General features: G+C 44.1%; 2 protein-coding genes and 1 long non-coding RNA gene across 4 annotated transcripts in view; 1 reads left to right on the forward strand and 2 right to left on the reverse strand.

Annotated features, from left to right (window-relative positions):
- Positions 1–6031: 6031 nt before the first annotated feature.
- On the forward strand, positions 6032–51188 carry MREG (melanoregulin). Its single transcript, XM_088666491.1, has 5 exons — positions 6032–6336; positions 16006–16165; positions 46698–46788; positions 47087–47250; positions 49204–51188. Exons 1-5 carry the CDS (start codon positions 6236–6238, stop codon positions 49336–49338), a joined length of 651 nt encoding a protein of 216 aa, XP_088522617.1. The 5' UTR covers positions 6032–6235; the 3' UTR covers positions 49339–51188.
- LOC118096827 (UDP-glucuronosyltransferase 1A1-like) lies at positions 32337–44068 on the reverse strand. Of its 2 annotated transcripts, XM_088666437.1 has the most exons (6): positions 43919–44068; positions 42822–43529; positions 41366–41497; positions 38506–38593; positions 36758–36977; positions 32337–35227 (listed from the first exon to the last, which is right to left on the reverse strand). In XM_088666437.1, exons 1-6 carry the CDS (start codon positions 44063–44065, stop codon positions 34930–34932), a joined length of 1593 nt encoding a protein of 530 aa, XP_088522563.1. In that variant the 5' UTR covers positions 44066–44068; the 3' UTR covers positions 32337–34929. The 2 variants fall into 2 exon arrangements, with proteins under 2 accessions (XP_088522563.1, XP_034994953.1); XM_035139062.3 differs by lacking the exon at positions 43919–44068 and having other exon boundaries at positions 42822–43794.
- A 12052-nt stretch (positions 51189–63240) lies between the features above and the next one.
- LOC148687457 (uncharacterized) overlaps positions 63241–71381 on the reverse strand; it is a 22137-nt gene continuing 13996 nt past the window's right edge. The window contains exon 2 of the long non-coding RNA XR_015949096.1: positions 63241–63418. This is a non-coding gene — a long non-coding RNA (uncharacterized LOC148687457). The remainder of the gene's footprint in view (positions 63419–71381) is intronic.

The raw sequence follows: 71381 nt of genomic DNA on the forward strand, positions 1-71381 counted from the left end.
AGTCCAATATATAAAGTTGAATAGAAAGTGGACTTAATAGTATTTTTACTTTTGTTTCTAGCTTTATGGATTTTTCTTTTTCTTGTTTTTTCCTTTTTCTTTTTTATTCAATTGGAATTTTAAGTATAGGTAAAGCCATGATAAATGTTAAAGGAATAAGGAATGAATCTAGAAATGGAAAATACAATGAACATAGAAATGGAAAAACTTAATAAAAATTATTGCATATATACGTTTCACTTGGAATGACCAAGAACAGAACCAGTGCAGAAATATTGCATATTGCAGAGGTGCCAAAATAGGCCATAGTTACAGGTAGGTAGCCGTGTTGGTCTGACGTAGTCGAAACAAAAAATAAATTAAAAAATGCCCTTCCAGTAGCACCTTAGAGACCAACTAAGTTTGTCATTCCCTCAAGAAGAAACACATCTTCTATAGGGTGTGTGGGAGATACCAACCCAGTGGCTTCAGTACTTTGACATTTCACAATTAAACTGGAAAAAAGTTATAAGACCACGGGGAAGACCTGTGGCAGCAATACCCAAAGACAGCAGACCCTCTCCTCAAAACAGGAACCCACCCAAGTCTCAGTTCTCAAAAGTTTGAAAGCACAATTGAAAGTTCTGGTTACAGGTAGGTAGCCGTGTTGGTCTGGATCGAAGTAAAATAAAAAAATTCCTTCAGTAGCACCTTAAAGACCAACTAAGTTTTTATTTTGGTATGAGCTTTCGTGTGCATGCACACTTCTTCAGATACAGTGAAATGGAAGTTTCCAGGCACTTATGTAGAGAAGGGGTGGGGAGGGGTGGGGATGGGGAGGGGGGATCACTCAGAAGGGTGGTGGAAATGGGTGATTGACTGACTGATAGCTGTTGATGACCGCAAACGACTGCAAATGGTTTTGCATGAAAAAGCAAGGGTTGAGATGGCTGAAGATCACTTATCATGTATAATGAGATAAGAATCCGATATCTCTGTTCAAACCAGGTCCCTCCATGGTTTTGAGCTTGGTGATAAGTTGCAATTCAGCAACTTCTCTTTCCAGTCTATTTCTGAAATTCTTTTGTAGTAAGACAGCTACTTTGAGATCTTGTATAGAATGTCCTGGGAGATTGAAGTGTTCTCCTACTGGTTTTTCTGTCTTCTGGTTCCTGATGTCAGATTTATGTCCATTTATCCTTTGGCGTAGGGTTTGGCCTGTTTGTCCAATATAGAGAGCTGAAGGGCACTGTTGGCATTTGATGGCATACACAATGTTAGAGGATGAGCAATTAAATAGTCCTGAGATGGTATGTTGGATGTTGTTGGGGCCAGTAATGGTGTTGTCTGGGTGTATGTGGCAGCAAAGTTGGCATCTGGGTTTATTGCAGGTTCTGGTACCAGTGTCCATGTTAAGTCTGGTGGTTGTATTATTGTGGGTGAGGAGTTGTTTAAGATTGGGTGGCTGTCTGTAGGCAATCATTAACAACTCCCACTGAAGAACAATAGGGTGAAGTGGTCAGCTATCGAATATTGCCTGGGGATATCTGCTCCATTGTCTTAACTGGATCACTCCCAGTTTTAAACTCTGTGAGTAGATCAGAGTCTCTTGGGAGGTGGCCACCCCTGATTTACAGTATACAGATGCAGGAGGGGGGGCAGACTGGAACACCACTGCTTTTTATAAACATCACTGTGTCTGTCAAAGCTACAGTCCCCCTTTCTTATTCACTTCCTTTTAGCCTTGCAGAGCCACCTTAGTCAAATTGAATCCTCTGCACCCTCATTAAATCGCCAATAGAACTCTTAATGCGATTCCTGAATGCTCATTAACAACTCCCACTGAAGAACAATAGGGTGAAGTGGTCAGCTATCGAATATTGCCTGGGGATATCTGCTCCATTGTCTTAACTGCTTAACTGCTGGTAGCCACTTTGCTTTATTTATTTGATGTGTTTTTGTTATAGCTGTGTCCCCCCCCCCCAGCAAGCGGAGACTTAGCTGCTCTTGCTAAAGCAAAGCCCTTTCCACTTCAGTTTTTGGAGGGGGAAAGTGCTGGTTATGGTCTGTAAAATACATTAATTTTTTGCTTCGGGGGGGCAGCTGCCCCTCCTGCCCCCCGCCTACGCCCATGACCAGTAGTGGTCTTAATTCTTGTAGTGAGATGGCCGGCAAGATCCACCTTTACTTGTATCGATGTATCAGTATACAATGTTCTGATAAGAAATAATAGATGGTGATCTATATTTGTCTCCCCCAATTTCTGCCACAATGCGTGTCTCGGAATCGCATCAAAAGCTGATTTTAGATCAATAAAAGCAACATACAGTTTTTGCTTCAAATTATGGATGTGTTTACATAGCAGAAAGTTCATCACAAAGCACTGGTCCAATGTGGATTTCCCTCTTTGGAAACCTGCCTGGGCTTCAGATATCACCTTATTTGTATCTGCCCATTCTTCCAGTCTCCCAAGGAGGAGTCTGGCATATAATTTAGAGGCTACATCTAGCAAACTAATAGGTCTATAATTAGCGGGAATTTTCTTATCACCCTTTTTATATATTGGGGCAACTAATATATATAAACTGGTAGCCACTTTAACTACTGGTAGCCACTTTGCTTTATTTATTTGATGTGTTTTTGTTACAGCTGTGTCCCCTCCCCCCCAGCAAGCGGAGACTTAGCTGCTCTTGCTAAAGCAAAGCCCTTTCCACTTCAGTTTTTGGAGGGGAAAAGTGCTGGTTATGGTCTGTAAAATACATTAATTTTTTGCTTCTAGGGGGGGCAGCTGCCCCCCTGCCCCCCTGCCCCCGCCCATGAGCAAGCTAGCCTAGCTATTTCAAGAATTAGAAGGGGCCCCAGGCATTAGCAGGGTCATGGCATACAGATTACCCACCCCCTACAAAACCCTCATAATAATATGATAATGTTTATCTTCATGGTGCAAGAGTTTCACATGCTAATTTATTCTGTTATCAGTGGCTGTTTCTGTCAGTGAAAGCCTGTTATTATAGAGTGCTGGACCTGGGAGACCACGGTTCAAATCTAGCTATAAAGACTTCCGGTTTACCGCCATTTGCCGATCGGCGGGGGATTTTTCGGGCTCCGAAGTCCCCAGTGCCACAGAGGGGGTGGGAAGGCTGCTGGAGCGCCGTAGCCACCCTGAGAACCCCCGGATTGGGCTTTCCGGGGACGTGGGATACCCAGCCGAGCTCCCCAAAGTCCCGGCTCGCGGCCCGGCGGCTCCTTTTGTGGAGCGCCGTGAGCGCAAGAGCGGGACGGAGCCTTGGGTCCACTTGCTACCCCTGAGGCGCACAGCTCCGTGCCGGTGACAGATGAGCGGTGGATACCTCCAAGATATAAAAACGGACTTGTGATTAATCAAATTATTGAATTTGGACTTTATAAAGATTTGGCCCTGGGAGGGAATTAAAAGAGGAAACGGAGGTCATTTCCCCCCCCCCCACTCCGAGGAATCTACGGCGCAGATACCGAGCCTGCAGCCATAGAGCTGGAAAGGACTCTGTCTTTCTTTAAAAGCTAAGCTGAACCCCTTCCCTGAGGCAGCGGAGCCAAGGGAAGGAGAATTTATGTTTTATTGAGTATCCGCAAAGTATGTAGACTTTTTTTTAATGACCCCTCTGAGACCCTGGGGGGCAGGAATCTGGAAACTGACCATTTGCCATTGGGATGCCACAAGCTGAGGAAATTTCTTATCAAACGATTTATTGAACTTGTCTAATGATCTCTTGAACTTGGTTCTTTATAATTTCGCAATTCTTTAAATTGGAAATAAAGTTTGAAATTGGAACTTTTAAAATTGGATTGGTGGATAAAAAGAACAAAGCATTGTCCTGCACAGCAGCCCAAACTCCATATTGAAATATGAGGAGATAAAAGAACTGGCCAGTCAAAACAATAAGTCACAAGATGGAAAATAACTGGCTACAACGTATCTGGGAACAAACCCAAGAAGTGCTGGAAAAAGTGAAAATATACAGAAGCAACACTGTGACTCTCATCAAAAATGTACAACAAGTTACCACCAAGGACAACCAGGAGCCACATGCTAAAATTTTGGAATCTAAAGACACTAAAGCCTTAATAGAGGATGGACAAGAAGAGCAACAACAAGTGAAATTAGTGCAGCCTGTGAGAGAAGCTGCACAATGTCTGGATTACAAACAGGAGGCTCAAAAAGAAGAAAAAATCCAGGATGCCGACCCCTCAGTGAGAGAGAGGGATCGGGCTCCTGGTAAAACCAACCAAGCAGTGGTAAAGGACAAAGACTTGTCCTGGGATCGAGCCCTCCTAGTGAGAGGAGGGAGGCGAACCCCAGGCAACAGTTCAGCTACATGGGAGGACAAGAAAAGGGAAAGATGGAGGTGGCAGGGAGCTAAGAAACTGCAACAACAGAAGAAGGGATGGGGAGAGGAGGGTGGGCTGAAGTGGTTCAGGGATGGTGTGGGTTGAAAGAGAAGTGGCATTCCGATTGGGATGGATTATATGGATTTGAACTCGGACTGTACGAAGGACTGCTAACCAGAGAATTGCTAACCAGGAGATAGAGGGGGGTAGCGGGAATTGTAATAGGTTAGAAATAAGTTGTTGATTGAAATTGATTAGAATATTTTAAAGAAAAAAAATAGGCTAAAGGAAGTTAGTAGAGAATTGGAAAATTATGAAATGAAATAATGAAATATTAAGAATAGGGTTTTAATAAGTGATTAATATAAAGGAATTGTAATGAATTGTAACGGGACAATGATTATGTGTAATTAGACAATGATTATGTAATACGATTATAATTTGAAAGCTGCGCAAATTGGGATATTATAAAGGCTCGGAAAGGGAGGGACGGGGAAGCCGAAATTATGCTATGAAATGAGGTTATATAATGATTGTTTATTTTTTCTCTTTTTTTATTGTCTTGCTGTATTTGTTTTTGTAATTCTTTTCTTTTTTCTTTTTTTCTTTTTTTATCTTTTGCCATTTTGGCGTGTTTTTGTTTTTTTGTTTGAAAATCCAATAAATATATATATATTTTTTAAAAAAACAAATCTAGCTATAAAGCTCATTAGATGACCTTGGACCAATCACTGCCTCTAACCTACCTTGCAGTGTTGTTGTGGGGGCTACATGAGTAGGAAGGTGGGAAAACCATGCATGCCATCTTGAGCTCTTTGGAGATTTAAATGCAATAAATAATAAATTCTGATCAAATATACTTATAGTGGAAATGACACCCTGGGATATGCAGGCTGCATCTTTCCTACCATGTTTCAGTTGTTATATTTTTGCATACTATCCTTTTTCTTACTATAAAAATGAATGAAAATGGGATTTTAAAAAGTAAAAACATTGTGGCAGGACTAGTAATTTTTAGAAAAGCAACTGTAAGCTACTCTGAGCCCATTGGATGGGAGTGTTTCTTTAAAAAATATCTCTTGCTCTCTGCATCTGTCAATGATGAGTAACACCTCATATTTCTGACAGAATAAGCTGTAACCAATGAAAGGTTATGTAAGAAAGGTTAGGTAAGGACCATTTAGTACAGCATTCTGGTTCAGATTGTGGTCAGCTGTTAGCTGTTTCTATGAAGCCCATGAGCTGGACAGGGCTTCCGAGTAACTGGCCTTCAGAAGAACAGCATATTTCCTCTGAACCAGGAGGTTCCATTCTATGGTTAATAACCATTGCTAAATTTCTTCTGTTAGACCTGAGAAGCCACTAAATTTAGCAAACGCCAGACAGCAGCCATTATGGCTTGAAATGAATGACAGAAATGGAAAGGAAATGGAAACATTGCTGTTGCGCTTCATCCCCCCCCCCCCCAAGTCTCCAAGCAAGTGAGATTCCGGGGGTCCAAGGGCTGACTCTGCGTTCATGTTTCCTTCCTGCAGAATGAAACAGTTTGATCTAGCGCGGTGCAAATTAAAACCCGGATTGTGAGCAGCACCCGAGAGAGAGATCTGCGTGGGCATGGAGACTACCGCGTTCGTTAACCTCTCCGGGCGGCGGGCCTGCTCGTTTCCCCCGGGAGGTGGCAGCCACGAGAGCGCGCGCGGCCGCTGCGAGAAGGTGCAGGTTGCTCATGCGCCTCGTAGAGCGCAAGGGGATTTTGGTGAGCATGAAGCGGGCATTGCTGCGCGCTCGGCCGCGGAGGAGCTGAGCGAGGCTCTTGCGGGCGCTTGGCAAGTGTCTCCGCTCCGCCGCTTCCGAGGCAGGCTCAGCCCGGCGACGGAGGAGCTCTTCCATGGGGCTGAGCGACTGGCTGGAGGCTTGGTGCTGCTGTTGCTGCCTTCGAGGACGATGCCCGGGCGACGCGGCGCTTCCAGAGAAGGAGCCCCTGGTGAGGTGAGGTAAGGGGGGGGGGAGGTCCTTCGCATGGGGGGGGGAGAGAGAGAGAGAGAGAGAGAGGAGGAGGAGGAAGGGGGCGACTGGTTGCGCCGCCGCCGCCGAGCCGCCATCCTCCAAGCATTTCCTTCACGCCAGCCTATGGAGTCTCCTTCTTTGGAGGTCTTTAAGCAGAGGCATGACAGGCATATGTCAAGAATGCTTTGATGGTGTTTCCTGCTCGGCAGGGGGTTGGACTGGATGGCCCTTGTGGTCTCTTCCAACTCTATGATTCTATGGCCAGCCGAGGGTGCCGGCCCGGGTGGCACATTGGCCAAGTGGCCCCTGCCTGTCCGGCGAAGGACGGCAGCGAGGGATGAGGCGAGTAGTAGGGGGCTCTTGGCTCCCCTGCGGGACCCAGCGCAGTTGACCCGCGCCTCTCAGTCTCCTAAATCGCTGCACGGTGGAGGTGGGTCCATCTGGTCAGCATCCTCTTTCCAGGAGCCCCTGTCAGATATAGCCGAGAAGAAGCCAGCAAACATGGCTTGAAGGCAACAGTCCTCCCGGGAATGTGGCGTGGGGGGTATACTGCCTCTGAATGTGGAGGTTCTGTTGAGTTGCCACGCATGTTTCCAGATGCAGGAGGTCTATTCGTTGTAGTTTGTGCGTACAAGTTTTTGTACCATCCACATGACGTTTTCAAAATGCCAGCCTGTACTTTTTTTACTTCCGGATTTCCTTTTAGTGTGCCAAATCCATTAAGTGCATTTCTTTAAGTGCACACTTCTGTCATCACATGGCTACGTTTGTCATCTTGTTTCCAGTTCCCCAAGCAATATTAGCACCGACTGGCACATGCTGAGGTCATGTTCAAATTTTAACAACTGGAAGAATTCAATAACATTTGAATTGTTCAGCTGGATGGGCATTGCTTGCTTGAGTCTTCTATTTGAATCTTTGCCATCTTTCTGGGGTGTTCTGCTAACTGCTTATGATGCACATGGGCGTAGCCAGGATTTTTGTTGGGAGGGGTGTAAGCCTTTTGTTAGGGGGGGCAGAACCTCAGTTAGCTATGTATTTTTATTAATTGGTGGAGCAGCTGCCCCCCTTGGCTACACCCATGATGCATGCTGATGATCTGTTGGGTGTCTGCTGGAGAGACTATCCTTGCTTATAACGCCTATTCAGCTAGCCTTAGAAACACCTTTGCGCGTGAAGCGAAACTGAAATGATTTTTAAAGTGATGCATGAAAGTGCAATTAAGGGCTGGAAAATGGAGCTCCCTTTGGAATCTGCCCTGGTTTGCTCTAGTTTGTGGAATGAATGACTGGCACACTACTGCCACCAAGCCGCTATGTTCCAGGGCCTAGTTTCACTGAGGTGGTAAACCTGTGTTTGGGTGATAGGGCATACATGAGTAAATGCTTCCCAACAATAATAATCTTGGCTAGTTCGGAGTGGGGTGAGGGCTAACATGTTTTTATACGGTGAACCAAATTGTATTTTGTTCTTGCTATTCCATTTATCAGATTAGTTGTGAGTACATGGTACAATTTGCCTGGCTAACTTGGCTGGACGTTACAGACAACTTGATCCCCACAGCCATGCCCATTACAAACAGCTCAAACTGCTAGCAGTTTGAATTGAAAGCACGTCAAAAAGTGCAATAGGTAAATAAATAGGTACCGCTCTTGAGGGAAGGTAAACGGTGTTTCCGTGCGCTGCTCTGGTTTGCCATAAGTGGCTTAGTCATGCTGGCCACATGACCTGGAAGCTGTACGCCGGCTACCTCGGCCAGTAAAATGAGATGAGCGTCGCAACCCCAGAGTCGTCTGCGACTGGACCTAACGGTCAGGGGTCCCTTTATCTTTACCTTTAACTGTGTATGGAGTAGTTCAGCAGCCAAGCTCCAGTAAATAAGAATTTTGTACTTTTATGATAAAAGTACAGAATTTGGTATACACAAAGGGTACCCTATGTGTAAGGGAGGCATTTCTAATCTCAAATTGAAACTAGTGGCCATTTTTTTTGTAACTCTGCCGTCAACTGCTGTGCTAGCCTAGAAGTAGGTTTCCAGATTTGGGATATAGCTTCCTCACTTGGGCTGAACTCCTAAAGGCACTGACCAGGAATTTAGGGTCTTGATTCATTGGGGCTTCAGACATGCACAGGAGTACACAGTGTTGGTGCTGAGGACTCAGAAACTCTATGTGTGACTACTACAGAACATAACTTGAGGCACTGCTTGTATGAACAAAGCTGATGTTGTCAAGAAAGCATACCACAGTGAGAAATGAACAGAATAGAATCATATTGTGCATATATGTTCAGGGTGTGATTCCCCCCCCCCCGAAAGCTTAGAACTGCAGTGTACAACCTTTCTGAACCTAGATAATGTTTATTGTGCTATTAGCTTGATTCTTGATTTTATTTAGACTTCCAAGTAAGTAAGGCTAGAATTGTAGATTTTGTGGGAATTATTTGTAGCAAACACTTTTTAATAGTGAGGTTCTTGTCCTCTCCAGTTCTTAACTGGAATCCTGTATTTTGTTTTATGTTTTAACTTGATTGCTTTTGTTTTGTTTTGGAAGAGTGTGCATTTTTGTCTTGAGGCCTATATAAAACAGTGTTGAGACCTAAAGTAGTAATTGCCCATGGCTCCATTTGGGCAACATGTCAAATCATGAACAGTGCTGACTTTATTTCAGAACCCAAGGCAGGACTCGATCAAACTACAGTAACTTTAGAGCATTTGATCTTCTTTCTCTTTCTATCAAAACTCAAAACTTTCTAAAACCCACTCCCTTGTTCATGGCCTACCGGTAGCAGCCTGAGGAGATAGTGTGACGGTCACAACTTGTGGACAGTGCATCAAACCGTAGTTAAGGTTCCTTAATTGTAGCATAATAGAGTATGAGATGTTTGTTGCTAGGATTGTCATTCATAGTAATTTTAATCCAAGCTTTGGTATGGTATTTATAATACTTATAGCCTACCTTTCCTCCACAAGTGGAACTCAAGAGCATAGGCTCTCCAAACATTCTCCCCTCTCTCCACTAACTAGACACAGTTTTGTTTACTTCCAGCAAAGTAACTACGTTATGTGTTTCCCAACCTGGGACTTGTAGCAGCTTGTGATCAGGAGTGTTTGAAAACAGCTAGGCATGTTTTGTGACTGGCACAGGTCCAATTGTGAGCATGTGGAGATTTCTGGGTGCTAGCTTGGCGACTGACGTCTCCATCTGGCTGGCCTCTCCAGCTTTCTTAAGCAGAAGAGCTTATTTACTACATTTATATCCCACCTTTTTATTCAGGGAGTACATGGTTCACCCCCTTCCACAGTTAATCCCTACAACAACCCGGCAAGGTAGGCTAAGAGGCTATGACTGGCCCAAGGTCATTCGGTGAGATTCCTGACTGAGTGGGGATTTGAACCCTGATCTGCCAGGGCCTAGTCTGACACTCAAACCACACTGGCTCCCTAGAGTCCTTCTGCTAAGGGGCAGCTCTATAAATTAAGTAGGCAAATAGGCTGCATATGGGGAAAGCAAAATGTCAACTTAGAGAAGGATCTGAACTGTTTCCCTTGAAACCTGAATTTCTTTTATTCTGGATTGTTTTATTTGATGTTTTAATGTGTTGTAAACCGCTTTGAGATTTTTTTCTTTAAAATATAAAGTGGCATAGAAATGAAAGTAATAATAATAAAATCTCATGTCAAAAAAGGCGTCTAGATATTCCGTTGTGCCCATAACCTGGGTTTAAGGTGCAGTTTGGCAATTATCACCAGACAGAATGATGGATGTGCCACAGTTCTTCTCTAACCAAGGAAGTTTACAGCAAAGAGGCAGAACTTGACTACCCATTCTCCTGCTTGCTGTACAGGATGAAACATGAGCTTATGCTGGGCATGCTGCTATTTGTGCCCATAGACAGCGGCTACTGTCTTTTCACAGTACTGTATGGGGTTGTGAATGAATGCACTTTGTGAGGCTCAAAGGATATTTGTGCTTCTGGCCAATAATATTCCTGGTTGGTTTGCCAGGGTGGGTAGGTATGTTGCTGCTTTTTTTCAGGCAGGAGTTATTGGTACTTTCATAGTGTTTTTGGAAGAAGGTGCTGACAAAATGGAAGGTAACTCGACACTGTGTTGTGGGTTATTTTTTCACATTATGAAATTGTGCAGCTTTCACAAGTGTGAGTAATACATACCCTGTTTCTCATATTTTAAGACATACCCATAAAATAAGCCATAGCAGGATTTTTAAGCATTCAAGGAATATAAGCCATACCCCGAAAATAAGACATAGTGATAGGCACAGCAGCAATGCCGGCCGCGGCAGGAGGAGGAGGAAAAAAATAAGACATCCCTTGAAAATAAGCCATAGTGTGTTTTTTTGAGGAAAAAATAAATATAAGACATGTCTTATAATATGAGAAACACGGTATTTCTATGATGTCATGCCCCACACCCAAGTGCTATTTGTTCATTCATGTAATTCTGCCACTGATTTCTAATGTTCATAGCTTGCCACTTCTTAAACAATAGGCCTCAAATGCCAACTCATCTGAATAATTCTTCATAGTTTGTGGATTAAACACATATGATTAATGGTGTCCTTTTAGTAAGTGAGCATATGTATGTGCAGTACAAGCAGTGGTCATGTGTGTGTGTGTGTGTGTGTGTGTGTGTGTGTGTGTGTGTGTTGGGGGGGGGGTTTCCCATTCCTATGCACATTGGCGGAGTTCGTATAAGCGCCCACTCCCCGTTCTGGGTCCTAAAGGATCTGCCAATTGCAGGTCAATTGGACACACCTAAAATGGTCACTGCTTCTTTTGAAGTGTTGCCATATGTGTACAACACAGTAACATTTATATTCCACTCTCTTTTTGTTTGCATAAGATTGACCAGCCATCTTTGACATATATGTAGCAGGCTGCAAACTGTTGGCTACGGGCCAAGTAAGAAAAACCATACAAACCACCTGCGATGCCTGTTAGCTATGTGCAGTTATTACACCTGGGATTTATTTTTATTTTTTAAAATAATTTTTATTCATTTTCAATTAATAACATTCCAATTGGTAGCAAATCAAATCAAACCAAATCTTGCCACACCATAATACAAACAATAAAGCCAATTATACATTCCAAATTAAAAATTTGCAGAGGGCTTCCCATGTTCTGGCTGTTAGGAGAGAGTTCTTTCACTTGTTCCTGCTTTCTTCTCTCTTCCACCTGGGATTTATGTTCTCTCTCTCTCTCTCTCTCTCTCTCTCTCTCTCTCTCTCCCCACTCAAAAATAGAAGTACTTCATGTGCAGGGAATTTGTTTGAAAATGATCATAAGATTTAATGGTCTTGAGGTTCCTCTGTTCATCTTGTTTGTAACTGATGCCTTGCCAAAGAATCTAAAGGTAAAGGTAAAGGGACCCCTGACCAGTTAGGACCAGTCGTGACCGACTCTGGGGTTGCGGCGCTCATCTCGCGTTATTGGCCGAGGGAGCCGGCGTACAGCTTCCAGGTCATGTGGCCAGCATGACAAAGCTGCGTCTGGCGAACCAGAGCAGCACACGGAAACATCGTTTACCTTCCAGCCAGAGCGGTACCTATTTATCTACTTGCACTTTGACGTGCTTTCGAATTGCTAGGTTGGCAGGAGCTGGGACCGAGCAACAGGAGCTCACCCCGCCACAAGGATTCGAACCGCCAACCTTCTGATCAGCAAGCCCTAGACTCATAGAATCATAGAATCATAGAATCATAGAATCATAGAATCATAGAGTTGGAAGAGACCACAAGGGCCATCCAGTCCAACCCCCTGCCAAGCAGGAAACACCATCAAAGCATTCCTGACAGATGGCTGTCAAGCCTCTGCTTAAAGACCTCCAAAGAAGGAGACTCCACCACACTCCTTGGCAGCAAATTCCACTGCCGAACAGCTCTTACTGTCATGAAGTTCTTCCTAATGTTTAGGTGGAATCTTCAGTGGTTTAACCACAGCGCCACCCGTAATGTCCTGTGCTGTAGATGCTCATGGCTTGCCACAACACCTGTTTTGAGTGTGATGTGTTGTAGTATGGCTCTGAGCTGTAGAGACCTCCCCTTCCTTTCTTCCCTTCTCCAGCCCATTGGCACTGTGGCAGACAAAAGAAGCTGCAGTATTCATACAGGAACACCTGCTCTATAAATTTTAGAGTATGCTGTGCAAAATCTCTTAATTTGCACATGTTGCAGTTTGTTTTAGGGAAGTCTTCCTGGTTGATCTTCTAGTAGATTTGTAATAGAATGTCTTTCCTTAGTAGGGCTTTAAAACTATCAATGTGAGCTAACTAATAATGACTTTACAAAGGAAATTATGTAGAGGAATTGTAATTTACTACTATAACTAGTGGGGTTTGCAAATTGGGCAAACGTTACTGAATGTTGATGGCTAGTTTAAAAATACAAAACAGTCTCCAAGCAAGCACATTTGTTTGCAGTGTTATCACACAAACATTTTAAAATGGCACTTGAAGATAATGTTTATAGTTACAGGTAGGTAGCCGTGTTGGTCTGAGTCGAAACAAAATAAAAAAATTCCTTCAGTAGCACCTTAAAGACCAACTAAGTTTTTATTTTGGTATGAGCTTTCGTGTGCATGCATACTTCTTCAGATACCAACTTAGTTGGTCTTTAAGGTGCTACTGAAGGAATGTTTATAGGGTAAGTAAATGTAATAATGTGGTGATGGTAACATCTTTCCACCTCTTCCTAAGAGTTAGGCTGCAGCATTTAATTTAATATTACTACCGGTACCCAAAATAATATTATTTCCTGTTCCTAGTTATAGGTAGGTAGCTGTGTTGGTCTGATTAGTCAAAACAAAATTAAAAAATTCCTTCCAGTAGCACCTTAGAGACCAGCTAAGTTTGTCATTGGTATGAGCTTTCGTATCTGAAGAAGTATGCATGCACACGAAAGCTTATACAGTACCAATGACAAACTTAGCTGGTCTCTAAGGTACTACTGGAAGGAATTCTTTCCTATGTGAGTGTATAGTAGTACCTGCTGCAATAGAAATCTGATTTTTTTGGTTGAGCCTTTGCTTTATTCATATGAACCGTTATGCAGATTCGGTTAAATCCTAGAAATCTGTACTAAAGCTCATGATTAATTAAACTAGGGTTTCCTTGATCACATAACTGTCCTATTTAGAGCCTGTGTGGGGCAAAATATTTCTGCACCTTATTCATCCTAGTAGGTAGACAGGCTTCTTTCATTCCTACTTTTGACCTCTTACGTGAGTCCTGGTTAGATTGGATTAGTATAATTGGCTTTTTAAAGAAATGTGAACTAGAGAAAATGTTCCTGCCTAATGGAAGTGGCCCATTAAAGAATAACTGTTTCATGGCCTTTATCCAACTATATTCTGGTGTTTTGGGTGGTGAATTTGTCATGGCAGTGCACCTAAATGAATTGTTTAGCGTTTAATTGAGGTTCTGTAAGTGGTATGTACTAATCCAAACCCATTATGTCTAAAGGCATTGTCAATACAGTACCTTACTCTGAAAATACAGTCCTCTGTTATTTTATATTCTCCAAGTGGATACTAATGGAAATTATTCATGCTTCTAATTGCAGAATTTATTTTAAAAAGCAACAGAGTAAAACATAAATTCACAACAGCTGTCAGTGAAAGGTTAGCTGTTCAGGGTGTGCCAAATGACTTCTATTTTCTACTATTCTCTATAACAGGCATAGGCAATCTCGGCCCTCCAGATGTTTTGGGAGTACAACTCCCATCATCCCTAGCTAACAGGACCAGCGGTCAGGGATGATGGGATTTGTAGTCCCAAAACATCTGGAGGACCGCCTGCTCTGTAAGCAAGTCCATATTTTGTAGGGAGTCCTAAATGGACTGGCAGAGCAACTCATCAGAGAAGAAGTGTTGTCTAAAGGCAAAAACCTTTCATTTTCTTTTTGTAAACATAACTTACTACAACATTATGAAACTCTGATACCTATTCTTTTGATGAAGCCTACCTAAAGTATACAGGGAGAAAATGTGTAGCAGCAGTCAGTGTCAGATTTGGTCCTGTAAAGCCCCAGGTTACATTAGCACAATCATCAGCTGTGTGTGAGAGAGACACTTGAAGGGATGCAGAAGATTATTGAACAGGGTCTCCCTTTCAAAAAAATGTCTTTAAAAGGAACATTTTAAAGACATTTAAAGAGCTGGGAGTCAGGAGTTGGATTGGAACCATGGTCCAGGGGCAGATTTATCATGTTTTTATCATGCTTTTAATATTCTGTTGGGAGCCATCCAGAGTGGCTGGGGAAACCCAGCCAGATGGGTGGGGTATAAAATAAATTATTATTATTATTATTATTATTATTATTATTATTATTATTATTATTATTATCTTCTCCCCCATTGTACTGATTAAAATGGCGGAAGTTACTGTTTGCCCTGTAGGGGAAAATGTATAGGCACTTTAAAGTTTTTCCCCTGGACAGTGAATAGTGATATCGAAAATCCTGGGTGTGGACTTACAGCGTTGCCCAGCTCCTCGGTTTGCATCCTCCTGAAACCAGCCAGCTCAAGGGGGCTTGAAAACTGTCTGCTCCTAAATTGTGGATTGTTTCACTCCAAACAAACTCTGTTAACCCAAGGCAGGAGCCCCTCCCAAGCTGAGCAGTGCAAGTTCCCTCCAGGCCAAGCACTGGGCACAAGCTTGGCCCCATGAAAGCATATCGGCTCCCTCAGGAGCAGCAGCAATTTCACCCTGGCGGCGCCTCACGGGATTGGGGTCAGTGCATCGTGGTATATCACCAGACCCCACAGTGTTTGGCTGGTGATACATTGTGATGTTGAAAACCTGAGATCACTCTAGTCTTAATTTTGCACGCTCTGGACTTGAGGACTGTGTTTCTTCTGTTTGGTATAGCAGTTTGAACATGGTTAGTACAAACAAACAAACAGTCCTAGTTACAGGTAAGTTGCCGTGTTGGTCTGAAATAGTCAAAACAAAATAAAAAAATTCCTTCCAGTAGCACCTTAGAGACCAACTAAGTTTGTCATTGGTATGAGCTTTCGTGTGCATGCATTTCACGTGGGAACTTTCACATGGGAAATGGTTGGGGGAGAGGTTGTTTGGTCTAGCCTTCGCTTTGCTACTTGCAAAGAATCACTCTTAACCTTAATCCCACTCCATATCCCCTAGGCTTCTCTTAACTAAAAATCAAAGTGTTGGCAGAGAAGAGTTAGACTTAAGTTTTCTTCCTTTGTGAGCTTCCCATAGATCTCCTGTCATGGAGTGGCCACATAAAGGGAGAATAAAATAAAAGACATATCTTGGATCTGCTGTGTAATGTGTGGTTTCAAACATAGGACGAGCCCTGTTTAATAATCCGTAACCTCTAAGCAGCATACATAGATTCTAAAATGTTTCTTAGAAATATTGATAAAGCCAAACATTAAAAGCAAGTTAATCTAAAAATGCATTAAAATATAAGTTAAATCAGTTGTTTAAAATATGCATAAGATAATAAAACCACATACTAAAATTGCATGCCTTCTTGTAAACTAGAAGTGATATGAAATATAAGTGTAAAATATAAGTGATGCTAGCAATTCAGATGATTTACATTATTATTTCAAAGTTGCATTGCTAACAGAGCTTCCATTTCTTTCTTTATTGTATTTCAGTAATAACAATCCTTATGCTTCATTTGGAACAACTCAGGCATGGGATGAAGAGAAAAACTTGTGGAGTGCCCCTCATGACATCTCCCACACAGAAGTGGATGACGACCGGATATTGTACAATTTAATTGTGGTTAGAGACAAATTGGACAAAGATTCTGAGGTAAGTCCTGTATGTGGACACTGAATAAATGCTCAAGGTATGCTGAGACAGAGAAGTTGTAAATTGTGTTCCAGAAAAATGACTTCTGATTCTGTTAGCTTGTTTGTAAGCTCCTTTATCTTACAAGAGGCTTGTAACTTACTGTTTTCATATTTTAAGACACAACAGTGTTTGAGTGTATTATTGATTGTATTATTGTCTTGATTGAAGTCCCAAACCATGCCCAAGAGAAGAGTGAGGGAAAACATGGATCAAATATCGAGTCTCCTAAGCTATTCAGAAGAAATGTATTGTACAGTAATGGAAAAAGTTAATTTGCATGTACAGGCATGTCATACTGCTAGACATTGGCATGATCTCCAGAAATAGATTTCTGGATATAGAAATTATAAAAATGCCTAGTGCTTCTTTTCTATAAAAAGAGGTGCTGGAACTCACCACAAACGCCTCCCTTGTTCTCTTATCATGGCAATGGTGCCCACCTGAGAGGTTCTGGAACTGAGTTCTGGTGAGTTCTGAATGAAAAAAGCCCTGAATATGCAAACACAAACGGAGGGCTTGTTCACACTTCTGCTTTTCTCACCTCATTCCTCCAGGGAAAACCCACACTTTACCACTGAATTGCAGCAAACATCAGTTGGGTTTTCCATGGATTGATGTTTGCTCAGGTTTAGCAGTAAAGAGCAAGTTTTCCTGGGGAACGCAGCAGGGAAAACAGCTCAGACCCATGCTTTCTAGGGATGGGACCAACAAAAGTGTGGATGAGCCCTAAGGCAATGCTATTGAACTTGCTCAGATAAAAGAATGAAAGCAAGAAACTGAATCAGCAAAGATGTTTACAAAGGATTTTCTGGAATAGAAATCACGAAACCTCCTTTCCTGTTTCCAGAAATGGCTCCATAATCCCCCCTGTCATTATAGTGTCAACATGGTCAACTAAATCCCTCTTTACGTAGAAGAAATAAGACTAAGATGCTTCCAGATTAGTGAGTGATCTTGGAAAGTAAAAGTTCAGCAATTTGTGTGTGTGTGTGTCGCTTGAAGGAGCTCAGAAGAGGTTGAAGGAGTAGACTAGGAGAGCAGCACGCTCATATATACAATGACTTTCATCTTGAGTAAATAGCAAAATCACTTCCCCCACTTCTTTAAAGAGGACTTGGTCCTCTGTGACAAGCCGTGGTTTTAGATGGGAACTATAATGGCATGTGACTGGACATAATCCTCTTAGTGTTGTTACATTCCAGCTCTCCACATGAGTTTAGTATAAGCTGGTAGCCTTTCAGATTCAGAGGGTAGGTTTGAGATGTTAGGAAGTGATGGTGTCAGTTTTCCTGGTGAAGGGTAATGCCTTATTGTTAATCCTGTAGCTCAGTGGATCCCCGATCTTCCGTGGGATTGCAGTGATATAAATGTTTATTTCCTGCAAAGTATACCCTAATAATAGAGTGACTGAAAATGTTTGTGGTGGGTATTACTCAAGCCTATCTTTCTCCCATATAATCTAGTTCTCTGTGTAAGAAATTTTATGTACCTTTATGAGAACTAAGCCCTGAGTTAACTATTTTGGGGGTTCCTTTTGTCTGTATGTGAATGAAAGGGGTTCAGCAGCTAGTATAAGCAGCCACAAAGTTTTGGGAACCTTGCCTTATATAGGAATGTGCTTCCATTTCATAGTGTGTGGATTTTTCTCTCTAAATCAGGGGTAGTCAACCCTTTTCTACCTACCGCCCACTAATGCCTCTTTCTTGATGCTAAAATTTCCTTACCACCCACCTGTGCTCGATGGAAGGAGGATTCAGCTTGTGCCGTAGAACGCCCTACTGCCCACCTAGAATCCTAAAACGCCCACTAGCGGGCGGTAGGGACCAGGTGGACAACCCCTGGGCTAAAGAATAGGAAGACAGAAGTTTGTGCAAAATTGTAGACATACTGACTGAAGGTAACCTTCAAAATACCATCATGTTCCAAGCCACAAAACTGAAAAAGTGAAAGAAAAATCTGTCCCGATGTTGCTTTCACTTCTAGGTTTGCATCTCAGTTTGATTCCTGTCATGACTTGGGGAAAGTGCTACTATGTACAGTAATTGATTTCCACTAGGTTGGTTTCTTTAAAACAAAAACCTGTACTTCATTTAACATTTATTCTATTCATAATGTAATAAGCAAAAATCTGCTCTTATTCCCTTATGGGGTACACAAGAGCCCTTATTGGGTTCAGAGAATATAACAGAGGCCAACCAGCGAATTTTGAGAAGCAAAGCCTTTATTTTTGCTGTTGCAACAGGGTCCTTCCCCTCATGCAGGAGAGCAAGGAAGGAACCCAGAACAAAAGAGAACCTCCACTTTTATCAGTTTTCCCATCACCAAGAAACACCCCCAAAATACATCATTCCTACATCACAGCTACGTAATCAATACCTCACAAAAAGGGAGTGTTCAAGGTAGAAATCTGAGCAACTTTGACACCTCTCCTAGTCCTCCTCTTACCCCTCCCAGGTGTGAATTCCTAAACACAAAGAGAAATTAACAGTTTCCTAAAAGTTGATCACTATCTTTTGTTCGGAGGAGTCTTCTTGTGAATGAGATGGCTAGTAGTCTGGCACAATGGATGGGGAAATGTCCAGTTGGCAGAACCTCCGGCTTACAGGATTATGGCTCCCAAATTGATAGTCATGTGGAAATGTGTGTGTGATTCTGGTCAGAGAGAGTCAAAATGGTGTCAGTCAGGCCTGTCTTCCTGTGCTGCTTCAGACATGTGCCTGTACATTCATGTACATGTTTATGAACTATATATATATATATATATATATAATCACCTTAAAATTTACAACAATAACAAAATGAATGCCTATACAGTGGGACCTCAACTTACAAACTCCTCGACATCCGATATTTTTGACTTACGAGTGGAAAAAGTGGCCGCGCGCTTACGATTTTCTCGACATCCGAATGGAAAACCCGTTCGTGGCTAGATGCGGTTTCCTCGGCTTGCTTACAAATTTTTCTGTTTCCAATGCATTCCTATGGGAAACTGCGTTTCCTATGGGAAACTCGACTTAGGAAGTTTTCGACCCACGAGTGTGCATTCGGAACGGATTAAATTCGTAAGTCGAGGTCCCACTGTAATTTGCTTTTTCTGATTTCTGACTGTTAGAATTTTGCAACAAACAGCTGCAACTTGATTTAAGTACATTTAATAAACATTTTATTCTGCAAATCCAGTTTCACAGCAGTTTTCAGTGTGCAAAGTGCTTTATTTCTTGTTGATCCCCACAAATGAAAAAACCTGCTGGATAGCTCAGTCGGTTAGAACACGGTGCTGATAACACCAAAATCTCATATTCGACCCCCATATTCCTGCATTGCAGGGGGTTGGACTAGATGATTCTCAGGGTCCCTTTCAATTCTGTGATTTATGATTTCGAACTGCAGTGGTTAATAAACTGTATGTCTGTGACCCAGATAATTGTTTGTTGAACTTCACAAGGCCAGTGAAGTGAGAGGCAGCCAAAAGTAGGATTGCAGGCAGAAATTTCAACATTAATTTTAAAATGCTCTAAAACATGTATTGCACATATAAAGGTGGGTTACTTCATGTTTCAAAATGGCTCCTGTCACAGTGGCCGGAGTGGGCTACTTCAGAGTAACGACGCTACGCAGCTATGCATTTTATTCTTTTATTGGTGCTGCGTATTTACAGTGCTGAAGTCATTGCTATTTACACGGAGTGATGTGGTCAGTCGGTTTCAGAACCTCCGAATGGCTTTTGGCGCGTCTTTCTCCAACACAAAAGCTTTGGCAGACCCATCCTCTTTCCCCTCCTCTTTCTGCGTAATTCCGGAGTTGGGGGGATGGGTCTCCCCCCCTTATTCGCCCCTTCCTGTCCCACCTGGGACCCTGGCTCCTCTACCTTGCCTGAGCCTCGGACACGACTTCCTGCTTCCCCACTGGAATCGGAACTCTCCCTGCTTTCCCCTGTGCTCGGGGGTGGGCTTGAACTCAGGAGGGGAGGGACTTCGCGATATCCCCTGTCCCTCACATCCACCCCCCTCCCAAGCTCTCCTTCACCCCTCCCCAGGTCCCCCCCAGGTGTCGGTGACGACTGGAAGCCTAAGAACTCAGTGCTTTCCGAGCCCGTTGGTGTGAACACCTCCCCCCAGTCCTGCGAGCCCCCCCCTTCCGCCTGGGAGGACGGGAATCCCAAAAAGTCCGTGGCGTCAGAGCTGGTGGGGGTAAAAATGTTCTGCCAATCTGCTCCTTCCTCTGACTGGGTGGATCTCGGTGACACCCATACCTCATCCTCTGGTTCCTCAAACTCCGCTTCCCAGCGCCATGGTGAACTGCTCTCCCGTGCTTCCTCCCCCTCCCCCTCCCTTTCCATGTGCCAGGGCTTGGGTCTATGGGGAAAGAGGGCGTGAAATTCTTCTACCAGGAATTCCTCCTGTATCTGAGTGGCTGGGACCCATTCATTCTGGGACGGTGGAGCATCCTCCCATGCCATGAGGTACTCCAGGCCCCCCACCCCCCTCCTTGAATCCAGGATGGCCGTGGCCTCATTGAGTTGCTCCCTGCCTTCCCTCTCCCCCCCTCCCTCAGGGGTTTGTTCGCTGCCTCGGAGCCTGCTGCTTTCCCTGTACGGCGACAGCAGCGATCTATGAAACACTGGGTGCACCCTCATGTCCTCTGGCAGTGCCAGCCTGTATGCCACCGGGTTGACCTGTTGCGTGACCGTGAAGGGGCCCAACCGTCTGGGCGCCAGCTTTTTGCACCTCCCTCTGATGGGAAGGCCCTCCGAGGACAGCCAAACCTTGTCCCCCACCCTGATGACCTCCCCCGGTCGCCTGTGGCGATCTGCCCCCTTCTTGTACGCTTCCTTGGCTCTCTCCAAGTGTTCTCTGAGCTGCTGGTGCACCGTCTCCAGTTCCTCTGCCCAATCCTCAGCCTGTGGGCCCTCCTCCTCCTCCTCCCCCTCCCTCTCTGGGAAAGATCTGAGGTCGTGCCCGTAATTGGCCTTAAAGGGCGACACCCCTGTGGAGACGTGCACTGCATTGTTGTAGGCAAATTCTGCCAGTGGCAGGCGATCCACCCAGTCCGTTTGCCGCTGGCTGACGTAGCATCTCAGGTACTGCTGCAGAATGGCGTTGACCCTCTCCGCCTGTCCATTGGTCTGCGGGTGTCTAGCCGTCGACAAGCTGACCTCCACCTGCAGGAGGTTCATGAGCCGCCGCCAGAACCTGGAAACAAATTGGCGGCCACGATCCGAAATAACCCTTAAAGGTAATCCATGCAGTCTGAATACGTGATCCACAAACAGTTTGGCTGTCTCTTCTGCAGAGACCGCCCTGGCACACGGTATAAAGTGGCACATTTTGGACATGAGGTCCACCACCACCAACACTGCGGTCTTGCCCCTGGAAGAAGGCAGATCTGTGATGAAGTCCATGGACACCACTTCCCACGGCCTGTGTGGCGTGGCTAAGGGCTCCAGCAATCCCGGTGGCGCTGCTCTGACCACCTTTGCCCGCTGGCAGGTGTCACAGCCCCTTACATAGTCCCGAACATCTTCCCGCACCCCTGGCCACCAGAAGTGTCGCATGACTAGGTGAGTGGTTTTGTCCCTCCCAAAATGACCCGCCGTTGGGTTGTCGTGCATCTGCTTGAGGACCGTACGTCTGAGCTGGGTGGTGGGCAGGTACAGTGCACCCTTGTAGAAAAGCAGCCCCCTGCGTTCTGCAAAGTCTTTTGCCTGCTCCCCCCCCTCTCAGTTCTCTGAAGATGCGGTTGGCAAATTCATCCGCTGCCGTCAGTGCTGTGAGTTCTGCCTCGCTCACCACTGCTGCTCCGCAGGACCATGCTGACGGGGGGAAAATGTGCCTGGGTGCCGGTGGCGCCTCCTCCTCCATGTACTCTGGCTTGCGGGAGAGGGCATCCGCCCTGACATTCTGCTCTCCCGGGATGTAGTGTATGGAGAAGTTGAAGTTCGAGAAGAACTCTGCCCACCGTATCTGCCGCTGGTTGAGCACCCTGGCAGTTCTCCAGAACTCCAGGTTCTTGTGGTCTGTGCACACCTGGATGGGGTGCTTGGCGCCCACCAGGAAGTGTCTCCAGTGCTGGAACGCAGCGTGGATCGCAAGAAGTTCCCGATCAAACACCGTGTAGTTTCGCTCTGGCTGGGTCAACTTCCTGGAGAAGAAGGCACAGGGTCTCCACTCTCTGTTGGCGTCCAGTTGCAACAAAATGGCGCCCACAGCTTTATCAGAAGCATCTGTCTCCACGCGTAGGGGCGCGTCCTGAATCACGTGGAACAGGTTCTGGTCTGAGGCGAACACCCTCTTGAGGCTTTCGAACGCTGCTTGCGCCTCTGGTGTCCACCTGAACCTCTGCTTGCCTCGCAGGCAATCAGTGATGGGAGCCGTAACGCGAGAGAAGTTCTTGATGAACTTCCTGTAGAAGTTGGCGAAGCCTAGTAGGCGTTGGGCATCTTTGCGCGTCCTGGGGCTGTGCCAGTCCAGGATGGCCTGCACCTTGTCCTTGTCCATCGCCAGCCCCTTGTCTGACAGCTTGTAGCCCAGGAAGTCCACCTCCTTGGTGTGAAACTTGCACTTCTCCAGCTTCACATACAGGTGGTTCTCCTTCAGGCGCTGCAACACCTCCCTGACGTCTTTCACATGCTGCACTGGGTCATCGGAATAGATAAGGATGTCATCCAGGAAGACCAAGCATTTCCTGAAGAGGAGGGACCCCAGGACGTGGTGCATGAAGGCCTGGAAGCATGCTGAGCCCCCTTGCAACCCGAAGGGCATCACCAGATATTCAAAAGAGCCCAGAGGCGTGAACATCGTGGTTTTCCATTCATCGCCTTCCCGGATCCTGATCAAGTTGTACGCCCCCCTCAGGTCTAGCTTGGTGAAAATCTTGCCCCTGCGTGCCGCTGTCAGGAGATCATCCACTCTGGGCATGGGGAAAGCCACTGGCTCTGTCACTGAATTCAGCCGTCTAAAATCCACCACAAGATGGCGCTGTTGCGTGTCTTTCTTGTCCACCCAGAAGACCGGGCTGCCCCCTGCTGCCTTGCTTTCTCTGATGAACCCCCGCTTGAGGTTCTTGTCGATGAAAGCGCGCAGATCCTCCAGTTCCTGGTCTGACATGGCGTACAGCTTGGCTGGGGGTATAGTTGCCCCTGGCACCAGGTTGATCTGGCAGTCAAAAGACCTGTGTGGGGGTAGGTGGTCGGACTCCGCTTCGCTGAAGACCTCCTGCAGGTCCCAGTACGGCTTGGGTATCGCCTCACCCCCTTTGACGTGCATGGTGGCCACCGTGGCTATCGGAGGCCCCTCCCCTGGTTGGTGCTGCATGCAATGTTCCAGGCAAAAGTCCGATCCAAAAGTGATGCATCTCTGGTGCCAACTGATGGAGGGGTCGTGGCACGCCAGCCAGCTCATGCCCAAGACGATGGGGGGGTCCGAGATGGTGGTGACGTTGAATGCCAGTGTCTCTGAGTGCCTTCCCACCGTCATTCTCATGGGGGGGGGGTTTGATGAGTGATGGCCCCTCCCAGCAGCTCTCTGCCGTCAATGGTTGCCACGTGCAGAGGAAAATCCAGCTGCAGAAGCTGGATCTGGTGCTCTTCTGCAAAGTTTCTCGAGAAGAAGTTCGCTGACGCCCCACTGTCAATTAGGGCGAGGACCGTCAGGGGATAGCCATTTGGGAGCGTGAGCGTCACTTCTAGAACCACTCCTGCTCTGGGAGGGGTGGGCTGGCTCTGCTCCTCTCTGTGCGGGTGGGTGGGCTGGGGCTGTTGTCTGCTGACTGTGCCTGGCTGCTGCCCCTTGTCTCCTGCAGCCAGGCTTTCCCGTTTCCCTGCTGTGGTGCTGCGTCAGTGGGGGAGGGCACAACCGTTCCCGCCTTTCCTTGCCACTCCCTGCGATGTGGGCAGTCTCTGACGAGATGCTGGGGGGAGTTGCAGAGAAAGCAATTCCCACCCCTTCCCTCCTTGCGTCTTGGCGCCGCTGGGGTTTGAAAAGCCCGCGCGCGCGCGCTATCAATCTGCATGGGTTCCTGGTCCTGGCTGGCCCCAGGCGTGGCTTGAAAGGGTTGTTGGGGGAGCGGCTTCTCCTGCGACCGTGGGAACCAAGCCCGCTTTGCGCGCGTTGCTTGCTTGTCGCTCCACCGGGATTCCTGTCTCACCCCCACCGCCAGAGCCGCTTTGCTCAGCTGATCCATATTACTGGGCTTGGGACCTCTCGAGAGCTCATCCTTCACCTCCTCATGCAACCCCAAGTAGAACGCCGCTTGCATTGGGGGTGACTCTAGTTCCCACCCCAATCTGTGCACCAGCATGGTGAATTTCGCCCAATACGCGCGAACTGTCATATTTCCTTGGCGTAAATTATGAAGTTCCTCCTTAGTCTGGTCCATATGACTATCGGACGAATACATCGTTTTCAAACCTTCTAGAAATAGTTTGACATTCTTCATGCAAGGATTCTTTGTTGCGATTAACGGTCTTAGCCACTCCCTGGCTGCCCCGGTAAGGTGCTCCACAATAAACGCTACTCTGTGCTCATCATCAGGGAACTCATCGTGGTGCAGCTCAAGAGCATACACAATCTCAGTCTCAAAGCCCTGATATTCCCTCGGGTCTCCATTGAACTTGCTTACTAGGGTCCCGGCTCTCCTTCCTGGCAGCACTTGGACTTGGGGTGCCCCTCCCGCCTTGTTTTTCTCTGCATCCAGCTTGTTTTGGAGGTCTACCGCCACCGCCCTTAATTCCTGCTCTCTTTCCTTTAGCGCTCTCACCTGTTCCGCAAGTTGTAGCCGGTCGTCCTGGACCTTCTTAGTCTCTTCTTTAGCTGCCTTCAATTCCCCCTGCGCCTGCAGCGACAGCTGCTGCAGTTCTTGCTGGGCTTGCTCCGCGATCTGCCGCCATCTCTCCGCCTCTGACACGCTCATCCCGGCAACTCCAAAGTAGCCCAAAAAGGGATTCGGAGGTTGCTGTCACAGTGGCCGGAGTGGGCTACTTCAGAGTAACGACGCTACGCAGCTATGCATTTTATTCTTTTATTGGTGCTGCGTATTTACAGTGCTGAAGTCATTGCTATTTACACGGAGTGATGTGGTCAGTCGGTTTCAGAACCTCCGAATGGCTTTTGGCGCGTCTTTCTCCAACACAAAAGCTTTGGCAGACCCATCCTCTTTCCCCTCCTCTTTCTGCGTAATTCCGGAGTTGGGGGGATGGGTCTCCCCCCCTTATTCGCCCCTTCCTGTCCCACCTGGGACCCTGGCTCCTCTACCTTGCCTGAGCCTCGGACACGACTTCCTGCTTCCCCACTGGAATCGGAACTCTCCCTGCTTTCCCCTGTGCTCGGGGGTGGGCTTGAACTCAGGAGGGGAGGGACTTCGCGATATCCCCTGTCCCTCACAGCTCCTGACTGCTTTCTTTTATTCTACAACATCACAGTCTTTCCCTTTCCCTATTGAGAAGATGGAAGTGCATCTGTCAACTGCTTTGAGGGAGATAATAACACTGGAAAATAAAGTAGAGTAACCCAAAGACTTGTTAGAGATCTGTGAAAGGCTTTGACACTTGGGTAAATCAACCACATCTTAATCGAACACGACCTTTTTCTTTCAGCCACAGCACAGTACACCAACACAAGGGAAAGAGAACCTAGACCCCAATTATTTGGCCTACGTTCTTTGAAAGAAATCCAATTTGGTGTCCCAATTATTGAAGGAACTGTATTCAGTACTTGCGAGAAGAATGCTACAAAAACTAAGCTTCACGGCATAATGAAGCTGCTCTGCTGGACTGTCACATCCAGCAGTACAAAAGAAGCCAACCTCTTAGTGAGAGAGGAACAGAACATTTGGAGAACAATTATGTACGGTCTGTTGGCATGATGTGTACTGTATTTAAGCCTTTGGTTTTGTGTTTAATTTGGCTTACGTTTTATATGTAGTACTCTCCTTTATGTGTGGATTTGAAATCTTAAGCTCACGGAACAAAAGTTCTAGAAATTTTGCAGAATAGATATTGGGGATAGCTGAGAACTTGGTGGTGTCCATTTCTCCTGGGCAGAAAGGCTGGAGACACTGGGCCATCAGGTGGCAGAAACGCAAGAGGCAGTGGCCCTGCAGGCATCCTGCCCCAATGCCACCACTGAAGCAAACCAGGCAAAGGAGGCTTTGGCAGCCGTGTAGTGTTCTGCCACCCAGTAATACGGGGCGGGTGTGTGTGTGTGTGATTTCAGGTTTGCAAAGCTCATCTTTCTATTAAGCTCTTGGATTTCATAATGCTTTTGCCATGATACCTGTAGCCTCGAAAGTTTAGAAATAACTGCATAGGTTGCGATAGGATTAAGGCAGTTGATAACATACATGTACATTATCCTTCTAAGGTAAAGGTAAAGGGGCCCCTGACCATCCGGTCCAGTCGTGTCTGACTCTGGGGTTGCGATGCTCATCTCGCTCTATAGGCCGAGGGAGCCGGCGTTTGTCTGCAGACAGCTTCCGGGTCATGTGGCCAGCATGACAAAGCTGCTTCTGGCGAACCAGAGCAGTGCACGGAAACGCTGTTTACCTTCCTGCTGTTGTTGTTTGTTGTTTAGTCGTTTAGTCGTGTCCGACTCTTCGTGACCCCATGGACCATAGCACGCCAGGCACTCCTGTCTTGCACTGCCTCCCGCAGTTTCGTCAAACTCATGTTCGTAGCTTCGAGAACACTGTCCAACCATCTCGTCCTCTGTCGTCCCCTTCTCCTAGTGCCCTCCATCTTTCCCAACATCAGGGTCTTTTCCAAGGATTCTTCTCTTCTCATGAGGTGGCCAAAGTATTGGAGCCTCAGCTTCACGATCTGTCCTTCCAGGGAGCACTCAGGGCTGATTTCCTTAAGAATGGATAGGTTTGATCTTCTAGCAGTCCATGGGACTCTCAAGAGTCTCCTCCAGCACCATAATTCAAAAGCATCAATTCTTCGACGATCAGCCTTCTTTATGGTCCAGCTCTCACTTCCATACATCACTACTTCCTGCTGTAGCGGTTCCTATTTATCTACTTGCACTTTGATGTGCTTTCGAACTGCTAGGTGGGCAGGAGCAGGGACCGAGCAACGGGAGCTCACCCCATCACAGGGATTCGAACCGCCAACCTTCTGATCAGCAAGCCCTAGACTGTGGTTTAACCCACAGCGCCACCTGGGTCCTTCTATTTTTCTCAAATGCATTTAAGAGCTTTCTGTGTTTGTGTATTGATGCTCAGCTGAGCCTCTTGTAAAGCAGAGGTGGGGAACTGCCTGGCCAGCAGGCCAAATCTCTGAGTCCACTATCCTCCATAGGCCAACTTTGACAGGTAGGCTGGTGTCAGGTGACGGACACCTGTGAAAGTTCAGTAAAGGCTTGGGAGTCCAGCCCTTTATCTTATTCTGCTTCCAGGCTGCTCCACAATTGCAGTGCAGAGTCATATTTCAGTTTTCTTAAAGTTGTATATTTTCCCCAGAGTACTTCTACATGGTGCTTTTCCTGGTGAGCTGTGGTATTATATCCAAAATAGTGTCATTCAGCTAAGATTACAGGAGGGAAATCAAATGCACCCAACTGGTATATGACACAAGAAAGTCATTCAGTTTTTTGTTTTATTTCTTACAGTGTTCTTACAATATTCATTTTTATGTTGTGAACCACCCTGTGATCTTTGAAGGGCAGCATACAAATTTAATTAATTAATTAATTAATAATACAATCTGATGTGTTGCCAATTCGGTTTTCCTAATAACTGCTACTTGTGAAATTGTGAGGAGAGTTTTCCTACAGCTGTGGATCTCAAGCCTTTTTCAGAGGCCTATTTTATTTTATATTTTATTTTATATACCATCCTATACCTGCAGGCCTCAGGACCACTTACAAAACAAAATTACAATAGAAAAACACAAAATGCATAATCAAAATATAAGCAGAATAAAAATATAAACAAAATATAATTAGGAACAGCCTCCCCTGCAACACACATAGTTAAGAACAATTTTAAACAATTTTAAAAGCACAATTAAAAAGCAGTTTAAAAGAATGCGAACAGTATTCTCTCCTGGGTAGCTGCAGTCCTTGTGAAGCCTGTCTGGCCCCGTCCTAGGCATGGTGGAGAGGTAGGAGCAGGAACCTCAGACTTGTGGCAGGTGTTCCTTTCTTGCTGGGCAAGGAAGTCCGTAGTCTGTCAGGCCCTAGGACTTAAAATATTCTTATCTCTCTTTTGGACCCAGCAGTCAGGGAAATTAGACTCCTTTTATTCCTAGTGACATTTTTGTCCCCAGCAAAGACGCTGTCCAAGACTTTCCGTCTTTCAGTCTGCCCGCCTCACCCCATCAGCATTAAACAGTGGAGACTTACAGTATTAGAAGACTTGCTTCTTGCTTCTGTCCTCTTTACATTTTGCTCTTTTGTAAGAGCATCATGCCGATGTGCTTTGTCAGTATCCCCAAAATGGTTTTGAACGACATTTTAGAAACTTGTCCTTCCATAAAAATGGTTGGCGTACATGAATAATTTTGTATTGCACTTAATTTCTCAAAAGTATGAGCATGCTGAAACTTGTTATCTAACATGGGCCAGTATTTTTCCTTCCAGTGGAGACCCCACTTAGTAGTTTCTTTTGTGATTTTTTGGTGCCCTCTAGTGGGGAAATTACACAGATCAATGCTATTTGAAGTTAAAAGGAGTAATTGTACAAGTACCTGAGAAGGAAACTACTTATACAGTGGTACCTCGGTTTATGAACACAATTGGTTCCAGAAGTCTGTTCATAAACTGAAGCGTTCATAAACTGAAGCGAACTTTCCCATTGAAAGTAATGTAAAGTGGATTAATCCGTTCCAGACGGGTCCGCGGAGTACTCAACCTGAAGCGTACTTAACCCGAAGCATGGGTGTAATTGGTTCCGGAAGTCTGTTCATAAACTGATGCGTTCATAAACTGAAGTGAATTAATCCGTTCCAGATGGGTCCGCGGCGTTCGTAAACCGAACATTTGTAAACCGAGGTGTTCATAAACCGAAGTTCCACTGTATGTGGGACTGCTGTTTGCCAACACAAAGTTCTTGTTTCTGTGCCAGGCTATGGTACCTTTCTATGTTCTGTCGCCATTTTCTTTTTTCAAATGACTGAGCTCCAATTACAGCTTCTATGTTTCAGTTTCCTTTAGGGTTGCCATACTTCTCGGAATTCCCGGACATGTCCTTTTTTGTGGGTCCTACATGCCTGTCTGGGGGGGATTTTACATTTGAAAGCAAATATCCTGGGTTTTGTTTTTTGTTTTTTAAATGTGGGTGAGTGGATCTGGTTGGTTCAGGCCATAGCTGCCAAGTTATCCCTTTTTTTTTACGGGAAATTCCATTATGCTGAATAGGCTTCCTTGGCAGCTATGGTTCAGGCTCTGGCTTGGGCCACGGGCTCGGCGATGGGGCTATTGGGCGACTACCCTAAAAAAGCTTGCCCCTTCCACCTCCTGGTTATAATAATTCGTGCAGCTGTCAATAAATTTGTGAGCAAGTCCTTCCTAGCCTGTGAATCTTCCACCCCATCGTAAATTGATAATAATGCTACTTCTGGATTTTCAGTCAGCTTTAACCCAGTGATTTCTGCTATCTCCTTAAACACCCTTTGCCCCCAAAATTGTACATATTAACACCCGCACCACATGTGAACATAATTCCCTGTTCCCTGGCATCCCCTCCAACATAACACCAAATATTCCTTGATTATTTGATTTAATCTGACTGGTGTCAGACCATCTCCAAATTAATTTATAATAATTTTCTTTTATTCTTATAGACAACGTTTTCAAAGTACGTTTCTCCCATATTCTCTCCCCCCCCCAGCTTTGACTATATTTGCCCTGATGTCTCCTTTTCCCATACCTCTTTTAATTGATCTTCTTGATTCTCCATTTCTAGTAATATTTTATAAATTTCACTGGTTTCCCCTTTTATAACTGTATTTTCTTTTTTATCTCCTGTTATGTACTGAGCTGAATCCTAGAACAATAGGATTCAGAATCAGCGGGAGCTACCCAATCCAACTCCAGGTGGAAGTGAATCCGCAACCTGATTGGCCTGCTGGAGCAGCCAATCAGGCGGCTGGCAGAAGTGAATCTGCTACCTGATTGGCCTGTAGGAGCAGCCAATCAGGCTGCAGGCAAAAGTCAATCCACAATATAATTGGCCCACAGGTGTAGCCCTGAAGTAGCCAATCACGCAAGGCCCATTGTGTAAATAATGTATATAAGCAGATGGTTTTGGGAAAAGAGCGATTCGTCTTCTCTTCTCCTCCTTGATGACTATGAGCTGAATAAAGAGCATGAAATTCACTCTTGACTCCGAGTATATTTCATCTCCCCTTTTTATAATATATATTTTTTCAAATTATGTATATTCTTTGCAGTTCTTGTTTTCCCTCAACCACTTCTTTGCCCATTGCTCCAGTTATATACAGTTATACCATGTTATTTTACTTCCTATTAGAGCATCTCTTATTTGTTCTTTGCTTCTCATTTTCTCCACCCAATCCTTTATTTTAAGTATTTTCTTCTCTTTTGCTTTTTTTCAATTTCCTTTTTTAAATTTACTGGGAAGTCTTCTATCATCTCCACCAGGGTTAGTGGGGAATTTGCTGGTATCAATTTTCCTTTATATTTCACCCATTCCTCAATAATATTTTTTAATAAGGGATTTTCAATATTCTGCCACTATTTTCTATTTGGTTTGATAAATATATATATTCACTAACGTCTCCTTCATTTCCTGTGTACCACTCTCTAACCATTCTAACTCTCCTTGTTCTGTTATCCCATGTATGACATATCTTAACTGATTTGCTATATAATATAACTTTATGTTAGGGAGCCCCAGTCCACCTGATACTATTTCCCCTCATCACTGCTTTCATTATATCACATATTATTGCTTGAGTACTTTGCCTCTTCTTATTGATCTCCCATATACCGGTATCTAATAATTCTTTCCCTATCTTATTTACTGTTTGACTATTATTGAAGATCCTCGTGTCTAACCTCCATCTTCTGGCTTCCTTGTAATCTTTATTTATTTTTAATACCATATTAACCAATGTGTGGTCGGTTACCTTTATTATTCCAATTTCCGTATTCGTTATTTTAGATACTAAGTTTTTTGAAACAAAGATATAATTGATCCTTGAGTAGGTCTTATGCACTAGTGAGAAGAATGAAAATTTCTTCTCTCCTCCCCTCATCACTCTCCTTTTCATAATTTTAGCTAATCCTGTAATGTTATTACATCTTTCCTCTGGGGTAGGATTTGACTTATCCAGTCATTTATCTAATACCATATTGAAATCTCCTGCCATAATCATATATAACGCTTTTGAATATCCTCCATTTCCTTAAACACTTTATCAAAAAGTTCCACCTGATTTTCATTAGGAGCATAAATATTAATTATAGTGTATTCTTCCCCCGCCATTATTCCCTGAATTATAATGTATCTTCCCTCAGGATCTTTCTTCATCTTTAATATACTAAACCCACATCTCTTTGAAATTATAGTTGCTACCCCTCTTGATTTTGAAGTACCATATGCTTTTTCATAATTATTTACACCTCTCATTCTGAGTTCATTAACCCCCTCTTTCGTCTGATGCGTTTCCTGTAAAAATATTACAACTGCTTTATCTTTATTCAGTAATGTTTCTATCCTCCTTTTCATAATCGACCCCAGCCCTCTAATGTTTAAGGTTGAAATCCTTATTTCATTATCAATGAGTTAAATGTTCTTCTTAATTTCTGGTCTCGTGTCTTATGATACTTATATAACCCATTACCCATCCCATTCACCCCCTCCCCCATTCCTCCCACCCCTACCATACCCATATATTCCCTTTTGTCATCCCCCCTATTTTCCTGAGGTATTTCACCTCTCCCATTGTCCCAATGGTCCTCTCAAGGAGGAGGGTAAGAGGGGCTCCTCCGATCACAGAGCCACAGCAGAACTTCTTCTCCCATTATATTTGTTATGTCTCCTCAATAGTCATTTTTTTGTTTCCTGCCACCTCCGGTTCCATGAAAACAGGATGCTTGATTAAATGGACCACTGGCCTTATGTTTCTATGTACAGGATGTTTCTGAAAAGGGCCCCTTATATATATATATATATTTAAAAGACATTTTATTGAATTTTCCAATTAATCACATTTAAACAATAATAAACAAACATAACATAACATAAACATAACAAACAAAGATTTTTCTTCTAACCATCTTATCAATTATTTCAAATTTCTTTGCTCTGCCGAGCTTTGACTTCCCTCCCTCCCCCCAAACAGGTTTTTTCTGTCCATTCTTATCTTGCAGTTCCTTTATTCCTTCTGTTTGAGGTCAATTCGTAGGATTTATTTCAGTCCTGTAAGTGTCTTTAAACTTCTACAGTTCTTCTCCATATAGTCCACATATTTACTCCAGTCCTTTTGGAACCTTGACTCTCCCTGGTTTTGGATCCTGCTAGTCAGTCTTGCTAATTCCGCATAGTCCATCATTTTCGCCTGCCACTCTTCGAAAAGGGCCCCTTATAGACAACCAGACCGGCAGTATTAGTAAGGTGCTCACAAGGATGTTCACTGTCTTCTTAATATTACAGGAGATGCTGTCACAACAACAATAACAAGAAGAAGAAGTCGGAGGGGAATCAGGAGTTTGTTCTAATTAACACTTGTAGCCAACAAACACAGCTGTGCTGCCATTTCCAAGGGAGAGGGTCATCTGTGAAGGCATTTAGGTTTTGGAAGTGACTTTAGACACCCAACTAACATGGGACATTAATAGCCAACCTTTTCAGGTCCACCAGCAAAGCAGGCTCCACTTTAAATTTGATTGCATATTCCCATCCTGTCCTCCTCCTCCTATTTATTTGCATAATAAGGCCATACTTTGTTCTTCTCTTTCCAGGAAAGGAGGGGGCAGGGGGTTCCTATGGAAGGCGGCATTCTCATGAGCAGCTTTTATCAACCCTGTGCAATGAGCTCCACTTGTCAGAATCCGCTCTCTTACTCAATTGTTAAAGGTAGCCCAGCTATCTTCCTCTGCTATCTGAACTTTTCCATCTCTCTCTTCCTGTTAAAACAACCCTCCCTCCAAAACACTGGTGACACCACTGACCCCAGTTGTGGGTCTCGACCCATCAGTTCAAGATAAGTTATGCAGGAGGCTTCCTGTTTCTGGCGGTGAGAAATGGCTAATTCCCATATGATCGGACCCCAGCCATGCCAGTAATTCAGGGTTGATATGGGAGTAATTAGCCCTGTCAGACTCCCCAGGGTGGGGGAGGACTGTCTTGTAGACCTGCAGATTGTCCGAGATTGTCAGCTTGCATCGAGGTGCAAGCAGCAGGACACTGGGTCCCAGAGCATGACACGGCCGGGACTCTCCGAAGGCACTCTCATAGCCGGAAATATCTGTTTGATAAAATAATCAGATTTGGACAATAAACAGACATAGTCTGGACTAAAGAAGATTGAGAAAAAACCTGCAGATTTGTACAGTTCCTGGCTTGGATTTCAAAGCTCGGACTTCAAAGAGATTCTCATCATGGCGTTTGGATTATGGAGGGATTGGTATGTTCTTTTTTTGCTTCTCAATACTTACAATTGGTTTTTTAATGATTTGGGACAACATACGGTCCACCTGTTTGCAGAATGTCTTCATTAAGTGCGAGACAGAAGGCTAAATAGATGTCTAGCAGCTTCCCTCCTAGGGTCCAGGAGGGGGGATTGTGTGGTCTCTGAAAGCTGATCGATCATCAAATGACTTATATCTGTGGAATACAGTTCATTTACATTGCAATATGCAAACAGTATGCCTAATATCAAATGACAGACTTGGACAACAGCCCGGATGGGAGTAACCTAACAACTTAAAAACATGGGAGTTGCTGCGTCATTAAACTCTAAATGAAGACTTGGATAACAGCCTGGATCGGAAGATTGGAATGAAGTCAGGAAAAGCTGTGCTGCTAAATAGACAGTTGGAAAAATATATATTTAGAAATAAAGCTATACTTGATGGATGCAATGACATATGATTTTGGACATGATTGAGAATTGCATAGCCAGGGACGGAAAACTTTAAAGTATTAAAATTGGAATGTGGAAAATAGGGGAACAACAAGAACGAGACATTGGAGATACACTTCAATAGGTCCAGACTATGGGAAGCCTGGAAAAAATAAATAATTAACAATTTGGACTGCAATTTGGTCTTTTTTTGTTTATTGTTTTTAATTGGATTATTATGATTATGTGTTAATTGGCTTTTGTATTGGAAAATTAATGAAAATGATTTAAAAACAACAACAACAAGATAAGTTATGCAAACAATTGATTCCCCAACAGATCAATTGACTACAGAACTGTGGGATCTGTATGGAAGTTCACAGGTCCCTTGGCTATCAAATTGCTTGTTCCTTGACTAAAATAGTTTGAATGCATATATAGGCATGGAAGTGACCTTGCAAATCATCACGTATGTGTTTTTAAGAGCGCCTGCAAATTGGAACTGAGATTGAGGAAGGATGCTTTTAGACAGCGGTAGACAACATAGTGCCCTCCAGCTATTTTGTACCACAGCTCCTGTCATCTCTGACCATGCTAGCTAGGTCTGATAGGAGTTGTAATCCAAAACCTCTGGAGGACATCAAGAGCAGGACCCAATTTCTTCTATTCCTCTTCATCTTACATGCCCCACCCCATTTCAATGTGATTTTGATTTGCTTTTCTTGCTCATCCTTCCACTTTTACAAAAACACTTTCTAAAGCAAAACAGGCAGCACTTCAGTGAGATAAATAGGGCAAGGAGTACAACAGCCAGGAGGAAGGCCATGACGTCAATAGAGTGATACTGGATCCAGTTGAGGTCATGTGCTACTGGCCTCAAGTGGGGAGCCCCCTTGTGCTTCATCACAAACTCCACCCAATGCACCGCAAGATCAAGAGGTTCAATGGGCCTGTCCAGGTGGAGAGCTGAGAGACGCTGGATGTTCTCTTTATACCTAAAAGAAAAGAACCTCTTTAGCAAATAAATATTACAGGGAAATAAAACACACAACATAGAAGCAGATTTCCAAAGCATTTGAAATCCAAGTGGAGTTGATGCCATTCTCTAGTTTATATTACTGAGGTTATTTTTCTATTACAAATGTGGATCCCCTGAGCAGCTGAGACCTCCACTGCGTAGAGGCTGGACATGCTGAGAGACTGGGGACATGGGATGCAACCCCCCCCCGTTCCTACGTGTCTCCTACGTGACAGCTGCTGCTCATTGCAGGTCCTTGGAGATAAAAATAGAAAATGATGCAGTGTCCAGGAACTTCTGTGATGCAACTGATGATACTGGTGACCACCAGCAGGTGGCAGTTGGAGGAGGGATGATCTCAGTCAGTATCTCTTAAACACACCCGCTGACAGAATGTGGCCTGCTGAGCTAAGCAGGAGCTGGCAGGTAGTCAAGAACAGTGCCACTTCCCAATGTGGACGGAGACGCCCCCTGCCTTCACTGCTGCTTCCTGACAGTTCCTGCAAGGGCGTCCTTTTCCATTCCCTTCAGTTGCCCCACAGTGACTGTGTAAACCCCCCTACTGGAAATAGGATTATAATATGAATCAGCACAGGGTTGTATGAATCAACAAGCGGCAGATTTGCTGGCTTGCCTTGGCAGATACAGTATTGCCAAGGAGCAGAGATGGAATATTGTGCAGGACAGTGGTTTGTGATGGTTACGGAATGCTTTCCAGATCAACCTGTCTGTGAAGGAACCCCTGCATAATGCCTTCCTGGAAACTCCTGCGCATTTGGAGGATTTTGGAGAATACTCCAAGGCACTTGGCTCACCTGGAGCACGCTTCTTGGCCCTCCCCCCCTGCCCCCACTTATTGTCCCCTTGGGGGAGCTAGCAGCACACATTAGAAGATACTCCAAACTCTCTTGCAGCTGTTCATTGTAGGGAAAGCTATCGTTTATGGAACGTTGCCATTACTTAACTTTTCATAGATAATACTCTGATTAGCTTCTGAGAATGCCATGGTCTGACAGAAGACATTTTTAAAACCACTAGTGTAGAGGACCCCAGAGTCCAGGTAAAGAATCAAAGCAGTACAAACAGAAGAGTTGTTTAGAAGAGACTTTCTTCTTTACCTGTCACCAGCAGCAGTGTACAACCCCCCCCCCTGATTTCAGTGACGAGCAGTGGCTCCGCCCCCTTGCAGTGCCCGAATCACCAAGCAACCTCTGTGCCGCCCTCAAGCTCCCATCCCACCAGGAAGTCCACCCCCCAGCAGCCACCCTGCCGCCCAACAGACCCCTGTGGCACCCTGCAACCCTCCCCCACGCCCGGTGCAGAACGCTCCTGGTCACCAGGCATTATTTCATTTCCTCTGAATAACCAATAACTGCCAGTGAGAAAGACAACAATGCACTGAAGAAAAGAAGAAAGAAAATTTCCATGGTATATTTCCTTGCATATTCTGATTTTAAATGTACTTTGGGCCAACCCTAAAATGAGTTTTGTACTTCTCATTACTCACTTTTTATCATAAATAACAGCCTTCAGTGCCTCAGATAAATCCTTGGAAGTCATTTCAACTACATTCAGAGTCACTCCTGCTCCTCGAGATTCCATCCGCTTTGCATTGTCCATTTGATCTCCAAAAAGTGGCATCAACACCATTGGTACTGCATTGCAGATCCCCTCATAGACCCCATGGGAGCCAGCATGAGTGATAAAGGCTCTGGCTTTTGGATGAGCTGTTGAGGAAAGAGCAGGGGGTGGAGAAATACCAACAGGTTGTTTATTCTGCTAACTACAACGTCTCTAGGCCAAGTTTTAAAATTGCATTTTTATGGAAGCAGCCAATTGACGTTCAAATTAAAAAGCTATATGATTAAGCAGATCTCCTTGGACTGTTACCGTATGTACAGTCTAGCAAAATGCCTTTCAGAAGGATGGCACAGAACTGTGGGAGGAGAGAAGTGGCCCCTTCTAGGCCATCTAGACCAGGGGTGGGGACCCTTTGTCAGCCAAAGAGTCACATTCCTTCATGGACAGCCTTCGAGGATTCCAGACCAGTGGTGGGTCCTGCCACTCTCCATCCAGGCAAGGAAGAGGTGCTATCACAGTTCAAGGACCCAGTCCAGCCAGGTAGGGTGCAGAGGAGGGCCAGTGAAGCATGTGGCCTAGGGGGCATGGCCTGTGTTGAGTCCTGAAGGCCAGATAAAGAGGCTTGGGTTCTCCATCCCTGATCCCTCAATTCAATATAAAGGGTGGAGACCCTCTGGCCTGAGAGTCAGATTTGACCCACCAGATTTGGCCTGTGAGGCTGTTTTCTTCAAACCACACCCACCTGCCCCATACTTGACACCACATGTAATGTCAGATGTGGGACAAGCAGAGACGCAGAACTGAACATCAAGTGATCGGCAGGGAGCCCCGTCTTCTTGGGATCAAGCATGCAAGAGAGTTCTCAGGTACACCTGTAGAAAGCAGGATATCAGCTGCCTCCAGTATCATGTCTAGTTTGGTGCTAAATTCCATTAATGCCAATGGTACTTTGGTCAGTCATTGTTTCACTCCAAGTAGTTATGGGTAAGGATCAGCAAATCAGTCAATTTTGGTTTCTCCAAGTTTCTCATCTTACCAGTCTTATGTTCAGTTCTCCATATTTCTATGCCAGTTTGCGATTATTATTATTATTCATCATGAAAACTCGCCAACGTTTTAGTGTGAATTTCTCCTAATATAATGGATTCTTGTAGGTTATTTTTACTACTTTGAGCATTTTAATGCATTCCTCACCATAGTATATAAATTTTTGTACATTACTTGCATTGCAGAATTCGGAGCAGTGTGAATTTTGAAGGACGGCTGTGATTTAGTTCACAGATGGTTTTGGATAGTGCGAATGAAGTAAGCTTGCCTTTCAATGTGAACTGAATCAAATTTTCCCCTCACCCCTATTTCACGGCTCACATTTTGGCATCTGTGCCCACAGTCCTTTCATCCATTTCCTTAGTTTTTTATGCACACTGTGAGCATAATGCTCCAGGCAGGGTTTTCTTTTCCTAGCCCAGCTTTTACAGCTACAGGGCTTTGCTATGAGTGTACATGACCAAGAGCAATGTGGGAGCATGCCCATCCAACATCACATTACTTTACACTTTGCTAAACAGTATTTAGATCCACTCTCTCATGGTATTGCTAAGATGCAGCTAGTGGCATAGAAGCAGCATTAAGTGCTGGTTATAGACAACAATGTAATTCCTGTCCCAGACATACCAAGCAGATCATTTTGTGGTAGCCACTTCACAAGCTTTGTGTTCTTTGGAAGATTTGGGGGTGTTTCTCCTGTATATCTCCATAGCACCTTCATGAGGAAGGAAATACATAGATTAGGAAATAGATCTTTTCACTTCAAACACTTACAAAAACTTCAAATTGCACTTGAACAAGCATTCTCTCCTATCTCTTACGTAGGGTGCAATGCCTCTTCAAAGAGCCCCATTAGTTGGAAAGGTGGGATATTGGTTAACAACAAATAAATAAGTTACTGCTTGTATATAAAAGAATGAAAGTACACTTCTAGTTTTTACCCATGCATAAGTTTAACTGAAGAATAAAATATCAGTCATTATTATTTTTCCCAGGGGTTGTGAATGCATATTTGTATCCTTTTGTGTGTGTTTAATTTTTATTTTTATGCAATTGTATTATGTCATTTTTTTAAAATAAAAAACATGTTTAAAGAATGGACTAAAATTAATAGATTTTTTTAAAGTTTAAAGTCCTATTCTTTATCCGAAACTGAATAACATATATCACCTATCCTTAGAGCAGTACTATTCCCAATTTACTGATGGAGAATTCATGCCTACTTAACACCCAGTGGCTGTGTTTGGATGATCATATCTCAGCTTCATAGGCTGAGATACAAACAAGCCTTTTGCAACCTTTGGTGGACAAACCTTGGAACAGAGACCTTAACTACAATTCTCAGTTCAAACCTTGGCTTAGCTGCCATGTGAAGCTCAGGTTAAAAAACCAAGAAGGAGCAAAGCATGTGTGAGTTCCTCTTCAGGAGCCATCAGATAGTTTGCCTTGCCTTGCCGTGACATGTGAACCAGGACAAAGAGTTAGCTAGGATTTGAATCCAGGTCTTGTATCTAAATCCAACACATTTCAGTAGATAACAGAGGGAAGATAATTCAGTGCAAATGCTTTGCCCCAAGTTAGGCAAATATAAACAGAAACGAAGAATATTGCACTCTCTCTGTGACTTTAAAAAATGTAAAAGCTTACAAAAAATCAAAACACAAACCATTCCCAATAATTTATCTCATAAAATAGCATGTAATCATGTCCGTAAGTCTATAATGGTCTGAATCTGCATGGGATCTCACGCTAGGATAAAGTAATATGGAATTAGTTTCATGATTATCCAGACAATGAAAAATAATAATAATAATAAATTCTTTATAATTGTCACAGGATCGCTGGCGGCTACTCTAGAGTAACGACTCCGGCACGTTGCATTTTTATGCTTTTATTATGTGCAGACTATTTACAGTGCAGAAGCTGTACAATGTACATGTTCTCAGTCTGGGTCAGTACCCCGGAATGGGGATTCCCGCGTCTTTTTCCAACAAAGTAGTCTGGGAATCCCCAATCTCCGCCCCCTTTTCTTCATGAGCAGCTCCGGAACTGGAGGGAGGGGCCTTCTAGCAATGTTTTCCTGCCTCCCTCTTTCCCTCTCCCTTCCTTCCTCTCCCGGTCGGCGCAGGGGCTCTGTGACCCTGTCAGAGCCCTGCCCTCTACTTCCTGTTTCCCCGCTAGACTCATCTCCTTCCCCGCTCCCGCTTGTGCTCGGAGAGGAACTGGTTGTCACGATGGGAGGGGGCAGTCTATAGCTCCTGTCCTTCACAATAATATTCAAAGGGAATACTTTTAAATATTTAAAAACCTTCCTCAAATATGATCCCGGACACCAAACAGGTTTAAGAATGTCCTGGAAGACTGATTTAGAATGTGACATAACTGATTATACTTGGTTTACCATGTGGCAAAAGCTCCTTTTCAAATGCATCTGGAAGCCACCAGGTTTAGGAAGTCTGACATAGGGCAACATGATGGATGCTGCTAAAGTAGCTCTTTCTTACTTTGAAGAAGGATGATGCAAGCCTGGGAAATCAATTTATTATAGACTCCTCTCACTTCTCGGCAGTCAATGAGAAGTATTCTCAGAGTAATGAGGGAAGAAGTCTCATGTTATGGTAGCAAAAAAATGCAGAGAAGGCCAAATTTCACCAGTTTCTGGACTGGTAATTGATTAACTAACATGGTTATACTACAATCTATCATCACTAAAACTTTTTCCAACAGATGTCTCTAGCCTCTGGATTTCAGATAATATTTTAGCCCACCCTCCCCAACTTAAAGAACCAAGACCTAGTCCATATGACCTGAAATTTAGTTGCAGAATGTTGGTTATGAAGATCAGCAGGGTTTTCTGCATTGTTCCACTTGTGGTTGCTGTACAGTTAGGGGAACCCGCCGAGGGCTCAGCTCTGGCAGCTTTATCTGGAATGCAGCCAAACGTGACAACTGTCAGGGAACTATTCACAGATTTGGTTACAGGTAGGTAGCCGTGTTGGTCTGGGTCGAAGTAAAATAAAAAAATTCCTTCAGTAGCACCTTAAAGACCAACTAAGTTTTTATTTTGGTATGAGCTTTCGTGTGCATGCATCTGAAGAAGTGTGCATGCACACGAAAGCTCATACCAAAATAAAAACTTAGTTGGTCTTTAAGGTGCTACTGAAGGAATTTTTTTATTCACAGATTGTTCCCCTGTTGTCTTATTGCAGCAAGATCAGCTGTAGCTGTGCTTTCTGTAGCTTTTGAGCAGGGACTGAGTCAGCAGCTGGCATCTAAAGTACCATGGCAATATCTCTAAAGAGCTGTATGTGAACAGCTTCCCAGTTCATACTGTGTCAAGCTGCAAGATTGCTTGTTGGACTGAGGCAAAGGGTTGTGTGTCAACTTTAGCTTCGGAGCTGCTTTTAAAGCAGACAGCAACACATGCATAATGGACCAAAGTATTTAACATCCTACGTGAATAGAGGTTACAATTTTCCCTTCTTACCGTCTGAGGTATTGTTCCAAACGCTTCAGCTATTTCCATAGCTTTTTTCATTGGAATTTCAGAAACCATTGAACCCAAGGAAAACACTACAATGCCATGTTCGCCAGAATTGTTTACCATGGCTTCAAATTCCTAGGGAAAACAAACAAACAAACTTTTGGTGAGAATTCTGTGTTATGTGGGAATATTTTCATCTCTCCCAAAAAGCTAAAAGAAAAAGTAACCTTTGCTGGGTAGGTAAGAGAGAGAGTGTGTAAAAACATCAGACCATTTCTAGAACCAGATCTGTCTGGGGGGGGGCAATGTGGGGTCCAGGACAAATCCTTCCTTGTAGGCCCTCCTGCTGCCCCTTCTCTCCTCTGCCCCTCCCCAGCAGGGACCCTTCCTCTCCCCTCCACTTACTTTTGCTGCTGTTGTTTTGCCACTGCTGTAATAGTGGCAGCCTCTCCTCTTCCTCCTCCTCTTCCTCCTCCTCCTCTCTCCCCTGCCTGGCTTACATTTTTCTTTTGCCCCTGAGAAGAATTGTCCTAGACCAGCCTAATGGTCTACCTGCCCTCCCATTCAGTCTTAGACACTGGTCAGGATATTGAATTTCAGGAATCTCTATACAGTGGTACCTCGGAAGACGAATGCCCTGCAAGACGAATTTTTCGCAAGATGAATGCGTCTTGCGATCTGATGGTGACTCGCAAGACAAATTTGTTTTGTGAAAAATTAGTCTTGCGAATTGCGGTTTCCCATAGGAATGCATTGAAATTTAATTAATGTGTTCTTATGGGCAAAAAAATAATAAAAAAAAAATTCAATGCATTCCTATGGGAAACCACAATTTGCAAGACGAATTTTTCGCAAAACGAATTGACTCGCGGAACGAATTGAATTTGTCTTGCGAGGCACCACTGTAAAAACATATCATTTAGGATATTTCAAATTGCTCTTCATCCCAGAAGTAATCACAGAGCAGGTTTACAACAGAAAACACAAATGCAGTAAGTACAGCAACCAATAAAAATAATAAAAAAATCATACTCAATAAAGTTTTCCACATCAGCAAAGCAAGTTAGCAAGCTGACATAAATATGATATAATAAGGCTGTTCTCTAAGCTCAGCTAAGGTATTAGGCATTAGGATTTATAAGCCCAGGGCCTCTGTGCATATTATTTTAAATTTGCTGCTTGGTAATTGCATTGAGCCTCTTGATTCCAATATTAAGTCTCCCTTCCAAGTACTAACCAGGCCTGACCCTGCTTAGCTTCCGTGACCAGACAAGATCGGGCATGTTCAAGGTAGTATGGCCACAGACATTCTGATATGTCAAAAGGGAGATGGGCACATGCTATTAACTTTTCCAATCTACTATGAAATATCTCAATCCTAATCCGTTTCTCATCCTCCATTTTTAAAGTGAAGTTTTGAACAGTCTCAGTAAGGGGGAGTGGAGAGTTGGACTCCAACCTGAGTCAGTGGATTTTCCTTTGCACAGTTTATACCCCCAATGAAGACCATGTTGGGCATGATAGGCCTGGGATATTCAAAAACAAAGTCATAGCGCAGAAGCCAAATTGATGCATGACTATAAAGGTCTGTTACTGACATATCTTGGTGCAGGAATTCCTTGTTCAGTGTTCTATAGGGTGAATAAAGAAAATAGCATATCACGGATTCCAGTGAGCTGATTAAAAAATTCTTCACTCTCTGGTTAAAGTTCATGTGATCTGTATTGCCCGAGAAAAATTTTGGGACATAAGAATGTGGGTTTGGACACTGTGTTGCCATAAAGTCTAAACCACATGGAATTCCCCGCAAGTAGTAAATAGAAGGAAGAGATAAATACTCAGCCAAGATCTGCCCACATGGAAACACTGGATCCATAAATACAACGTTGAATTTGGTTTCTTTAAGGTAAGAAACCAGCTCTTTGTTGTTTAAAAGCTGCTTGCAATTATTATATAGAAGCATTGTAATATTTCTTATTCTTGAAAATGTCCCAGTCATTCTTTCCAGGAAAGGCTGGCGTGCAAAAATCTTGTGACCAAGCTTTTGGAATTCTTCTTTCAAGTATTCCTTTGAGTAGGGCACGGCAAATGTTTTCATTGTATAATGTACAGATGACTTTATCCATAAGTTTGTCTCAGGAGCAATGACAACTACTTGGTGTCCTCTCTGCTGAAGGTGTTCCATAACTGGATGGATACTGAGCCAGGCACTGCCATCATTGGGTATTACCAAGACCTTTCCTCCATCCGTAAGGCTCCAGAAAAAGAAAGTAAGCAAAACACATGCAGGTAGCTGGCAAATGCCTTGACGCATAGAAATCTTCTTGCTGGTTGCATTGTGGCGTAATTCTAACCCAAAATGAAATGAATGTAAAGAAACCATTGCGAACAGCACAGGAAACAGCCTCTTGTGAGCCTTTAGCCCTATCTTCTTCTGCAAATATTTGTTTTCTGTGACACATTTATTAAGACAGTGTGGAATGTGTAAATCTTGGTCAAAGGTCGGTTTTGCAAACCAGCCTTGATTGGGTGATAAGGAGTCAGCAGGCTGCCTGCTTGCGTAAGTGTCTCTACTACCACTTCTGTACTCAGCCAGTGACTTCCATCCAGTGGCATCACCAACAGCTTCCCACTTCCAGCACAATGCCACAAACAGAACAAAAAGGCAAGGCCAGCAGCAGCTGGTTGAGACATTGAATTCATCCTTCCTATCAAGGAATCATGGAGCCCTGAACTTGCTATGCGCCTTGTGTGCCTAATGTATGAAAGCAGATGTTGCAGAATAAACACTGACTGGTGCAGCCCACTGGATCACAGATTCTAAGCATCAAGTAACTGTTTAATGTGTTGCCTCTGCTGAACCTCTTGTTAGGACAAATAGCCCTTATATCAAATTATAAGAGCAATTTCAACTGAGTTGATGTTTTAAACGGCTCAGGACCACAGTACCTCAAGGACTGCCCATCTCAATACGAACCGACCCAGATCCTGCAATCATTCTCTGAGGCCCTTCCTCATGTGCCTTCTCCATGAGAGATCTGGAGGGTGGCAACATGAGAACGGGCCTTTTCTGTAGTGGTTCCCTGTTTGTGGAATGTTCTCCCCAAGGAGGTTCATCTGGTACTGTTTTAAGAATTTTAAGGTCTTAGATATATAATAAATGTTCATAAATGTACAACGCAAACACATACATAAATATATAAACCAATGACTGAAAACAGTACAGAAAGACCTGAAACCATTTTGACTCCCAAACTGACCAAATGTTTCTCTGCAAGGAGGGAGGGGGTGAGGGAACCTTCCCATTGTCTCAGGAATTAAGTAATTACCATCTCAAAGAAATGGCCAGACTATCAAGAAAGGCAATTAGATAAGGCATTATCAGATAACCTGGCAGACAGGAAAAACAACAATATTCAAATTTCTGTTGTAGACTGCCTTTTCTGTGATGTAGGTATGATGTATGGAGGGGTGGTCTTGGGCAGGGAATTTCAAAATGTCTATATAAGGGCAGGCACACCTTTGTTCTGGGTCCTCCTCCTTTCTCCTGCCTGTAAGGGAGCACCCTCTTACAACAGTTCAATAAAGACCAGGCTTACTAGCTGCTTTGCTTCTCAATATTCTCTGGTTGGCCTCTGTTATTTTCTCCTACCGATGGAGAACCTACAAAGGACTCTCTAAGGGCAGATTTTGTTTACAACAGTGCCTTCATTGTACATTTTTAGGTGCCAGGCAAAAACATTCTTTATCAATGAGCGGCTGATTTACGGTCTATGTCCTTTTAAATGTGTTTGTGGAAGCAGGGTTATTGGTTTGTTTGGGTTTTGTTCTTCTTTTTAATATGTATTTTGTGGTATTATTCTGTATTTTTATGCTGTGAACCCCATGCAGTCTTCAGATGAAGGGTGTTATACAGATTGAATAAACAAAACAACATAAAATAAACCCTCAAAACCCTTTAGCCAGCAAATAAAATTATTATATTTTCTTTTTTATTATTATATTTTCTCAAAAGTAAAAATAAAATAAAATAGTAGGAGTAAGCAGCACAATCCAGTGATCAAAACTTGGGAAATACTCAAAGGACTGCTGCACACAGGAGTTTACTGTCAATTTGCTTTTAGTCATGTGTGTTCTCCATTTGACATCTGTTATATGAAAATGCCTATATCCAAATATATCGTTTCGTTGTTTATGTTCTATCTGTGATAGTAGTTTCTATGTTAGTTATTTCCAAAGTGTGTCTCTACCTGAGACTGTAATGTCAAGCTTTGTTTCTGTACCAATATACTGTATGTATCTTCCTGGTCTTACACGGTGACAAGGGATGTGGGTGGCGCTGTGGTCTAAAACACTGAGCCCCTTGGGTTTGCTGATCAGAAGGTCGGCAGTTTGAATCCATGCGATGGGGTGAGCTCCCATTGCTATGTCCCAGCTTCTGCCAACCTAGCAGTTGAAAAGCATACCAGTGCATTTACCAGTGTAAATAGGTACCACTGTAGCGGGAAGGTAAACGGCATTTACTTGCGCTCTGGTTTCCGTCACGTCATGTTTTGTTGCACCAGAAGCGGTTTAGTCATGCTGGCCACATGACCCAGACAGCTGTCTGTGGACAAATACTGGCTTCCTTGGCCTGGAAGCGAGATGAGTGCTGCACCCCATAGTTGCCTTTGACTGGACTTAACTGTCCAGGGGCCCTTTACCTTTTTATAGGGTGACAATTGTAGTTGTTTAGTTGTGTCCGACTCTTCTTGACCCCATGGACCAGAGCACGCCAGGCACTGCTGTCTTGCACTGCCTCCCGCAGTTTGGTCACTCATGTTGGTGGCTTCGAGAACACTGTCCAACCATCTCGTCCTCTGTCGTCCCCTTCTCTTTGTGCCCTCAATCTTTCCCAACATCAGGGTCTTTTCCAGGGAGTCTTCTCTTCTCATGGGGTGGCCAAAGTATTGGAGCCTCAGCTTCAGGATCTGTCCTTCCAGTGAGCACTCAGGGCTGTTTCCCTTCAGAATGGATAGGTTTGATCTTCTTGCAGTTCATGGGACTCTCAAGAGTCTCCTCCAGCACCATAATTCAAAAGCATCAATTCTTCGGTGATCAGCCTTCTTTATGGTCCAGCTCTCACTTCCATACATCACTACAGGGAAAACCATAGCTTTAACTATACGGACCTTTAACGGCAAGGTGATGTCTCTGCTTTTTAAGATGCTGTCTAGGTTTGTCATTGCTTTTCTCCCAAGAAGCAGGTGTCTTTTAATTTCGTGACTGCTGTCACCATCTGCAGTGATCATGGCATTCAGGAGTAAAATTGGCCGATCTTCTTCTTCCTTTGCAGGAATGGCAAAAACTGAACTATGACATCTATACCCTACGGCAAATGCGAAGGGAAGTGAGAAACAGGTGGAAATGCATTTTGGAAGATTTGGGTAAGTCAGTTAAGTTCAGGCTATTTTCTAATACAGTAGTTAACATACAAACAGTATGTATATGTGAGGGAAGGATCTAATATATACGCACAAAGAAAAGCAAAGATATATGCACTCAATTTTGTGTGATAGTGAGATATTTAAAAACAAAAAACCCCACCATTACCGTACTTAATACTGTGTCCCATTTCATTTTACCACTGGGTTTCCCATGTGTCTGCAAGATCCTTTTGATCCTTTGCAAATATATTTGCAGTAACCTACATTTGCTAAAATGGGACTTAAAATCCTGCCCTAGGTTTTCTGAAGGAAGCAGATACCCTGTTATCAGTGACCAAACGAAGCATCGTCAGTGACTCTCAGAACATGAGCAAAGCCCGAGAGATCCTCTTGAAGCTGTCTGAGGAGACAGCTATTTTCCCAACAAGCTGGGAGCTTTCGGAGAGATACCTCTTTGTGGTGGTAAGTCTTGACTTCTCTCTTTCCTTTTTCATACTCTTTCATGGAACCGCTCAGTGTGATTTGGAAAGTACATTGGTAGTAGTGCCTGTCTAGCTCCATACAGTCCTGCTCATGATTGTTCCCGTGAATAGGAATGGCCTTTCCAGCCCAAGATTTTACATCACTGCAAGCTTGCTTCAATATAGAAATATAGCAGCTTTCGTGCAAAGAGCCACAGATGGCATCTTGACAGTTGTCTCTGGCACTGAATCAAGAGTTAGTTTCATCTGGTTGCTTTATAAACAGTTCCTTCCAAAGAAATCTGCCCCAGAGTGTGAGCTGACAGTTGGTAGGACCCCAGACATACAGATAGACTGTTTTACATCTGGCTCACAATGCTGCCTTTTCAGGACACTTGGGGGTTTAAGCATACATTGGGAAAGGTTACTAGAGAATTTTATTGCCCTGACCGCTCCGGCGGGAAGGTAAACGGCGTTTCCGTGCGCTGCTCTGGTTTGCCAGAAGTAGCTTTGTCATGCTGGCCACATGACCCGGAAGCTGTATGCGGACAAACGCCGGCTCCCTCGGCCTATAGAGCGAGATGAGCGCCGGAACCCCAGTCAGTCACGACTGGACTTTACCTTTATTATTGGCCCAATGCCACAAGCCACAAAACCTGGCAAGAAGTATATCTTAACTGTTATTGATTATTGTACTCGTTTTTGTGAAATGATTCCATTATCACAAATTTGTGCCCCTTTTGTGGCAAGAACTTTATTAAGTGTCTTTTGTTGCTGGGGCTTACCACAAACTATCACCAGTAATAATAATAATAATAATAATAATAATAATAATAATAATAATAATAATTTATTTATACCCCGCCCATCTGGGCGGCTTCCAACAAAACACTAAAATACAGAAATCCATCAGACATTAAAAGCTTCCCTAAACAGGGCTGCCTTGAGATGCCTTCTAAAGGTCTGGTAATTGTTGTTCTCTTTGACCTCTAGTGGGAGGGCATTCCACAGGGTGGGTGCCACTACCGAGAAGGCCCTCTGCCTGGTTCCCTGTAACTTGGCTTCTCGTAGCGAGGGAACCGCCAGAAGGCCCTCGGAGCTGGACCTCAGTGTCCGGGCAGAACGATGGGGGTGGAGACGCTCCTTCAGGTATACCGGACCAAGGCCGTTTAGGGCTTTAAAGGTCAACACCAACACTTTGAATTGTGCTCGGAAACGTACTGGGAGCCAATGTAGGTCTTTCAGGACCGGTGTTATGTGGTCTCGGCGGCCGCTCCCAGTCACCAGTCTAGCTGCCGCATTCTGGATTAGTTATAGTTTCCGGGTCACCTTCAAAGGTAGCCCCACGTAGAGCGCATTGCAGTAGTCCAAGCGAGAAATAACTAGAGCATGCACCACTCTGGAGAGACAGTCAGTGGGCAGGTAGGAGCAGATAAACAGCTGCCCTGGACACAGAGTTGACCTGTGACTTAGGTGGAGCCTTCATGTCCAGGTTAATGCAGCATATTTTTGAAATTACTAAAATTGAACATAGGACAAGCCCGGCTTATTGTCATTGGACCAATGGTTTAGCTGAAAGGCTGAATAAATCTATGTTGCTGAAATAGCTCATGGAAAAGAATGGGACCAGCACCTAATGTTTTTGATGTGTGCGTATCATGATTCAGTGCAGGAGAGTCTGGGGTACTCCTCAAACAAACTAGTATATGGGAGGTCTTTGCGCATTCCATTAAGCTTGTTAAAACAACAGTGGGAGGGAGTGTTGCAAACAAGCCCTTTGTCTGTTCAAGATTATATGCAGAAGCTACGAACAACCTTGAGTGATGTTTGGATAACTTCCCAAGAGAGTCTTAAAGTTGCCCAGCAGGGGCAAAAACGTTACAATGATAGAAATTCTACCTGGAGATAAAGTGTTGAGTTTGCATGGAGTTCAGCCACTTTTTCTCTCCTGCAGGACCGTCTTATTGCCCTTGATGCTGCTGATGAATTCTTTCGAATTGCCAGTGCAACGTATCCAAAGAGTGAAAGATGTACAGTGAAAGAGGAAGTCAATCTGATTGCGGTCCAGTTCAGTTCTTCTCTGTCATAACACTGCTCACCTTTGGATGGACTTTTGATTTTGAAGGGATTGGTCAGAGTAATGCGACTTCTTCCTTTCCTTCAGAGAAACTAGTATATCTCAGAAGTGCAGGATAAATCCAGGATGATGTACCTGTTGTACCTGTTGTATAGCGTGGTGCAGTAGAGACTCACCTTGACTCAGGAGAAAGTCTGTGATTGGAGTCTTCTATAAGCTTTGGTAAAATAAAAAAATTCCTTCAGTAGCACCTTAAAGACCAACTAAGTTTTTATTTTGGTATGAGCTTTCGTGTGCATGCACACTTCTTCAGATACCAGTGTGCATGCACACGAAAGCTCATACCAAAATAAAAACTTAGTTGGTCTTTAAGGTGCTACTGAAGGAATTTTTTTATTTTACTTCAACCCAGACCAACACGGCTACCTACCTGTAACCATAAGCTTTGGTGCTAGATTAGATGCCGGTGGTAGTTTTACAGCTGCAGTGAATATAAAAAGTGCAGTGACAGAAACTTCAGATGTAATGTTTTTCTCTTTGACAGCTTGGTACAATTGGTACAGTTATTTCCCATAACTGACCATTCTCCTGTGTTCCTGTTTGTGGGATTTTAACAGGGTGGAAAGTTAACGCCTTTTAAAACTGCCATTTCATCAAGTTCCTTCTCTCTTGAGAATACACCATGTATCGTGCCAGCAAAACTCCACATATCCATCTATGCAATTAGAGATTCTCTGTCTGGTAGATGTGGGTGACGTTTTCATCAACAACGGCAGAATGTTGTGAGAACCATCAAAAACCATACTGCAAATTACTTCCTAGCAGCAAAAGAGTCTTACTTTGGCTTAATTAGCATTTTTAGAAGTGAAGAAATCAAATCCTGCTATTTCTGAGCTGGTTTTGCCTCAAGATTCAAAAATCTACAATGGCTGTTACTGAGCTTTCCCCACCATAGCACGAATCCATTGTTCCACTGTGAAAGATTCCCCGTGATGGGGTGAGCTCCTGTTGCTCGGTCCCAGCTCCTGACCACCTAGCAGTTCGAAAGCATGTCGAAGTGTAAGGAGATAAATAGGTACCGCTCTGGCAGGAAAGTAAACAATGTTTCTGTGCGCTGCTCTGGTTCACCAGAAGCGGCTTAGTCATGCTGGCCACATGACTCGGAAGCTGTCTGCGGACAAACGGCGGCTCCCTCGGCCAATAGAGCGAGATGAGCGCCGCAACCCCAGAGTCGGACACGACTGGACCTAACTGTCAGGGGTACCTTTACCTTCATTGAAAACAGCTGCAAGCCTTCCTTTTGTCCTAGATCCTTATGCAGTAGTTATTGATTCCAGTTGCCTCCTCTGTTCCAGCTGATATTTTTATCACATACTGAACTTGGACATTTTTACAACAGTGTCCTGAGGTTTTGCTCAAAATGGAACATAGAGGGCCAGGTGTTCTTTTTGCACTTTCATCTATTTTTCACCAACCCGTTGGAACAAATGTGTTTATTGAAATCTATATTGTGTTACAAAAGCTAATGATACAAAATGTTTTAATATAGCCCAAATAGTATCTTGCTGTTTTGGTCTGGTAATAAGCAATGATTTTAAACTACAGATGTGGCGATTGTTCATTGTCACTACTGTACTACTTTTTTTAAAGCAAAAAGCTGGTGCTCTCACCAGGTGGTATTTGGTTTTTGTGGTTGCAACATACCTAACAAAATGGCAAGAGGTATTTTAAGTGTTTGTACCAGTGATGTTAAAACAGCTATATGAAATGTGTGCTTTGTCACTTCCTAGGGGGAAAACTGTGTTGATTCTATACGTTCATACCTTAATTTAATAAATAAAAAGTCTTTACGTGATTCTCCCCTATTTTGAAGTACAGTATGTTTTGTCTCTGTAAAGCAGATTAATGAATGCGAGACATATTGAGGTTTCAACCTTTTTTTCTATGGCAATTTAGAAATTGTAGAATACAGAAAACTATCTGGTCCTTGCAGATTGCTTTGTGAAATTTACAATGTAGTCCTATGCATACTTACTTGAGAACTAAGTCCCATTGTGATTCATTGGTTACTCTCTAGAAAGTATGTTTAGGGTTGCAGCCTAAGCATCATGCAGAAGTAGAGCTGCACTGCATGTTGTTCAGTTTCAGTATTTGGGTGAGAAATTACACACTTTCTTCCCTCCCTCTCTCCCTCTCTCCCTCTCTCCCTCTCTCTCTCTCTCTCTCTCTCTCTCTCTCTCTCTCTCTCTCTCTCTCTCTCTCTCTCTCACACACACACACACACACACACACACACACACACACACACACACACTATTCATGGCTCCCTTGCCTCAAAATATTTTGTTGGGAGCTGCTACCTGATAGGATGATACCAAGGGTGCTGCCCAGGTAATCCTGATTCAGTGTGGAGCGCCATTTAATTTCTGTCCCTGTACTATATTTAAGGATATTTTGTAAGCCACTGAGATCCTCTTGGGTCTATAAAGCAGGATATACACATTCTCCCTAACACAAAAAGTCTTGTGGCCTGTCTCAGTAACATTTTTATTACAGCAAGTGTTTTAATATCAAACATGTGTACAGATCTATTTTCAATATTAGTGGGCAGCATGTGGGTTTTGCTCAACTCCGCATTCACAGGTAGTTTTGAAAATGTTGCAGGATATATGCCCCAGATGCCACAGGATCAGAAACAAGAAAACAGTAGGCATTTAATATTCATGTGTTACTGTGGGATAAGTCTGAGCCACAAGTGAGTGAGGGGACAGCGATTCCTCCCTCCTTTGCAGCTGGCCATTGGATTCAGCCCTGGCGAGCTGTGAGGAACATTGGGATGGCTCACCAAAACCACAGTTTAAATTGGCCAGTCATGGCCTTCAAGGTGGGCAGAGCTTTGACAGTGGACCAGAGGGAGCAAGGCTTCACTCTGGTTTGCTGCAGCAGTTTAAATGGTTGGCTACACTCTGACCAAGTGGCACAGTTGGTGGCAGATCATCCTGCCGACCCACTAGGTACCATGGACTGTGGATATTGCATTATTAAGACCTTGGTGTGGGTATAATTGGTCGCCATATTCAGGGCCGGGAAGAAATTTGCTTGCAAATTGGGCCCGTCAGTGAGCGGGGTTTGCCTACCTCATAGCAAGTCTCACAACTTTGGGTGGAATTGGGTTGAGTCCTGTACATCAACATTGGGTACAACCTACCCGGGGGGTCCGTGGCACCATTCAAAAACTACCATAAAGATTTAAACTTGCAACTTGAGGTGGTCCTTAACCCAGGCATGACCCTGAAAATCACCCCGAAGGCCTAGCTACGTCTGCAATCAATAAAGTTGTGGCCATTTTCAATCCTAGAACAATGCTGTGTTTATCGCCTTTCCCCTTCCCTTCCACGGGGCACACAAACTCTTTCGTAATCAAATTAATCTGAAAAATGTAAAATATTAAAAACTCAAAATGACATAAGTGATTGGCTGTAACACTAGATGGAGACAGATTCCTCTTCTGCATTAACCACTAGATGGCAACAGAACCCTGCACTTTGGCTTCTATGATCAGTGGCTGTTCCACAAGCCTACTCCAATCCAGATTTCTGTGTTCAAAGCATAAAATGCACATCTTTTTAAAGGACTGCTGTTGCTGTTATTCTTTTGAAGCTCTCTAATATCAATTCGGTGGATGCTAAAAACAACCACCCTATTATGATAAGCAAACAAACAAGCAAACAAAGATGTTTATTCGGCTGTACGCCCATCATAAAACACAACACAACAAAACAAATCAAATAAAAATCGCGGACTCGTACAAACCACAAATTATGATAAGAATCCCTCAGTTGTGCCCTTTGTTCCTTGCATTTTTCAAATGCTTTACAATATCACACTCTTTGCATTGCAAATTAATTCATTTCAAATCACTGCTCTGCTGCCTTTTGAGCATTCTTTAATAGTTACAAACATTATACTTCCTGGTCCACTTTAGGCAAAGTCTATACAAGACAAGCCTGGGCTTTTGACCAACAGATTCCTTCTTTCAAATATCCAGACAAAACAGCCTGAATGATTTTGCCCACTCCTGGTTCATATTAGCCACTGTCAGAGCGGATGTAGTTTCTGAAACCTGAATGAATTTGCACCAGCCTGATGTTGCAATGTTTTTTGGCTGGATTTTACTACGGCAGGGGAACAGTTAAAGAACTTGTCTGGACTTCAAAGTTCTGATTCAGGAGACCAAAAGCTCCCTGAAAGTTATTGTTTTATCAAATTCTGGCCCAATGACAGCAAACCATGAATCAAGGGAAGCCTGCTCTATCCGAGAGTTGACTTTTTAAGGAAAACGCATCTGAGGCTCATGTCAGAGGACTTTACACTCTGGAATCTCTTATATTGCCCTGCACTCTGGCTGAGGATATAATGAATACCAGGCCTATTTTCCTTCAGTATTCACATGTCTAACTCTTCCCTCTTTCAACTCCCTCTCATGGGTTCTGAACTCCAGGGAGATTTCACTTTTCCATGGGTAACAACAGCATAGAAGAAACTGTGGGAGCAAGTCTATGATCTCATCATTGTCATCTTCTGGAAACCAGCCCGACAGAACTTTTCCATTGTGTTTTTCCATTTCTGCATTCAGGGGATGAGGTGGGTTTCCTGTAAATGGCTCGTGTGAACTCTACCAAAAGCAGCAAGCAAGCTTCATTCCTAAAGCTTGATTATATAGATTCTCCCCAGGGGAAACCCAGCCTTCTGAAACTGTTGTGCCCAGACTCCCCCCCCCCCATATAAGGAATTCTGATTTATTAATCATAGCTTTTCCAGGAATGTGTGTCCTTTATACTGGGTTTTCACATTTGGATATACAGTATTGTTTATATTTGCGTAATTTATTTGGCAGAATTTGCTGGCTGCATTTTATTGAGAGTACCAAAACTTGCTACAGGTTCCTGTCCCTTAATGAATTTCAGAGAGGCTTTCCGGAACCCAGTATGTAGTAAACAGGAGGTGGATTTCTAGGGCTACCTGTCCCAGATTATATATGGCAGGGGTGGCCAATTGCGTGTGGAGGTCCCCAAAACCACCCCTCATATAACTCACCATATAGACAGAATTTTTGTTTAATGGTTTTTGGCATGAATTTTGGCCACAACTTTTATTTAATACAAAACATGTGAGTGGTTGCGTAGGCATTGGTTCTCAACTGTCACCTAAGGACAGAAATAATAATAACTTGCCTTGTCAACACGGGGAAATCCTACAGGGAGAGACGGGGACTCGGGTGCAATGAACTCTCCCCTCTCCCTTCAGGCTCCCAGGGGCCTCAATACGCCGTCCTGGCCCCCTTCCTTGGGGTTACGGACACAGCATAGAGCCCCTGTATTCCTGACCGGGATTTCCCCAACCACGCAGGCATAAACCTGGGGCCAACATAATCAATAAGACCCTTTACAGTAATACCTCGGGTTACGAACTGCGATCCGTTCCGGATCGCAGTTCGTAACCCGAACGCGACCCGAAGCGCCATTTTGCGCATGCGCAGACCGCGCACGCCGCTTCTGCGCACACGCGCACAGCGAAAACACTTCCGGGTTTGCGCAGTTCGTAACCCGAATTGTTCGCAAACCGAGGTGGTCGTAACCTGAGGTACGACTGTAATACAACCAAAATAACCAATGCCTAACCGCCAACCTTACAAGTTGTGACTACTGTATTTGCTATGCAGTAGGCAAAAAACCAGGTGGCACCAGCCAATTAGCCAAATAGAAAAAATTCCTACCAGGCCCCTGAATACAGGCGACCCCTTGAGAGGCACAGCAATGTCAACACAGAGGCCTAAAAACAGCAGAGGGAGGGTGGGGATCAGAAACGCAGCCAAAGAGAAAGAGAAACCAAGCATTTAGCCATTTATACCCCAGGGGTTGGACTTACCACTTGCAACATGCTATTTTGCCCAACAACAGCCCAGGTCCAATCGGGCGGTGGCCACTCATGTGGCCACTCCTTTGACTCAGGGGTGATTTGCTAGCCCCCACCGCAAATCGTGCTCTCTATGATAGAGAACCCGCACTCCCAAGAGACTGCAATCTACTTACAGAGTTAAAAACTTGCTGTGATCTACCCCCTTTTTTGGGGTTCAGGTCAAAGTTGTTGAACTTTTTTGGGGAGGAGGAAGGCCCGTTTTTAAGGCATTCAGATCAAAGTTGTTGTTGAGCTTTTTTAGGGAGAAGGAAAGCGCCATTTTTTTTTGGGGGGGTGCAGGGCAAAAAAATTGAGCTTTTTTTTAGGGGAGCCAAAGTTGTTGAGCTTCTTTGGGGGGAACCAGTGATCTTCCATTGATCTACCACAGGCATCCAGTGATCTACTGGTAGATCACAATCTACCTGTTGGACGTGCCTGATCTATGGCATACCCTCCAACACTTCTCCGATGAAAAAAGGGACATCCTAAGGAAAAGTGAGACACTTCTGAGAATCTTGAGGAGGGATTCGCAATGAGTCAGAGAGGCGGGTGTTCTAAGGGGAGTTCCAGGACTTTGGGGAAGCAAGAGAGAACCACATAGAGGAGCAGAAGATACTCAGGCAACCGAGGGGAGATCCTGTGGAAGGAGATACTGGGGTGAGCGGTCAAAGGGGATCACAATTCCTCCTATTTATTTTAGTCTCACTATTTTGCTGAAGTTGCATTTTCTCCTGTCTGGTCTGTGAATGACACAGACTAGAATGGGTGTGGGGTTGGGGGTTATAAGGCTTACTCACCCATTAGTCATCAGCCACTCGCTCTTGGGGATGATGAGTTCAAACAAAGTTCTGGAAGGTGACCCAATAAAGCTGCAGTAAAATGTCCCAGGTGAACAAAAACCTGGCTTGAAGTCTGGATCCTCCATCATGTGTGGTTTGAATGAAAGAGCAGCATCCATTTCCCCCAACTAAGCTAAAAGCCATATGGACAAGCTGAGCTACAACATTAGTTGATCTGTAGACTGAAACCTTATTTTTCACAAGTGTGACAGTGATACCTTCAGTAGGCTGTTTCTCAAAATACTTGTTTGGGGGAAGCCTGAATCCCATGAGCACTTGGTGCCTGAATACAACTGTAAATGTCTTGTTGGATTATTCCAGACAGAAGTGGCTCCACAGTTCACAGTCTGAAGGATCAAGTGAATGTATTCACACCCACTGCTCATTCTGGTAAAACGTGTTCAAATCGATCCAGGCAGACTATGACATGTGGGAGTCCATATCAGAAAACAGGCATGGCCATAAAAACCTGCCCAAATAGTTAAGGCATACTAGATACATTCTGATGAATATTCAAGGAGATACGAAAGCCATGGGAACTGAGTCCAGACATCTAAGGTACCCTGGCGAGGCTGTAAGACAAACAAGTACCTGCTAATCTTTCCCCCAGAAAATGAAGAACTAGAAAGAAAAATGTGAGTTTAGAACTCTTAAGATCTGAGACATTTTAAAGAGAATTTAAGGTGCGGTATGATCACATCGTATGCACATTTAACTTGCACAATTTCAACTCTGCATGGTTGAAGGCAGGCTAGTTGAAATTCTGCAAGTTAAATGTAAGCAAGGCAAAAAGCTTAAAACCTATTTTTGTGCTCTCTGCCTAGGTGTCCTAGTGTCTCCTGATATCTTCCAAAGAAATAGGGACAATTCATTTCAAGGTGTGTCACATTTTGGTGTACAGTGAAACCTTGGTTGTTGAACATAATCCATTCCATAAGACAGTTCGACTTCTGAAACGTTCAACAACTAAGGCACAATTGCCGGCCGGCAAAATCCATTGAAAAACGTGCCTCGGAAGCCGTTTGACTTCCAAGACACGTTCAGAATTGGTTGTCGGCATTCGGGTTCCGAATGGTTTGGCTTCCAAAGCGTTTGACAACTGAGGATAAAATCCTGGTTATGAAAGAACTGAAGTAGAAAGCTTACAAGAGCAACCAGGATGTATGTTCCTTGGACTAGGTCCCTAAGGATGCTAATAATGAAACTTAAATGCATTTTCTTGCAGCTAGTCATGTACCTGGGAGGTTCTGTAGGTGGCTGACACCCAGTAGGAAGAGAAGGTATTTAGCATTTCCAAGGCATCCCCATCAGAGTTGCAATCACCACTACTAATACTACTAATTTATTATTTATATGCCTCTCATCTGACTAGGTTGCCCAGCCCAGCCACTCTGGGGAGCTCCCAACAAAAAAATAAGAAAAGCACAATACAAAACCACACACTGAAAACTTCCCTGAACAGGGTGCTGTAGCGGATCCACCGCTTACCCCCAATTAATAGTGCGGTGGGCTCACCCGCTAACTGCCCCCAATAATATATGGCACATACACCTCACTGTATGCCATTTACACCAAGTTTACCATAAGCTCTTACTGAACAGCTCTTACTGTCAGGAAGTTCTTCCTAATGTTTAGGTGGAATCTTCTTTCTTGTAGTTTGAATCCATTGCTCCGTGTCCGCTTCTCTGGAGCAGCAGAAAACAATATTTCTCCCTCCTCTATATGGCATCCTTTTATATATTTGAACATGGCTATCATATCACCCCTTAACCTTCTCTTCTCCAGGCTAAACATACCCAGCTCCCTAAGCCGTTCCTCATAAGGCATCGTTTCCAGGCCTTTGACCATTTTGGTTGCCCTCCTCTGGACACGTTCCAGCTTGTCAGTATCCCTCTTGAACTGTGGTGCCCAGAACTGGACACAATATTCCAGGTGAGGTCTGACCAGAGTGGAATACAGTGGTACTATTACTTCCCTTGATCTAGATGCTATAGTCCTATTGATGCAGCCCAGAATTGCATTGGCCTTTTTAGCTGCTGCATCACACTGTTGACTAATGTCAAGATTAATACCTTGGTTCATGAGCGAGGGGCACTCAGTTACTCTCTCTCTTCACAATCCCACTCCTGAGGGTTTCCAAATAGTATGGGATCCCCTCACCCCTTGCCACTGGTTTGGAAGTCTTCTCTACCTAGAAGAACCCTGCTCTCCTGGCTAGAATGAGACCCAGGTGTCGTCTGCATTCTGCCTCCCCCGGCTCAGACCTGGCCCTCCAGGTAACTCCTGTCTGTGCACCTTCCCCAGACCCTCAACATGGTCTCCCTGTCTAAGCTGCAAGGCTCTGTCCTCTTGCCATAGGTAGTCTCCTCAGTGTAGATGTTTAACTCAAATCTGAACCAGTTCTCCCTATCTCACAACTCAAATCAAACCCTACCCATCTTCTCAAATCCAGCCCTATCTAACTCTCTCCTTTTATTCTCCTTTTTATGCTCCTCTGCCCTCTGTGGCTAGCTGACTTTGTAGCCAATCCACGAGGGGCTCCAGCACTCTGGCAGAATTTCAGGGGGACTGGAATGCATCACAGCTGCCTTCAGGTGTCTTAAAAATCACACAGCTGACTACCAAAAAGGCCCTCTGCCTGGTTCCCTGTAACCTCTCCTCTTGCAATGAGGGAACCACTTGAAGGCCCTTGAAGCTGGATCTCAGTGTCTGGGCTGGACAATGTGGGTGGAGATGCTCCTTCAGGTATACAGGGCCAAAGCCGAAACAAAATAAAATAATTCCTTCCAGTAGCACCTTGGAGACCAACTAAGTTTGTCATTGGTATGAGCTTTCGTGTGCATGCACACTGTGATGTTTTTACGCTGTTTGTTATAGCCTTATCAACCCGACCCATCAAGGGTTAACTCAGACTCCGTGTTGACTGACTGGACATTCCAGGAGGGGAGGGGAATGGGTGAATGTTTAAAGAGAAGGGACAGTGTTTGGTCAGTGGAGAGGGTGCTGGGGGAGCGGGAGTGTGAGGGTGGTTGTAAAGAAGATCTAGGAGAGTAGGTTTAGGTTAGGTAGTCATTAGGTTATCTAGTACATGAGTAACAAGGTTATTACCGTTGAAACTCAGCTTGTACAACAGGAAGACCTTAAAGCAACCATTACGGTCTTGAGAAATAAAATTTCCAGTGTTAAAGTGCCAATCAGAAAATCGTCTGTGTTATTTTCCAGCCCAAGGTACATGAAACTCATTCATGAGGACACCCATTAACAAGACGACATTTCCTTCAAGAGTGGAACTGTTAGTTTGTGTCTTTGGGGTGCACCAAGAGGGCGAGCCAGGCAGACAGACCCAGGGTGTCCTAAAGTTACCCCAGGGAAGGGGCAAGCTTTTACAGAAAGGGATTTCAAAAGGCAGAACTCCCTATACTGTACTGTGGACACAAGGGATAGCCTCAGAAAAAGCTCTGAACTTTAAAAGGTACCTGGCCACGGTTGTGCTGGAAGAGGACTCTCTTTTGCATAAAAGAAGAGGAAATAGAATAAAACCCTCGAGTGCATGAGGGAATACAGAAAGGCTAAGGGGAGCAATAGGGGGGAGGCTCAGTTTACCCCAGACCATTCCCTGTTAGTTCTTTTAATAAGTGAGAGGTAGAATAAATAAGACGGAAGCAAGGGTCTTTTGTCGCACACACCTCTTCGGATACACTGAAACAGAAGTCGCCAGATCCTTATACATAGTGAGAGGGTGGAGAGGGGTATTACTCAGAAGGGTGGTTTAGGGCAGGCATCCCCAAACTGCGGCCCTCCAGATGTTTTGGCCTACAAATCCCATGATCCCTAGCTAACAGGACCAGTGGTCGGGGAAGATGGGAATTGTAGTCCAAAACATCTGGAGGGCCGCAGTTTGGGGATGCCTGGTTTAGGGCTTTAAAGGTCAGCAGCAACACTTCGAATTGTGCTCGGAAATGTACTGGGATCCAATGCATAGCTGCCAAGTTATCCCTTTTTTAAAGGGATTTTCCCTTATGCTGAATAGGCTTCCTCGCGAGAAAAGGGAAAACTTGGCAGCTATGATCCAATGCAGATCTCTCAGGACTGGTACTGAAATGCTTTCCAGTTCACTTATCAGCATTGACTGAAGTGGAATATCCATTCTTTTACCACCCTGTAAATATAAAAAGATGGTTAAAGGGTGCTAAGGGATATTTACTTGTGTTCAAACAGCTGAAGCAGCATAATACATTCATAAGGACCAAGTGAAAGCTGAAATGAATGATGATACAGCTTGGATTCTGCCCCACCCCCACCCAATGAATGGTCATGGCTGCCTGAACTTTTGGGACATTGACTATGAGTCCTTCTTTGTGAAGATGTCTATATGGGCCCCACCTTACTTTCATAAGACTTGCTACACAGAGTACATCTGTTTCCTGATTCATAAACCGCAATTTAATGCTTGCCATTTCTGAGCAAGCTATAGTAACAAAAAATTGTTCCCACTTCCATCTGCTGCATGAATGTGCAAATCTGGCAGATAAAACTCTGAATGCTTTGTGTCAAAATCACAGTTTGTCTTCCTGTATTTCAGATTTTCCCTCACCACAACCTCTGGGACTTTTAGAGAGTTATGCTGCTCCATAGAAGCTCAAAAGTAAACTGTTATTTACACACCAACAGTTTTAATTGATTTCCCCCTCATAATAAATACATGACTAAAATGCAGTTTGCAGCATACTATTTTTGACATTATTGTTGAAGTTATTAGTATTTTAGTTTTATTAAATCACACAGCAGCATCAATACATATAGCATTTTGAAGAGTTCCTATAAACTAAAAAGGCATATCTAGGTAGCTTAGGGTTACCAGATTTTTTTCAATGAATCTGAGGACACTTTAATTAATTAATTACTACATGTACCGTGTTTCTCATATTTTAAGGCATCCCCAAAAAATAAGCCATGACAGGATTTCAAAGGGTTGGTGAAAAATAAGACATACCCCGAAAATAAGCACTATCGCAAAGCCCCGACCGAGCAAGAGGCGAAGGCGCGGGACCCAGCAGGAGCTCCCTGCCTGCTTCCCCAAGCCGTAGCGCTTCGGGGGACAGAGCCGAAGATCGGCGGGCGCTCCTTGCTGGGCTTGACAAGCCCGGGAAACAGCGCCCGCCGATCTTCGGACCTGTGCTGTGTGACAGGCGGGGTTGGGGGGAAGCGGAGATCGTGCTCCGCTCTCCCCCCACCCCCGCCTGTCACCGAAGATCGGCGGGCGCTGTTTGCTGGGCTTGACAAGCCCGGCAAACAGCGCCCGCCGATCTTCAGCCCTGTGCTGTGTGACAGGCGGGGGTGGGGGGGAAGCGGAGATCGTGCTCCGCTCTCCCCCCACCCCCGCCTGTCACCGAAGATCGGCGGGCGCTGTTTGCTGGGCTTGACAAGCCCGGCAAACAGCGCCCGCCGATCTTCAGCCCTGTGCTGTGTGACAGGCGGGGGTGGGGGGGAAGCGGAGATCGTGCTCCGCTCTCCCCCCACCCCCGCCTGTCACCGAAGATCGGCGGGCGCTGTTTGCTGGGCTTGACAAGCCCGGCAAACAGCGCCCGCCGATCTTCAGCCCTGTGCTGTGTGACAGGCGGGGGTGGGGGGGAAGCGGAGATCGTGCTCCGCTCTCCCCCCACCCCGCCTGTCACCGAAGATCGGCGGGCGCTGTTTGCTGGGCTTGACAAGCCCGGCAAACAGCGCCCGCCGATCTTCAGCCCTGTGCTGTGTGACAGGCGGGGGTGGGGGGGAAGCGGAGATCGTGCTCCGCTCTCCCCCCACCCCCGCCTGTCACCGAAGATCGGCGGGCGCTGTTTGCTGGGCTTTATTTATAAGACTTGAAGAATGCAGCCAGCTTGTTAAAATGGAGTCGAAAAATAAACTGTGATCATATTCCACCCCACGTGACAAGTTTTGACCTTGGCAGGACTGAAATATGTCAACAAAAAAGTGTTCCCCTGAGTTCCAGCGGTCTGTTTTGACCTTAATGTGGGAAACAAGAATAGAGTTATGTCAAGAGGAGACACGACGGCAAGAGTTACAGGAAAAATTCCAGGAGGTGATGGCGGAATATGATTTTTTAGGAGATGAAGCTTTTGACACTGAAAAAGATGAATGTGAGAATGACAATGATGGGGAAGGAAAAGAAGAAGATGAGGATTGTGATGATTAAACACAAAATGAAGCACACCACGAAAAAAATGATGACTCTACTCTACAAAAAGTTGGATGGAGTGCCCTGCTTTTGAGGGGGGCACGATTGGTATCATTGGAACTCCAGAACGCCCACAGGGAAGAAGGAAAAAATATGCAGAGAAGAGAAGAAATTCAGGGGTCCTGTATGGTGGCCTGGATGACAAAAGACTGTAAACAGGGGGTGGGGTGAAGGGAAAGTGATGTTGTGATTAAGGATGGATTAACAGGTTTATAACTGGTCTGCTGATTTTGGAATTTGCTGGATTGGGGGGGGAAGCCGGCAATCGGGGATGTAAGGTTAAATTGAGAATAGTTATAGTTTTAAAAGTGAATGGATTTTGGAAAATGTGAAAATATGGAGGCTTATAGAGGGAGAAAAAACAAAAAATTAGGCACGGGAAGAGAAAATGGGAGTTTGATTTCTCAGTGATTTGAATATTAGATGAAAATGTTAACAATTGATTTATAAGTTGTATAAGATGCAAAGGTGTATTTTTATAAAGTAAGAAACTGTTGCAGATGATAAAAAAGGGATGAAAACCGGGGAAGGGGGGGGGAGGGGAAGCCCACAAAATATGGTTTTACAACTATGAATGCAAGAAAATTTTTTTGTTTTGTATTGTTTTTTCTTTTTTCTTTTTTCGCCCTTTCTTTTTTTTCCCCTTTTTTGTCGTCCCCTTCTCCTAGTGCCCTCAATCTTTCCCAACATCAGGGTCTTTTCCAAGGATTCTTCTCTTCTCATGAGGTGGCCAAAGTATTGGAGCCTCAGCTTCACGATCTGTCCTTCCAGGGAGCACAAAGAATTAGGTGGTGGACTGATGTGGTACATTTCTAGAAAAAGGTTGGCTTCTGTCCTCCTGATAAAATTGTTGCTTGTTAGTTTGTTTGAGCAGAGGAGCTTTCTTTCTTTCTTTCTTTCTTTCTTTCTTTCTTTCTTTCTTTCTTTCTTTCTTTCTTTTCGCAATGGTGTCTATAGATGTTTTGCATGTTGTTTGGAGGGAGTCTCTTTGTGGCAAACTATGTTCCTAGGTCCCCAAAAGGTTCCAGGCTCCTTTTCCAGACCATATCAGTTCTGACTGTAGGTGAAAGCAAGGCTGAGTGAGTCATTCTTGCACGCATGCATGCTTATAGGTAAACTGCCTGTACTAAAGCTACCACTTTAAAGTTTCGACGTATCACTCTCTCATAAATGCTACACAGGGAGGGAGGTGTTTTGCTAGAGCATTCAAAAAAATATGATGTCATGCCTACCCATGGAAGTGACACAGTCCAGAATCAAGCTACCTTCGCCAACCACCTCACTCTCTCTGGCTGGGGGGGGGGAACCTGGGGCCCTCCAAAAGTTGCTGGACTACGACTCCCATCAGCTTCAGCCAGCATGAGCAGTGGCCAGGGACAAACAGAAGATTGCATGCCCAGAATTGCAGCTCTGCCAAGGCTCCAGTGAATTTAGCAGTCACCAGGCATGTCAAAAGTAATTTCCTATTATTATTTATCTTTGTATCTGCATCTTTGGCTCTCCTGTCCGTTGCCCCACCCCCATCCTCTTGCATGTCCTCTTACCTAAGCTGGGCTCTAGGTGTGTTGCACATCACAGAAACATGCAGAATGCCATAGCAGAAACTGCAGGTGACACTTATGCAAAAAGAACCAGCCGCACAAATATAAGATGGGGGGACACCTGGCTTACTAAATAGTACATGTGAAAAGGATTTAGGGATTGTAGACCACAAGCTTAACATGAGTCAATAGTCGAAACAAAATAAAAAAATCCCTTCCAGTAGCACTGTAGAGACCAACTAAGTTTCTTATTGGTATGGGCTTTCGTGTGAATGCACACTTCTTCAGACACTATGAGTCAATAGTGTGATGCAGCAGCAAAAGAAGCTAATGCTATTCTAGGCTACATCAACAGTAGTAGTTGTTGTTAATGGGCTGCAAATGGTACTGTAGTCAAACCACTGAGCCTCTTGGGCTTGCCAGTCAGAAGGTTGGCAGTTCGAATCCCCATGTTTGAAATCACACCAGTGCAGGTAGATAAATAGGTACCGCTGTGGCACGATGGTAAATGGTGTTTCTGTGTGCTCTGGTTTCTGTCACGGTGGTCCATTGTGCCAGAAGTGACTTAGTCATGCTGGCCACATGACCCGGAAAGCTGTCTGTGGACAAACGCCGGTTCCCTCGGCCTGAAGCGAGATGAGCGCCACAACCCCACAGTCACCTCTGACTGGACTTAACCCTCAGGGGTCCTTTACCTTTACCTTTTTAGGATAGTGTCCAGATCAAGGGAAGAAATGGTACCTCTCTATGATTCTATTAGTCTATGATTTGAGGAACTGTATTGTAATCCTGTGTGTTAGTGATGATGGCCCTGAGTTTAATCTTTTCTTTGTATGCTGACACTGGAGGTTGTAATCTGGTGGTGAAAGAGTTAAATGAAAACGTTGCAGTATTTTGTACTGCACAGTATTTGTTTTCATTCTGGATGCCATAAGGAAATGTGGTTGAACCCTCTGGAACTGTGCAGGCCTTTAAAATGTTTAAACTGCAGAAGAGGCCATTGGTTAAATTAAGCTGTGATCATGGGAAAAAGAGATAAAGATAATCCCTCTGGGGATGGAGTGAACTTTGTGATAGTGAGTCTTGAAATGCAATTGCTATGGAATTTCAGTCACAATTGCTACGAACCACCTGTGGAGCCTTCTGTTTATGACAAAAGCTTTTCTTTCTTTCTTTTTTTAAAAATAATTTTTATTGAATTTTATAAAAAGAAAAGAATAACATCCATACAATTGTACATTGTTATAACATCCGTTTTCAGAAATAGAAAAATAAAAAAAATAGAAAAATAAAAAAGATTTTTTAAAAAACATCAGCATATACATGTCATTTTTTCTCATTTTAGTAGGGGACTTCCCCGGGTCCCCCTTCTAACGGTTCATTGCATATCATTCTTGGCATATTCTATATCTTATTATCCAAATCTAATTACAATGTCCTTTTCTCAATTTGCAAAAGCTTTTATTTCTGTGTTAAAGAACTGATCTGGAAAAGGAAGCAGCGGTGTAGTGGTATAGGAATGCGAGGGAACATGACTCCAAGACCTGTTTTTGGAGGGAATCCAAAATTTCAGGGTTACATGTTTATCATAGGGTTGCCATATTTCAAAAAGTGAAAAATCTCCAAAAAAGAGAGGAGTTTTAAAGTTATTTTTAAGGGGAAAATAAACACTTCCGACACCATTTTTGATGGACGAATCCTGGCTATGTCCAGGAAATTCTGGATGCATGACAGCCCTACCAAAACACCAAGGCAATCAACAGACCCTACCTCACTAACTGAATCCTTATCTTTCCTGTGTGTTGTGTTTCAAAGTAAATAAAGCAGCTAAAGAATGGTCCATCTATTCTGTTACCGCTGAGCTCCTACTTCCATTTCCCGTCAATTTATCAGTGTAAGCCCTCTCCCACTCTTTTGATTTTATTCAATCTATGAAAATGGTGGAAAGCTTATTTCAGGTGTCCTCAACCTTTGGATGACTGAAAAGCTAGTAGGGTAATGATGTCACTGCGCTTCATGCTGCTGTAGCTTCAGTAACTGAGATCTCGTGCAAAGATTACTTTCCCTCAGGAGATGAATTCATTCAAGTGCTTAACTTTCAGTAAACATATGCATATTGCTTCCCAAAGTGAATCGAGGGCTTTTTCTTCAGGCTGCCTAAAACATTCTTTCCTCCTTCTTTGGTCAGACAGAGTTCTTTTTATTTTCATACACTCCCTTCAATTAAATGTTCTGACATTTCTGAGTCACCCTACATTCTCCCTAGGAAAAGAAGGGAATTTCTGATAGCTCCATACTGGAGGTAGGGTGAGAAAGCAAGCAGAAAATTATTTTGCAGTTGAGAGCAGAGGAGGAAGACTTGGAGGTTTGTTGGCCTGCTTTAACATTTCACTCATTTTACAACTCATTGCTAAACAGAATGGAATGGTGTATTTTCTCTCCTTCCATTTTTCGTTCTTCAGTTCATAGAGGACCTCTTGCATCACCATCATGAAGAAGATCATGATTATTTATTTGATTATTAATGGTCCATTTGAAGCACTTGTTCTGTTGGAAATGTTAAGGAAAGATGTTTGGAAACAAAGGTTTGAGGACTGGGCAAGAAACTGGGGGGATATGATATTCCAATTTAATCCTACATTGCTTTCTTCAGTTGACGGCTGTGGCCAATGAGTTATGTCCACAAGTATAATTTCTGATTATCAGGTCACTAAGACAATGGTCACCAGTGAGGTCTTATCCATGCTTCCTGTTGTCCATTTGTTTTGCCTTGGGGAAAACTGCTCTTTGGCATTCACTTGGAGCGAATGGTAATTTGGGTTTTCTAAGGAAAGGACGCAGGTGGCGCTGTGGTCTAAACCACAGAGCCTAGGGCTTGCTGATCAAAAGGTCGGCGGTTCAAATCCCTGCAATGGGGTGAGCTCCTGTTGCTCAGTCCCAGCTCCTCCCAACCTAGCAGTTCGAAAGCATGTCAAAGTGCAAGTAGATAAATAGGTACCCCTCTGGCGGGAAGGTAAACGACGTTCTGGTTCGCCAGAAGCGGCTTAGTCATGCTGGCTCCCTGGCCTATAGAGCGAAATGAGCGCACAACCCCAGAGTCGTCCGTGACTGGACCTAACGGTCAGGGGTACCTTTACCTTTAAGGAAAACCATTCAGACCTATGCTTTCTAGGCATGGGACAAGTGGAAGTGTGGATGAGCCCTGACTTTCTGCTTCCTCAGTCTTTTGACTGCACTGAGTGGCAAAATATTAGTGTAGTTTGCCAATCATTTGAGGTTCCTTTTTTCAGTTAGCAGAGTCACCTAGAAAGTCTTCCAGAATCTCTTTTTTCAGTCCAGCTGCTCATCTGTTGGTGAACTCCCATGTGAGAATAAACACCTCACCTATTTCAGTTCTTCATAAAGTATTTATTGTAGAATTAACACTACAGTGTATATGACTTATATAACTAAGGAAAATAAAATGGAACTATATACAGTGGAACGTTGGGTTACGTACCATCCTCCTTACAAATGCTTTTGGTAACGAGCTCTGCTAATCCAGAAGTAAGGTAAAGGTAAAGGGACCCCTCACCATTAGGTCCAGTCGTGACCGACTCTGGGGCTGCGCGCTCATCTCGCATTAATTGGCCGAGGGAGCTGGCGTATAGCTTCCAGGTCATGTGGCCAGCATGACAAAGCCGCTTCTGGCAAACCAGAGCAGCACATGGAAACGCCGTTTACCTTCCCGCTGTAGCGGTTCCTATTTGTCTACTTGCATTTTGATGCACACACTCGCTCCTGCAGAGCGTGCCTTATAAAGAAGTCTGTTGTCAAGGGCAACCCTGTTGCTGGGGGAGTCTGCTCACCTTCTGGGATGGGCAGTGTTGCGGTATGGCCCCGAACCACGCCAAGTGATTCGACCGTTCACTACTGTAATCAGTAAAGCTGTGGCCTTATTCAAACCCAAAACCCAATATGCTGTTGTCCAGTGTGGTTATTTATCTCCCCAGGGAACTGTGGAGTCACGGGGCATGTTGCTAGGGGCAAAACTTTTCAAGGATCATTTCAAGTTTATTTTTAGACTACACTAACACAAAGCTCCCTCTCTTCTGCGGAAATTATGTTTCTCCTTTTGTTAAGGTCATGGTATATACATCATTCTAAACTTTTCCATTACTGCTATACAGGGATGACACTTTGACTTCCCAGAGCACTTGTTTATGGCATGGAGGGGACAGAGGATGATTCAAGTCTTTAGGGCATAGTTTATTCCAAGTTTTAAATGGTTCCTCAAAGTGCTCAGCAAAAATGTTATGATTCATATTTGTACTTAAGGTAAAAAAGCAACAACAGCCCACTGTTTCCAGAAATCCTCAACCAGTTCAGAGAAAATATTTATTTATTTAAAGCATTTTTACTCCATTCTTCGGCCAAAAAAGTCTCCCAAAGTAACTTACAAAGAAGTACTTGTATATGTGTGTTTTGGGGTGGGGTGGGAATTGGAAAAATGTTCCTCTGCTCGGCAGATTTTCTCCTGAGGTCTACATGCATGCCTATATGCATAGACCGTGCAAACATCTGTAGCAGGGAGGCCTTTGCAAATACAGCTGTGTGTAGGAAGGTTACCATGCAGTTAGGAACCCAATGCAATTAGGGTTCCCAGTCATGCAGCCTTTGTGAAACAGCTGTACATGCAAGGGCTTCTCAGATGACTGTATTATTTCAAAGTTATAACAACTGTTTTGCCTCAGTTAACTGAATGATGAATACATACAGATGTCCTCAAGGCAAACCAAAAGTTGAAAAGCAGTGGTGCTAATGAGCTTCCCATGCAAGAACTGTCTTTTACTCCTTGTAGCCATGTTGTGGGATCATTTCCCCAATTCTGTGATGAAGCAGTAGTAAAGTAACTTGGATGATCTTCATGAAACATGAGCAGTTCCTCTTCCACTTTCATTTTATCAGAAACAAGCCCATAAGGACTTGCTGGAACTGAGAAGGTAAGAGAGCAGTAAGGTAAAGGTAAAGGGACCCCTGACCATTAGGTCCAGTCGCAGACGACTCTGGGGTTGCAGGGCTCATCTCGCATTATTGGCCGAGGGAGCCAGCGTACAGCTTCCAGGTCATGTGGCCAGCATGACTATGCCGCTTCTAGCCAACCAGAGCAGCGCACAGAAATGCCATTTACCTTCCCGCTGGAGCAGTACCTATTTATCTACCAGTACAGCAGGCACCCTCAAACTTCGGCTCTCCAGATGTTTTGGACTACAATTCCCACCTTCCCTGACCACTGGTTCTGTTAGCTAGGAATCATGGGAATTGTAGGCCGAAACATCTGGAGGGCCGCAGTTTGGGGATGCCTAATCTACAGTGATGCCTCACAAGACGAAATTGATTTGTTCCGCGAGTCGTTTTGTTTTGCGAAAATTTCATCTTGAGAAGCACGGTTTCCCATAGGAATGCACTGAAATTTAATTAATGCATTCCTATTCGTCTTGTGAAGCATGGCCATGGAAAATTTGTCTTGCGAGTCACCAAAAACATCACGAACCCCTTTCGTCTTGCAAGTTTTTTGTTGCGCGAGGCATTCGTCTTGCAAGGTACCACTGTATTTGCACTTCGACATGCTTTCGAACTGCTAGGTTGGCAGGAGCAGGGACCAAGCAATGGGAGCTCACCCCGTCGCGGGGATTCGAACTGCCAACCTTCTGATTGGCAAGCCCTAGGCTCTGTGGTTTAACCCACAGCACCACCCGTTTGTAGTAGAGGTGACCAAATCCATTAGCAAGTTCCATTCCAATCTCACCATAAAGCATAACCATTCATATGACAGTAATTCACCTCTCTCGTGATAGTAGAACACAGAGGTCACCCCATGAAATTGGTTTTCAAGTTAGTTTAGGCCAGACAAAAGAAAATGCTCATTCAACAACATATAATTATGGAATTCACAACCACAATATCTGATGATGATTACTAAACTAGATGGTTTATTTAAAAGAACAGACATATTCATAGATGGTAGACCTCTCAACAGCCTTGACAGCAAAATGAGGTCTCCAGATGCTGTAGTCAAATCATAGGGGATGATTTTCATGCCTGTCTTATAAGCAGGGCTTTTTTCAGGGGGAACTCACAGGAACTCACTTCCAGCACCTCTCAGGTGGGTGCCATTGCCATTCTAAGAGAACAAGGGGAGGTGTTCATGGTGAGTTCGGGCACCTCTTTTTCTAGAAAAAGAGCACTGCATAAGGTTTCAGAGGCAACAGTCTCTGAAAGGCAACAACCATTCAAAAATAATGCTAGACTATAAGGATGTTTACCTAATTCTTTCTGGCAAGGAATATTTGTCTGGGGAGCAATTACGTCTTTGGCCCTACCAATGTGGTTCCTTCATCTAAATGCTAACCAGAAATAGATGGAAGGAAGCCACGAGGAAGTGATTTCTGCAGTAATGTTGAGAAGGCTTTGCTATCAAAAATGATACACAGAGAAGGCTTTGCTATCAAAAATGATCTTGTGAAGCTCTTGTCAGAAGTCCCTGCTGGCATTAATGAGCAACTTTCAACCCTTCGAATAAAACTTTTCAAAAGCCAGCAGGCAACTATTTTAAGTGCTTATGCACTAAAACTGGATGCTGATGAAGACATTAAAGAAAAAAAAATCTCAGCTGGCTGCCATCCTATCAGAGACACCTAAGGAGGATAAGATTATCATCCTGGGTGGTATTAACATAAGAGTTGGGGTGATATTTTAATTTGTGGTCAGGGACTATTGGGAAAGAAGGAATTGGCAACAGCAACCAGAACGGAATCTTACTTTTGACTATTTGTGCAGTGCACAACCTATTATTACCAATACACTCTTTGGACAAAAAAGTAAATTAAAAATATAATGGAAGGACCCTCAGTGGACCTGATGGGATCCCTGCCCCCTGTCTTCAAACTGGGCGGAATTGAACTTACACAACAACTTCACAAGCTCATTGAAAAAATCTGGGAGAGAGAGAGGAAACCCCAGCACACTTTAGGGATGCCAAAATTATCAATCTTTTTAAAAAATGTGATAGAACAGATTGTGGAAACTATTGAGGCATCTCCTTATTAGCTGTGGCTGGCAAAATTCTTGCAAAGATTGGGGCTTCATTTCAGCCTGAAATCGCTGAAACTCCGTTGCCAATATAAGAAAACAAGGAAGGTGTTCATGGTGAGTTCCAGCACTTCTTTTTCTAGAAAAATAGTACTGCACAGATCTTAGCAAACCCTCTCCTGTAAATAAGTTTTTATTGATTTTACAATTTTTAATAAAAGTAAATTTAAACATTTTCTTCAATTTGTTAGATATATTTTCCCAATAACTTTTAATCATTTTACATTCCCACCACATGTGATAAAAGGTACCCTCTTTTTCTTTACATTTCCAACACTTATTAGAACTTATTCTATACATTTTGGCAAGTTTTACCGGTGTTATGTACCAACGGTACATCATATCATC

The sequence above is a fragment of the Zootoca vivipara genome, chromosome 1, assembly GCF_965207765.1.
Source record: "Zootoca vivipara chromosome 1, rZooViv2.hap1.1, whole genome shotgun sequence".
In the NCBI taxonomy this organism is placed as follows: domain Eukaryota; kingdom Metazoa; phylum Chordata; class Lepidosauria; order Squamata; family Lacertidae; genus Zootoca; species Zootoca vivipara.

What these genes read in the sequence shown, in the direction of transcription:
- MREG (XM_088666491.1), top strand. Translation starts at nt 6,236, where the DNA reads ATGGGGCTGAGCGACTGGCTGGAGGCTTGGTGCTGCTGTTGCTGCCTT. An exon ending in GAGAAGGAGCCCCTGGTGAG is followed by an intron (nt 6,337 to 16,005) that starts GTGAGGTAAGGG and finishes ATTGTATTTCAG; the next exon opens with TAATAACAATCCTTATGCTT. An exon ending in AATTGGACAAAGATTCTGAG is followed by an intron (nt 16,166 to 46,697) that starts GTAAGTCCTGTA and finishes CTTCCTTTGCAG; the next exon opens with GAATGGCAAAAACTGAACTA.
- LOC118096827 (XM_035139062.3), bottom strand. Translation starts at nt 43,745, where the DNA reads ATGGTTTCTTTACATTCATTTCATTTTGGGTTAGAATTACGCCACAAT. An exon ending in AGGAAAATCCACTGACTCAG is followed by an intron (nt 41,498 to 42,821) that starts GTTGGAGTCCAA and finishes TGTTTTCCCTAG; the next exon opens with GAATTTGAAGCCATGGTAAA. An exon ending in GCTGTTATTTATGATAAAAA is followed by an intron (nt 35,228 to 36,757) that starts GTGAGTAATGAG and finishes CTTTTCTTTTAG; the next exon opens with GTATAAAGAGAACATCCAGC.